The 56,081-nt window shown below is 42.3% G+C and overlaps 1 protein-coding gene and 1 pseudogene across 1 annotated transcript; one reads left to right on the top strand and one right to left on the bottom strand.

Annotated features, from left to right (window-relative positions):
* Positions 1 to 12,446: 12,446 nt before the first annotated feature.
* LOC123840838 (prohibitin-2-like) lies at positions 12,447 to 35,064 on the bottom strand (annotated as a pseudogene).
* On the top strand, positions 28,408 to 54,322 carry LOC123841770 (EZH inhibitory protein-like). The gene is made up of 4 exons (XM_064573580.1): positions 28,408 to 28,556; positions 34,512 to 34,605; positions 45,897 to 46,021; positions 49,974 to 54,322. Exon 4 carries the CDS (start codon positions 50,239 to 50,241, stop codon positions 52,516 to 52,518), a length of 2,280 nt encoding a protein of 759 aa, XP_064429650.1. The 5' UTR covers positions 28,408 to 28,556; positions 34,512 to 34,605; positions 45,897 to 46,021; positions 49,974 to 50,238; the 3' UTR covers positions 52,519 to 54,322.
* The last annotated feature ends 1,759 nt before the right edge of the window (positions 54,323 to 56,081 follow it).

Below are 56,081 nucleotides of genomic sequence, written 5' to 3' on the forward strand. Positions count from 1 at the left end.
GCCTATGTTCTCCTCTAGGATTTGGATGGATTCCTGTCTCACATTGAGGTCTTTCATCCATTTTGAGTTTATCTTTGTGTATGGTGTTAGAGAATGTTTGAGTTTCATTCTTCTGCATGTGGCTGTCCAGTTTTCCCAGCACCATTTATTGAAGAGACTGTCTTTTTTCCATTGCATGTTTTTTCCTGCTTTGTTGAGGAGTATTTGACCATAGAGTTGAGGGTCCATATCTGGGCTCTCTATTCTTTTCCATTGGTCTATATGTCTGTTTTTGGGCCAGTACCATGCTTTGTCTTGGTGATCACAGCTTTGTAATATAGCTTGAAATCGGGCAACGTGATGCCCCCAGCTTTGTTTTTCTTTTTCAACATTTCCTTGGTGATTCGGGGTCTTTTCTGACTCCATACAAATTTTAGGATTGTTCCAGCACTCTGAAAAATGTCACTGGAGTTTTGATCAGGATGGCATTGAAGGTATAGATTGCCCCAGGTTGCATAGACATTTTAACAATGTTTATTCTTCCGATCCATGAGCATGGAATGTTTTTCCATCTTTTTGTGTTTTCTTCAATTTCTTTCATGAGTGTTCTGTAGTTCCTAGAGTATAGATCCTTTACCACTTTGGTTAGGTTTATTCTGAGGTATCTTATGGTTTTTGGTGCTATTGTAAATGGATTCGTTTCTCTAATTTCTCTTTCTACAGTTGCACTGTTAGTGTATAAGAAAGCAACTGATTTCTGTGCGTTGATTGTGTATCCTGCCCCATTACTGAATTGCTATATGGGTTCTAGCAATTTTGGGGTGGAGCCTTTTAGATTTTCCACATAAAGTATCATGTCATCTGCGAAGAGAGAGTGTTTGACTTCTTCTCGGCCAATTTGCATACCTCTTATTTCTTTTTGTGGTCTGATTGTTGTTGCTAGGACTTCTAGTACCATGTTGAACAACAGTAGCAAGAGAACAGTAGATCAGAGCAACGAAACTAGAAGCTGGTTCTTTGAAAGAATTAATAAGATCGATAAACCACTGGCCAGACTTGACCAAAAGAAAAGAGAAAGGACCCAAATTAATAAAATTATGAATGAAAGGGGAGAGATCATGAGTAACACCAAGGAAATAGAGTCAATTATTAGAAACTATTATCAACAACTATATGCCAATAAACTGAGCAACCTGGATGAAATGGATGCCTTCCTGGAAACTATAAACTGCCAAGACTGAAATAGGAAGAAATTGACAGCCTGACTAGGCCAATAATCAGTAACGCGAGTGAAGCAGTGATCAAAAACCTCCCCAAAAACAAGAGTCCAGGGCCTGATGGATTCCCTGGGGAATTCTACCAAACATTCAAAGAAGAAATAATACCTATTCTCCTGAAGCTGTTTCAGAAACTAGAAACAGAAGGGAAGCTTCCAGACTCATTCTATGAGGCCAGCATTACCTTAATCCCCAAACCAGGCAAGGACCCCATCAAAAAGGGGAATTTCAGACCGATATCCCTGATGAATATGGATTCCCCAAAATCCTCAACAAAATCCTAGCTAATAAGATCCGACAATACATTAAAAGGATCATCCACCATGACCAAGTGGGATTTATCCCTGGGATGCAAGGGTGGTTCAACATTTGCAAATCTATCAGCGTGATAGAACACATTAATAAGAGGAGAGAGAAGAGCCATATGATCCTCTCAATTGATGCAGAAAAAGCATCTGACAAAATACAGCATCCTTTCCTGATTAAAACTCTTCAGAGTATAGGGATAGAGGGAACATTCCTCAAGTTCATAAAATCCATCTGTGAAAAACCCACAGCGAATATCGTCCTCAATGGGGAAAAGCTGAGAGCCTTTCCCTTAAGATCAGGGACACATCAAGGATGCCCACTCTCGCATAAGTATTGTTCGACAGTTATTTGACTTTAAATGGGTGGGTCTGTTCCTAGGCTCTCTTCTGTTCCATTGATCTGTTTGTCTCTTCTTTTGCTAAAACCAGTCTTGATTAGTGTGGCTTCATAGGGAATCCTGAAGTCATATGGTATCAGTCCTCGACTTTGTTCTTTTTGACTATTATGTTGCTTATTCTGGATCTTTTGCCTTTCCTTACAAAGTTTAGTTTTTTAAAAGATTTATTTATTTATTTGAGAGAGAGAGAGCGAGCGCGAGCGAGTTGGGGGAGGAGTAGAAGGAGGGGGAGGGAGAGAATCTCAAGCCGACTCCCCACTGAGCGTGGAGTCCAATGTGGGGCTCACTCTCATGACCCTGAGATCATGACCTGAGCTGAAATCTGGAGTCGGACGCCTAACTGACTGAGCCACCCAGGTGCCTCTCCCTATAAACTTTAGAATCAGATTTTCAATATCCATAAAATAATTTGCTACAATTTTGATTGGGGTTGCATTAAATCTATAGATCAAGTTGGGAAGAAATGATATCTTAACCATGTTGAGTCTTCCAATCCATGAACACGGAAGATCCCTCAATAAAGATTTATTTAGATATTTATTTTTCTTTGTCAGACCTTTGTACTTTTCCCTATATATCCTGTACATATTTTATTAGATAAGTATTTCTTTGGGGGGTGGACTGCTAATGTAAATGGCATTGTGTTTTTAATTCCAATTCCAATTGTTAATTGCTGGTTTATAAGGAAAAAAAATGGACTTTTGTGTATTATTACCCTTATATTCTACAACCTTGCTGTAGTTGCTGATCAGTTCCAGGAGTTTATTTATTTTTTTGTCCATTCTTTGGAATTTTCCTTCTTTATTGAAGAAGGGTCAACACACAGTGTTGCATTAGATTCAGGTGTACAACATAGTGATCTGACAACTCTATATGTTATTCTATGCTTACCACAAGTGATAACACTATTACAATACCGGTGACTATATTCCCTATGCTGTACCTTTCATCCCTGTGACTTATTCATTCCATAGCTGGATGCCTGTACCTTCCACTCCCCTGTACCCGTTTGGTGCATCCTCCCCATCTCACCACACAGCAACCATCAGTTTTTTTCTCTGTATTTATGGGTATGTTTCTGCTTTTTTGTTTCTTTGCTCATCTGTTTTGTTTTTTAGATTCCACATGTAAGTGAAATAATATCATATTTGTCTTTCTCTGTCTGACTTATTTCACTTAGCATAATACCCTCTAGGTTCATCCATGTGGTCACAAATGGCAAGATCTGATCCTTTTTATGGCTGAATAACATTCCATCCTGTATGTATTTACATCTATCTACCTATCTACAGCACATCTTCTTTATCCATTTATCAATCTGTGGACACTTAGGTTGCTTCCATAACTTAGCTATGATAAATAACGCTGAACTATATATAGGGGTGCTTATATCTTTTCAATTCAGTATTTTCGTTTTTGTTGGATAAATAGTAGCAGAATTATTGGATCATATGGCCTCCCTCCCTCCCTTCCCCATTCCCTCCCTCCCTCCCTCCCTCCCTTCCTCCTTCCCTCCCTTCCTCCCTTCCTCCTTTCCTTCTTTCCTTCCTTCCTTCTGGTATAGTTGACATACGATGTTGTATTAGTTTCAGGTGTACAAGATAGTGATTCAACAAGTTTATGCATTATGCTGTGCTCACAACAAGCATACCTATCATCTGTTACCATACAAGGGTATTACAATATCATTGACTACATTCCTTATGCTGTGCCTCTTATTCCCATGACTTACTCATTCCATAACTGGAAGTCTGTGTCTGCCATACCCCTTTACAAAATTTTGCCCATTTCCACACCCGCCCTCCCCTCTGGCTCTATTTTTAAGTTTTTGTGGAACCTTCATACTGTTTTTCACAGTGGCTGCACCAGTTTGCATTCCCACCAGCAGTGCATGGGGGTTCCTTTTTCTCCACATCCTCGCCAGCACTTGTTAGCTCTTGTCTTTTGGTTCTAGCCATTCTGACAGGTTTAAGGTGATATCTCATTGTGGTTTTGATTTGCGTTTTCCTGGTGATTAGTGATATTGAGCATCTTTTCATGTGTCTGTTGGCCATCTGTATGTCTTCTTTGGAAAAATGTTTACTCAGGTCCTCTACCCATTTTTAAAATGGATTATTTGGGGTTTTTTGGTGTTGAGTTGTAGAAATCCTTTATATATTTGGATTTGGATATTAACCCGTTATCGCATATACCCTTTGCAAATATCTTCTCCCATTCGGTAGGTTGCCTTTTCCTTTTATCGATGGTTTTCTTTGTTGTGCAAAAGCTCTTAATTTTGATAGAATGCCAATAGTTTATTTTTGCTTTTGTTTCCCCTGCCTGAGGGGACATATTTAGAAAAATGTTAGTAAGGCTGATGTCAAAGAGATTACTGCCTATGTTTTCTTCTAGGAGTTTCATGGTTTCAGGTCTCACATTTAGGTCTTTAATCCATTCTGACTTTATCTTTGTGGACAGTGTAAGAAAGTGGTCCAGTTTCATTCTTCTGCAAGTAGCTGTCTTGTTCTCCCAACACCATTTATTAAAGAAACTATCTTTTCCCCCATTGTATATCCTTGCCTCCTTTGTCAGAGATTAATGGACCATTTATAAATGTGGGTTTATTTCTGGGCTCTCTGTTCTGTTCTCTTGATCTGTGTGTCTCTTTTTGTGGCAGTACCATGCTGTTTTGATTACTACAGCTTTGTAGCATATCTTGCAATCTAGGGTTGTGATACCTCCAGCTTTGTTCTTCTTTTTCAAGATGGCCTTTGCTATTTGGGGTCCTTTGTGGTTCCATACAAGTCTTAGGATTATTTGTTGTCGTTCTGTGAAAAATGCTGTTGGTATTCTGATAGGCATTGCACTGAACCTCTAGATCGCCTGGGTAGTATGGGCATTTTAACAATATTAATTCTTCCAGTCCATAAGCATGGTATACATTTCCAATTGTTTGTGTTGTCTTCAATTTCTTTCATCAGTGTTTTTTAGTTTTCAGGCTACTGCTCTTTTACACCCTTGGTTGAGTTTATGCCTAGGTATTTTATTTTTTGGTTCAATTGTAAATGGGATTGTTTGCTTAATTTCTCTTCCTGCTACTTCATTATTGGTGTATAGAAATGCAACAGATTTCGGTATATGAATTTTGTATCCTGCGACTTTACTGAATTCATCTATTACTTCTAATAGTTTTTTGGTGACGTCTTTAGAGTTTGCTTAGCATCGTGTCATCTGCAAATAGTGTCAGTTTTCTTCTTCATTACCACTTTGGATGCCTTTTATTTCTTTTTGTTGTCTGATTGCTGTGGCCAGGACTTCCAGTATTATGTTGTGTAAAAGTGGTGAGAGTGGACATCCTTGTCTTGTTCCTGATCTTGGAGGAGAAGCTCTCAGTTTTTCACCATTGAGTATGACGTTAGCTGTGGGTTTGTCATATACAGCCTTTATCGTGGTGAGGTATGTTCCCTCTAAACCTGCTTTGTTGAGGGTTTTTATCAGAAACAGGTTTTGAATTTTGCCAAATGCTTTTTCTGCATCTGTTGAGATGATCGTATGATTTCTAGCCTTCATTTTGTTAATGTGGGTGTGTCATATTGATTGATTTGTGCATATTGAGCCCCCCTTGCATCCCTGGAATAAATCCCACTTGTTTATGGTGAATTATCCTTTTAATGTATTGTTGAGAGCAGTTTGTTAATATATGCTTGAGGAATTTGCATCTATGTTCTTCAAGGGTATTGGCCTGTAGTTTGTTTTTGTTTTCTTGTAGTGTCTTTGTCCAGTTTAGTATGAGGGTGGTATTGGCCTTATAGAATGTATTTGAAAGCTGTCCTTCCTCTTCTATTTTTTTGGAAGACTATGAGAAGAATAGGTATCAACTCTTCTTTATCTCTTTGGCAGAACTTACCTGTGAATCCATCTGGTCCTGGACTTCTGGTTGTTGAGAGGTTTTTATTTGTTTTTTGGGTTTTGTTTTTGAGAGTTTTTTTTTTTATTCTTATGTTAATCCCCATACATTACATCATTAGTTTTAGATAAAGTGTTCCATGATTCATTGTTTGTGCACAACACCCAGTGCTCCATGCAGAACGTGCCCTCCTCAATACCCACCACCAGGCTAACCCATCCTCCCACCCCCCTCCCCTCTAGAACCCCGTTTGTTTTTCAGAGTCCATCGTCTCTCATGGTTCGTCTACCCCTCCGATTTCCCCCGCTTGTTTTTGAGAGTTTTTTGATTACCAATTCAATTTCTCTACTAGTAATTAATCTGTACAGATTTTCTATTTCTTCTTCATTCAGTTTTGGAAGATGATATGTTTCTAGGAATTTATCCATTTGTTTTAAGCTGTCCAATTTGTTGGCATGTAAATTTTCATAGTAGTCTGTTAAAATCCCTTCTTTTCCACGCTACATCCGTTGTTACTTCTCCTCTTTCATTTTTTAAAAATTTTATTTAAATTCGAGTTAGTTAACATATAGTGTAGTATTGGTTTCCGGAGTAGAATTAAGTGACTCATCACTTACATATACACCCAGTGCTCATTCCAGCAAGTGCCCTCCTTAATACCCATCACCCATTTAGCCCATCCCCCCACCTACCTCCCCTCCCGCAACCCTTACTTTGTTCTCTTAACTATAGAGTGTCTTATGATTTGCCTCCATCTCTGCTTTTATCTCTTTTTACTTTGCCTTCCCTTTGCATGTGTTCATCTGTTTTGTTTCTTAAATTCCACATGAGTCAAATCATATGATATTTGTCTTTCTCTGACAGACTTATTTTGCTTAGCGTACTACCTTGTAATTCCATCCATGACATTGCAAATGGCAAGATTTCATTCCTTTTGATGTCTGAGTAATATTCGATTTTGTGTGTGTGTGTGTGTGTATACATATCTATATTATATATATGTATATATATGTATATATATGTGTGTGTGTATATATATATATATATATATATACATATACATATATATATCTTCTTTATCCATTCATCCATGAACATTTGGGCTTTTTCCATAATTTGGCTATTGTTGATAGTGCTGCTATAAACATTGGGGTGCACAGGCCCCTTCAAATCAGCACTTTTGTATCCCTTGGATAAATATCTTGTAGTGCAATTGCTGGGTTATAGGGTAGTTCTATTTTTAACTTTTTGAGGAAACTCCATACTGTTTTCCAGAGTGGTTGTACCGGTTTGCATTCCCACCAACAGTGCAAGAGGGTTCCCCTTTCTCCACATCCTCACCAACATCTGTCGTTTCCTGAGTTGTTTATTTTAGCCATTCTGACAGGTGTGAGGTGGTATCTCCTTGTGCTTTTGAGTTGTATTTTCCTGATGATGAGTGACGTTCAGTACTTTTTCACGTGTCTGTTAGCCATTTGTACGTGTTCTTTGGAGAAATGTCTGTTCATGTCTTCTGCCCATTTCTTAAGCGGATTATTTGTTTTTTGGGTGTTGATCTTTACAGATTCTGGATACTAGCCCTTTATCTGATATGTCATTTGAAAATATCTTCTCCCATTCCGCCAGTTGCCTTTTGGTTTTGTTGATTATTTCCTTTGCTGTGCAGAAGCTTTTTGTCCTGAAGAGGTCCCAATAGTTCATTTTTGCTTTTGTTTCCCTTGCCTCCAGAGACGTGTCTAGTAGGAAGTTACTGCAGCTGAGGTCGAGGAGGTTGCTTCCTGTGTTCTCCTCTAGGATTTTGATGGTTTCCTGTCTTACATTTAGGTCTGTCATCCATTTTGAATTTATTTTTGTGTATGGTGTAAGAAAGTGATCCAGTTTCTTTCTCCAGCATGTCGCTGTCCAGGTTTCCCAACACCATTTGTTGAAGAGACTGTATTCTATTGGATATTCTTTCCTGCTTTGTGGCAGATTAGTTGACCATAGAGTTGTGGGTCCATTTCTGGGTCTCTCTATTCTGTTCCATTGATCTATGTGTCTGTTTACTTACTTGGGCGTTCTCTTTTTTTCTTGATGAGATTGGTAAAGGCTTATCAGTTTTGGTTATCTCTTCAAAGAACCAGCTCTTGGTTTCTTTGATCTTTTTATTGCTTTTGTTTGTTTGTTTGTTTGTTTTTAGTCTCGATTTCTCCTCTGATCTTATTATTTCCTTCCTTCTCTTCACTTTGGGTGTGTGTGTTCTTCTTTTTCTAGTTCCTTTAGGTGTAAAGTTTGATTGTTTATTTGAGACTTTTCTTGTTTCTTGAGGCTGGCCTGTATCACTCTAAATTTCCCTCTTGGAAATGCGGTCGCCGTGACCCAGTGATTGTGTTTTCATTTTCATTTGTACCCGTGTATTTCTTTTATTTCCTCTTTGATTTCTTTGTTGACCCATTGGTTGTTTAGTAACATGTTGTTTAGCCTCCACATGTTTGTGTTTTTCCCAATATTTTCTTAAAATTGATCTCTAGTTTCATACTGTTGTGGTTGGAAAAGATGCGTGATAGAATTTCAATCTTCTTAGATTTAGTTGAGACATATTTTGTGGCCTAACGTGTGACCTGTTCTGGAAAATGATGCATGGGCTCTTGAATGTGTTTTCTGTTGTTTGTGGATGGAGTGTTCTGTAGATATCTTTTGAGTCCACATGGTCTGTTGGGTCGTTCAAAGACACTGTTTCCTTATGGATTTTATGCCTGGTTGATCTATCCATTGATGTAAGTAGGGTGTTAAAATCCCCTATTATTGTTGAATTCCTGCCAATTTCTCCCTTCATATCTGTTAATGTTTTTATATCTGTTAATGCTTGGTATGCTCTTTATGTATTTAGGTGCTCCAGTGTTGGGAGCGTAGACACTTAGAATTGTTATATCGTCTTGTTGGGTTGTTCCCTTTATCATTATGTAAAGCCCTACTTTGTGTCTTGTTAAAGTCGTTGTGGTATAGTCTGCTTTGTCTGATGCAAGTATTGCTACCTTGGCTTTTTTTTTTTTTTCACTTCCATTTTTCACTTCCATTGTTCCATAGAATATCTTTTCTTTCCCTTCACTTTCAGTCTGTATGTGTCTTTAGGTCTGAAGTGAGTCTCTTGTAGGCAGCATATAGCGGGTCTTGCTTTTTTTTATCCATTCCTCCATCCTGTGTCTTTTGATTGGAGCAATTAGACCATTTGTATTTAAAGTAATTCTTGATAGGTATGTATTTACTGCTGTTTTATTAATTGTTTTCTGCTTTTCATAGCTCTTCTCTGTTCCTTTCTTTTTCTCTTGCTCACTTGCATTTGATTGATGACTTTTTTCAGTGTTCTGCTTGGCTTTCTTTCTCTTTATATTTAGTGTACCTATTATAGGTTTCTGGTGTTTGGTTATCATGAGGTTCATATAGAACATCCTAAGTATATAGCAGTCTATATTACATTGATGGTCACATGAGTTTGGACACTGCCTTTTTTATTTTTGTAAAGATTTTATTTATTTATTTGACAGAGAGAGAGAGAACACAAGTAGGCAGAACAGGAGGGAGAGGGAGAAGCAGGTTCCTCGCTGAGCAGAGAGCCCAACACGGGGCTCGATCCCGGGACCCTGGGATCATGACCCGAGCCCAAGGCAGACGCTTAATCGACTGAGCCACCCAGGTGCCCTATAAGTAACTTTCTAAGTGAGTGCTCTAGTACCTTTGCTGTACGTTTACTTTTACTCATGTAATTTATTCATTTCATAATTTTCTTACTTCTAATTATGGCCCTTTCTTTTCCACTTAAAGACCTCCCTTCCATATTTCTTCTAAGGCCAATTTAGTGGTGATGAACTCCTTTAACTTTTAATTGCCTAGGAGACTGTATAGTTCCTTGATTTCTAAATGATAACCTTGCCGGCTAGAGTACTGTGGGTTGTAAGCTTTTTGTTTCAGCACTTTGAATATATTATGCCACTTTTCTTTGGCCTGCAAAATTTCTGCTGAAAAATCAGCTGGGAGCCTTATGCAGTTTCCCTTCTCCATTACTAGTTTTTTCTCTCTTGCTGTTTTTGGTTTTTGGTTTGGATGTTTTTTGTTTGTTTGGTTTTGGTTTTGTTTTAGAGAAGGGGCGGGGAGGAGAAGGAGGAGAGGGAGAGAGAGAATCTTAAGCAGGCTCCATGCCCAGCACGGAGCCCAACACGGGGCTCCGTCTCACAACCCTGAGATCATGACCTGAGCTGAAGTCAGGAGTTGGATACTTAACTGACTGAGCCACCCAGGCACCCCTCTCTTGCTGTTTTGAAAATTGTCTCTTCATCTTTAGTCCTTGGCATTTTAATTATTATGTTTTGTGGTGTGGACCTCCTTGGGTTCATCCTGTTTGGAACTCTCTGTGCTTCCTGAAGCTGGATGTCTGTTTCCTTCCCCAGGGTAGGGAATTTTCCACCTGTTCTTTCTTCAGATTGGTTTTTTATCCCTTTCTATCTCTCTTCTCCTTCTGGGATTCCTAAAATGCAAATATTTGTTCATTTGATGTTGTCTGAAAGATCCCTTACCTATTCTCATTTTTTTAAGCTCTTTTTTTTCCTTTGCTGTTCAGCTTGGGTGCTTTCCATTCCGCTTCCAGATTGCTGATCTGTTCTTCTGCATCCTCTAATCTCCTGTTGATTCTGTCTAGTGCATTTTTCATTTTGGTTATTGTATTTTTCAACCCTGATTGGTTCTTTTTAAAATTTTCTATCTCTCTTTTTTTTTAAAGATTTTATTTATTTATTTGACAGAGAGAGAGAGTGAGAGAGCACAAGCAGGGGAAGCAGCAGCAGGAGGGGGAGAGCAAGAAGCAGTCTCCCCGCTGAGCAGGGAGCCTGATTCGGGGGCCCAGCCCAGGACGCTGTGATCATGACCTGAGCTGAAGGTAGACACTTAACCGAGTGAGCCACCCAGGCACCCCGATATATTTTCTGTCTCTTTGTTGAAGGTCTCACTAAGTTCCTCCACTCTCCTCTGCAGCCTGGTGAACATCTTTATGGCCATGACTTTGAACTCGTTACCAGGTAGATTGGTTATCTCTGTTTCATTTAGTTCTTTTTCTGAGGTTTTGTTTTGTTCTTTCTTTTGGATCCTATTCCTTTGTCTCCTCATTTGGCTTGACTTTCTGTGTTTGTTTCTATGAATTAGGTAGAACAGCTACTTCTCCTAACCTTGCAAGAATGGCCTTGTGTACAGTCATCCCCTGTGTAGACTGTGTGTACCTGGTGACTTTGGCTGGATAGCTGGAGCTGTGGCTGGTGTGGACTGGGATCCTGGGGCAGTCTGTGCTGGGGCTGTCCTGGTGGGATCGCTCGAGCTGAAATGGGCATGGGCTAGGTGGCTCTGGGGCAGGACAGTTGAAGCTGAAGTGGGAGCAGGTGGTGGTCTGCCGGTGCTCAGCACAGGGGATGCCCTCACTGCATGGCGGGAACTGAGGTGGGGCATGAGCTGGTGTGTCCTGGTGGTGTCACTAGAGCCAAAGCAGACATGAGCCAGGAGGTCCCAGAGTGCTCTGTGCCAGGAGTGCCCTAGCAAGTCATCTGGGGCTAAAGTGGTGTGGGCCTGGAGAGTTCTGGGTTGCTGTGCCCCTATGTCAGCCAGAGTTGTAGTGAGTGTTGACCAGGGGTGTCCCACTGTGCAGTGCACTGGGGCTGCCTTGATGGGACTTCTTGGGCTGGTGTGGGCTTGGGTTAGGGCCTGGGGCTCACTGAGGTGGTAGGCCAGCTATGGTGCCTGGCCCCTGCTCCCATCCAGGCTATCAAGGTGGTGGGGCAATGTAAACCATGGCACTTGCCAGGCCCTGCGACCCAGAGAGGGCTCTAGTAGCTCCCCTGCCATTTGGTGGAGTTCTGAGGCAGGATCCTTTATATTCTAGTTGTTCTTTTAAGCCACAGCTTTTTTCCTGTGCCCCAGGGCAGATGAATCTGCTCATGGTCCCTCGGTACTGTCTCTCCCCACTGCAGTTTGCAGCATCGGGGGTGGGATTCCCTTACTGTGTCTCCAACTCAATGTTCTCTATGTGGTCTCTCTATCTTTTGTTGTGCAGAAGCTGTTCAGTCAGCTCTCTGTTCTTCTTCAGGAGGAATTGCTGTATAAATAGGTATAGATTTGCTATGTCCATGCAGGAGGTAAGTTCAGGCTCTTCCTACATGCCATCTTGGGGCAGAACCCTTTGGAATTTTCTACATAGAGAATCATGTCATCTGCAAACAATGAGTTTTATTTCTTCCTTCCCAATCTGCGTACCTTTTATTATTTCTTTTTATTGAGAATTCCTGGGATGGTGGTTATCACCCCCCAACCTGGAAGGAGGAAACAATACTATACAAAATCACTCAGAAATCATACTGTCCCAACACCCCTGGCCAACACCGAGAAGAGGAAAGTCATTCCCTTGAAAATTGGCCAGTCTGTGTTCATCCAGGAAGGGCTGGGAGAACAGACACAGAAGGGACTATGACATGATACCAGGGGCAGGATGGGGGTCGGTTGGGCCCCACACTGGCTCCTCAAAAGCCAGGGGAGAAGCAGATTCACTTTTTCTCTGGGGGAGGGGAGTTCTTCATCACTAAGCTCATTTCTTACCCTTGATAAGGCTGTCAGTTTTCAAAGTGAAAATTTCATCCTGTACATTGAGCACAAGGTTTTCAGCAGTGAGACAGATACAATTCTGTGATGTGGCAGTCGTCTTGGAGATGTTCCGGGTTGCCTGGATCTTGCCCAGTTTGATGTAGCCAGGGTTCTTGCTCAGGGCTTCTCCAAGCCTCCTGGTGGCCTCGGCCTCACCTTCAGCCTACACAGTCTTCTGCTGCTGTTCCTGCTTTGCTTTTTCCACCTGAAACTGGGCTCCCTGGGCCTCCTGCTGAGCTACTTGTTTGGCTTCCACAGCAGCTGTATACTCGCTCGGCTAAAGCTCAGCCCTGTGATGACTACATCATCCAGGATAAGGCTGAATTCCTCGGTCCTCACTGTCAGCTCCCATGAAATCAACAAGGATATCTGGGCCCGCTGGGTAATCAGCTGCAAGGTGTTGAACTTGGCCACACCTCCCTTGAGTACCTCCTTGACAGTTGATGGCAGTCCTCACTCCTCCTAGTCTAGCCCTGGGCACTGGTACATGCTGGGAAGCTCCATGACAATGGGTTGAGACAGCACTCACAGATGCTTACCATCTGCAGGTCTTTGGTGCCTGTGGGAGAGGAAATTTTTTAGGGTCTGGCCTGAATGTCCTAGATGATGGGGTACTGGAATCAGGGGATCCTAAAGTGAAGGCCCTCATCCGATTAGAGAAATTGGCTCTGTGCCCACCTTCTATGGTGAAACAGACTCATGGATGCCGTAGGCCATGGCGCCGGCCCCCAGCAGCAACTTTAGCACCTTGCCCGTGTCCCTCTATGTCTTTCAAGCTCTGGGCCATGTCTGATCCTGAGGCCAGTGACCCCAAAGGCGAGAATGGGGTGCCGGCCTGCCTCTACCCCACTCCAGTTTAGAGATTGTACCCTTTACATGTGCAGTCCGGGGCCCAAGGTCCTCATAGGAGAAAGGACACCAGAAGTGCCCCAATCTGTATGCCTTGTCTTGTCTTGTGTTGTCTTCTTACATTAGCTAGGACGTTGCTGTTGAGGAGGATTGGTGAGAAGGGACATCCTGTCCTTGTTCCTGATGTTAGTAGAAAAGCATCTAGTTAATCACTAGGAAGTGTGATGTTATATGTACATTTTTTAAAAACATTTTATTTATTTTTATTTGACAGGGGTAGAGAGAGCACAAGCAGGGGGAGTGGCAGGCAGAGGGAGAGGGAGAAGCAGGCTCCCTGCTCAGGAAGGAGCCCGACGTGGGGCTCGATCCCAGGACCCTGGGATCATGACCTGAGCCGTAGGCAGATGCTTAAGGACTGAGCCACCCAGGTGCCCCCCACTTTTTTTTTTTTTAAAGATCTTATTTATTTTTCCTTGACAGAGAAAGAGAGAGGGAGAGCACAAGCAGGTGGAGCGGCAGGCAGAGGGAGAGGGAGAAGCAGGCTCCCTGCTCAGGAAGGAGCCCGACGTGGGGCTCGATCCCAGGACCCTGGGACCATGACCTGAGCCGAAGGCAGCCGCTTAACCGACTGAGCCACCCAGGCGCCCCTATATGTACATTTTTATAGATGCTCTTTATTAAGCTGAGGAATTTCCCCAATATTCCTACTTTGCTGAGAGCTTTTATCTTGAATGCCTTTTGCACTTTTGTCAAATGTTTTTTATGCATTGAACGATATGACCGTATGATCATATGCTGATGGGACGGATTACCTTAACTGATTTTTGCATGTTGAACCAGATTTATATACCTGGAATAAATCCCACTTGGCTGTGGTTTGTAATTCTTTTCATACATCATTGAATTTGATTTGGTAAAAATCTGTTGAATATTTTTGCATCTATGTCACGAGATATATCAGTCTGCAATTTTCCATTCTTGTAGAGTCTTTATCTAATTTGATATTAGGGTAGTGCTGGCCTCATAGAATGAGTTAGGAAGTGTTCCCTCTGTTCCGTCTATTGAGTTTTTTAAATTAAGATTTATTTATTTGAGAGAGAGAGCGTGTGTGCATGCGAGAGCCGGGGGTGGGGGTGGGAAGGGGCAGAGGGAGAAGGAGAGAGAGAATTTCAAGCCGACTCCTCACTGAGCACAGTGCCCGATGTGGGGCTCGGTGTCAGGACCCATGAAATCATGAACCTGAGCCGGAACCGAGAGTCGGATGCTTAACCCACTGAGCCACCTATAGGCACCCCATCTATTGAGTTTTTAATGTGCAGAATCATTCCTTTCATTTTTCAAGATTGCTGAATATTTTATTTTGAAATCATGCTGTCATATTTCTGATTTTTTAAAATTTGATTTTATGATGTTAATCACCATGCATTACATCATTAGTTTTTGATGTAGGGTTCCATAATTCATTGTTTGCATATAACACCCAGTGCTCCATTCAGTACGTGCCCTCTTTAATACCCATCATCAGGCTAACCCAACCCCCCACCCCCCTCCCCTCTAGAACCCTCGGTTTGTTTCTCAGAGTCCATAGTCTCTCATGGTTCGTCTCCCCTTCCGATTTCCTCCCCTTCATTTTTCCCTTCCTGCTATTTTTTTAATATATAATGTATTATTTGTTTCAGAGGTACAGGTCTGTGATTCAACAGTCTCACACTATTCACAGTGCTCACCACAGCACGTACCCTCCCCAGTGTCTATCACCCAGCCACCCCATCCCTCCCACCCCCCACCACTCCAGCAACCCTCAGTTTGTTTCCTGAGGTTAAGAATTCCTCATATCAGTGAGATCATATGACACATATCTTTCTCTGATTGACTTATTTCGCTCAGCATAATACCCTCCAGTTCCATCCACGTTGTTGCAAATGGCAAGAGTTCATTCCTTTTGATGGCTGCATAATATTCCATTGTGTGTGTGTGTGTGTGTGTGTGTGTGTATATACACCACATCTTCTTTATCCATTCATCTGTCGATGGCCATCTTGGCTCTTTCCATAGTTTGGCTATTGTGGACATTGCTGCTCTAAACATCGGGGTGCACATACCCCTTCAGATCCCTACATTGGTATCTTTGGGGTAAATACCCAGTAGTGCAATTGCTGGATCATATGGTAGCTCTATTTTCAACTTTTTGAGGAACCTCCATACTGTTTTCCAGAGTGGCTGCACCATGTCATAGTTCTGCTTTAATTTTTTTTTATTATTTGTAATATATCCACATATCCACACAGGACGACATAAATGTGGTTATATATACATGCCCCCCCCCCCTTTTTAGTGCAGTCTACTCTTTTCCTTACTTTGGGCTTGAATTTCCACCTCATTCCTTTCTCAAAAGAAGCCCCTCATTAACCCATTTTAACCATCTAATGTGTATCCTTCTGTATTTTTCTGCACTCTTATCATCCATTACAGTAGAAATACACATGCATGCATGTGTAAACAAATACACAGTTTTTTTGTTGTTGCTACCAAAATAGTATCATATTAATCATACTTTTCTGTATCTTGTATGTTATATGTAATGATAACCTTGTGTAAATGTCTCCAAGTCAACTTGTGTTGTTCTAATTCATTGTTTTAAATGGTTGTATAATATTTGTGGTGTAGGTATATTATAGTTTATTTACCCTTCTTGTTTTGATGAGCCTTTCATTTTGTTTCCAGTATTACTATAAACATCCTCAGACATATGACGTTATATACTTGTGCTTATATTTCTATGGAATAGATATCCGGGAGTTGGGTTACTGAGTACAAGATGTGTGTGTGTGTGTGTGCGTGTGTGTGTGTGTGTGTGTGTGTGGTTTTAATACATGGTTTTACGAGTTTGGGCTCTTAAGTTCCAAAAGTCTTAAGACTTGAGATTTTTTCCCCCAATGTATACGAATAACCTTTTCCCTGCATCCTTACCAATAATTAGAATTATAACGCTTAATGTTTAACAATCTCATGTATGCAAACTAAAAATCTCACTATTTCTCTAATTTGCATTTATCTCACTATCATAGAATTTTAGCTCCCTCTGCCCATATTTATTAATTTATTGGCAATTTAGATTGGCTACTCTGGGAATTCTTGATTCTTATCCTTTTCCCATTTTCTTTAAAAAAAATTTTTTTTTAAAGATTTTATTTATTTATTTGAGAGAGAGAATGAGATAGAGAGCATGAGAGGGCGGAGGGTCAGAGAGAGAAGCAGACTCCCTGCTGATCAGGGAGCCCGACGTGGGACTCGATCCCGGGACTCCAGGATCATGACCTGAGCCGAAGGCAGTCGCTTAACCAACTGAGCCACCCAGGCGCCCCCCCATTTTCTTTAAGTTAGGTTGTCTTTCTTCTAGTCAGTTTGTCAGACTACTTTCTATATAGTTTGGATATTAAAGCCTTGTCACCTTTATTAAAATATATTTCCTGATTTGTTGTTTGTTTGTGTATCGATGATATGTTTTGTCATTCAAAAAATTTTAATTTGTATATAGTCAAATGTCAGTCTTTAATTTTTTTGAACCTTCAGAGTTTCCAGTGGAGGTGATTTCTCTGACTCCTATATCGTGCATCTAGCTTCCTAGCTTTTCTTGCAACGTTCATATTGTTTTTCCTATATTTAACTCTAATTCATCTGGATTCTGTGATGTACTGTAGTGTACGTGCTATAAGATAGCAGTTCAATGTTATTAACAGTCAATTATATGTAAATTTAATTACCACCTTCCTTTTAAATTAAATTATATATACACATATGTAATTATATTGGCATTATAGCATATTGGTATCCACTAAGGCAGGACCCCTCACTATTCCTTTTCATAGTAACCTTTGCCTACTCTTGGTCATTTATTTTTCCAAATAAACTTTAGATTATTTTATACAATTCCAAAATAAGAAATCCTGTGCATTCTAGTTAATATTGAATTAATTATATTCTAGTTTTATGATATTAATGAAATCTTCTCATCCAAGAACATAGTTTGTCTCTCTAATTGCTCAGATTTTGTTTTCTGTCTTTCCAAGAGATTTTATGGTTTTCTTCATATAATTCTGCTTTTCTTGTCAAATTTATTTCTAAATATTTTGTATTGTTTCACCATAATAAATGGAATGTTTTCCCAGTTCCTGCTTCCTTCCTCCTTAACTTCCGGTATTTAAGCTCTACTCTGAGAATCTTGTTTTAAATATTGTCAAAGGTTCACAGAAGTGGGTTGATTTCGGAGATGGTGAAAAAGGTTAAATCACTCGATTATATGGTCCAGTTCTTACCTGGAGGAAACTAGGTAAATTTATCCAACTATCTAAACATCCTCTGCTGTATGTCTTTCATTTGTGTCTCCAGTTCCATTTCGTAGTCTTCTGCACCCTGCTGTTTGCCCCAGGAGTTGACTTTGCCCTCTGGCTTCTGAATGAGCCTGTCCAGTGGGAAGCCCTGTCAGGTCAAAGGGTAGGGGAGTGATGTTGTGACATTTATGCCACTGAGCTCCCTCTCTGTAGGCTCATCATTGGCTGGCTACATCCCTCAAATGAAGGTGTCAGCTTCTGGGTAGTGTCCCTCTATACTTAGGTCTCTTGAGCTTGGGATATATGTTAAAGTTCTTTCCCCTCACTCCTTCGGGCCTGGAGTTGCAAAATCACCCTGCAGTTACTAGCCTGGGGAGGCTGATTATCCTTTTTGTTTTCCTTATACCCCTGCCCACACCTCATTAGTTCCTTTATTAAATTCTCCTGAAGTTACCCAGTTTGAGTGTTATCTGTTTCCTGCTGTGACCCTGACTGATACATACTTGTAACTCCATGTATTAGTTCCTCCTTCCTCCTAGTGCAGTCTAACTCAGAGTAACTTAGATGCACTAGATGGATAAAAGCTTTGGGGTTAACTTCAACACATAGTTTGAGATGTCTAAGAGGAAACATACTATGCATGATCTGAGATGTTGTCTAAATCTTCTTTCTAAACCAAGACTGTAAGGCTGTAAGCTTACCCAGGAAAATTCTATTGTCTAGACTGTACAGGACACTCTGCCCAGGCTCCATCATTTCCTTCACCTACAGTATTAACTCCCTTCTCTCTAGCAGACTGGAATGCACTCTCAAGGCTGAGTAAGATTCAGTTTTGCCTCTTTATTCTTGCTGCACTGCAGAAACACAAATACTCTTGCTTTATTGTCTTCTCTCTCTTTTCAAAATTCTCGCAGGTTTCAAATCTTTTACATAGTTTTCCAAGTATTATAGCTATAGTAGGAAATTCTATACAAATTCAAATACAAATTGGTGTGCGTGTTGTGCAAAAAAGTAACAGTTCTCAAAATATGATATCTATTCCAAGATTTATTACTAGCCATGTGAGTGTGACATTCTGTTTTTAGTCTCTGATTCCTGATTTATGAAACGGAATCATTCTTCTTGGCTCACTGTGAAATATATGATAGTATATGGGGAATTTTAAAACGGCATATCTAGGGGCACCTGGGTGGCTCAGTCGTTAAACGACTGCCTTCGGCTCGGGTCATGATCTCAGGGTCCTGGGATCGAGCCCCGCATTAGGCTCCCTCCTCGGTGGTGAGTCTGCTTCTCCCTCTTCCTCTGTGATCTCTCTAGCCATCACTCCCTCTCAAATAAATAAATAAAAGTCGTAAAAGAAAAATAACCAAAAAGTACCTGAAGAGGCTAAACCCAAGTGGATTTTGTTGGCCAGAATTCCATGGGCCCTTCTTCAGGACCCTGCCTTTGAAGAAGTGAGTCACTTCAGAGATATCCCAGGGAAACTCAGCGTGGGAAGGACTGGCACCCATGCCTTCCAGAGATTACAGTTTCAGAATAATGGCCGATGGGCTAAGCCCCACAATGAGATGAACTATGAATTGTTTGAATGTGACAGGAGCTCTGATGTGAGGGCAAACTCTGTGTCATCAGAGGAAAATCCTTATTTGTGATAAAGCCCCATTTTATGATTCATACGATCCTAGTTTTGAGCCCAATGCAGAGCGTATAAGACACATGAAAGGTCTGCATAGAGAGAAACCTTCTGAATGCAATGAATGTGATAAACTTTCAGCAGTAGTTCCCATCTTATTAGACGTCAGAGCTCTCATACGGGGAAAAACCTTATAGTGTAATGAATATGAGAAAGCCTTCAGTCAGAGGTCATCTCTTAATAGGAAATTCATAGTGAGGAAAGCCTTATAAGTGTAATGTATGTGGAATAGCATTTATTTGGAGCTCACATCTTATTCAGCATCAGGAAAGTCATAGTAGAGAAATACCATCTGAGCGTAATGAATATGGAAAAGCTTTTGGCCAGAGTTCATACCTTATGGAACAAAACCGAGTTTATAGTGGTGAAAAACCCTATTTGTGTAGCCCAAGTGGAAAAAGAAAATTAAGGTGGAGATCTTCTCTTAATGACCATTAGAATATCCATAATGGGGAAAAGTCCTATGAGCGCAACCACACGTGATGAAGCCTTTGTGCGGATATCTCACCTTATTCACCATCATCGAAGTCACAGTGAAGAGAACTCCTATGAATGCAGTGAGTGTGAAAAGGCCTTCAGTTGGAAATCTCATCTTGTCTGACATCAGAAAACCCACGATGGAAAAAAATTCTGTGACTGGGACATGGAATAGGTTCCAATCAGAACCCAGGTTTTGTGGGTTAAGCAATTTTTGGTCTCTAGAAACATGTTGGTGTGGGTGGAATTAGAAAAATACAGCACTTAACTAACACCGATCATAAAGAAGACAAGACTGTAAGAGTAATCATTACTTAGTGTTCAAGTGTAGACAAATGGAGATAAAACCTAAGTCTGATTTACAGGTTTATTAGGTTTCAGATAACCCGAAGCTGAGCCAGGCCCATAATAGACTGTAAAATTCTAATATGCTGATTTATAGATTTGTTAACAATTCCAATGCCATCCTGATTGTCCCTTAATTGGAGGCAGCATGGCCTCCATCACATATCTTTCACTTACCACCACTGAAACCATGGATATATCTGCTGACTCTCTCAGCGTCAGTTTCCTTATCTGTCCAACAGGAGTAAGAACACCTATCAACCTTGGGAAGGTTAGCGAAGATTCTGTGTATGAAAAATTTCTGGTATAGAGTGTGGCACATACTACAGGTGCCATAAATTATTACTAATTATCTAGCTTCTCTGATTTGTGCTTGCCATTCCATTCCAGTTCCATTAGAACCAGCACAGCCTGTTTTCTTTATCTTTATGGTGGGAGTGCTTACTTTATAGACCTCTTTGTACAGTTGAAAGAGCCTGGGCTTATGCAGTCAGACATCCCTGCTGCTTTCTGGCTCTGTGACCTTGGCAAGATACTTAATCTCTCCGAACTTTACAGTTCTTAACTGTAAAAATGGTGATGGTAATGACTGCCTTGCAGAATCGGAGGGATGATTAGAATTACTACTTAGGGAGTACTTGGCACACAGTAGGCATGTAATAAATCATACCCATCATCATTCTCTACTACAGGTCTCTCTCCTTTACAGTAACTTCTTTATAGCTGTGAAACTGATTCTAGCTCTCACTTAAACTAGTGACTTTCTTATATCTCATTCTCACTCAAGAAAAGAGAACGTATCCTACAAGTAGGCTTTATAGCAGCTTGTGAAAAGACTGGGATTCAGGGCTCTGCAATCTGGATTCAACCTTCCTGTACAGAGTATCTCCTATGTGCCAGGCCATTTGACATAGATTATCTGCAGCTCTCGCAACTCTGCCTCTTGGGCAACTTGAGGAATATTATCTCCATTTGACCAATAAGAATACTGAGGCTCCGAGAGGTTAAATAACTTTCTCAAGTGCTTGAAGCCAGCGTTTGAATACAATTTTGACTGTCACCAAGGGCTATGGTAATTATACCATACTACACTGGTAGCCATTTATTTTATTGAATGCCTACTGTGTTCCCAGCACTGTGCCAATAAGACACACATGAATCGTATTGGATTTTTAGAAAATGAGATAATCGAGGCTCACAGAGGGCTATTTCCCCATCGTTACACAGTGGGTATTGTAATAATAAGTGCCATCATTTATTGAGGGCTTACTGCATGCCAGGCACTGTAGTAGATTCTTTACGTAAATTATTGTATTTGCTTCCCAGAAGTAAGTTTGTGTAAATTTGTTTGCACTTTAAAAAGGGGACAACTGAGGTTCAGAGAGGGTGAAGTAACTGCCCTAAGATGACACAGTGACTAAGCAACAGAACTGGGATTTGGGGCCACTATTTTCTTTATTTTTTTCTTTCAAGATTTTATTTATAGTCAAGTTAGTTAACACAGAGTGTGGTATTACTTTCGGGGGTAGAATTTAGTGATTCGTCACCTGCATATAACACCCAGTGCTCATTGCAACAAGTGCCCATCACCCATTTATTCCATCCCCCCACCCACCTCCCTTCCAGCAACCCTCAGTTTGTTCCCTATAGTTGAGTCTCTTATGGTTTGCCTCCCTCTCTGTTTTTATCTTATTTTCCCTTCCCTTCCCCTGTGTTCATCTGTTTTGTTTCTTAAATTCCACATATGAGTCAAATCATGTGGTATTTTTCTTTCTCTGACTGACGTATTTTGCTTAGCATAGTACCCTCTAGTTCCATCCACGTTGTTGCAAATGGCAAGATTTCATCCTTTCTGATGGCTGAATAATATTCCAGTGTGTGTGTGTGTGTGTGTGTGTGTGTGAGAGAGAGAGAGTGTGTGTGTGTGTGTGTGTGTGTGTGTGAGAGAGAGAGAGAGAGAGAGTGTGTGTGTGTATCACATCTTCTTCATCCATTCTTCAGTTGATGGACATCTCTGGGCTCGTTCCATATTTTGGCTATTGTTTATAGCAGCACTATCCACATTGGGGTGCATGTGCCCCTACGAATCACTATTTTTGTACCTTTGGATAAATACCTAGTAGTGAAATTCCTGGGTTATAGGGTAGTTCTATTTTTATCTTTTTGAGGAACCTCCATACTGTTTTCCAGAGTGACTGAACCAGTTTGCATTCCCACCAACAGTACAAGAGGGTTTCCCTTTCTCCACATCCTCGCCGACATCTGTCGTTTCCTGAGTTGTTACTTTTAGACATTCTGACAGGTGTGAGGTGGTATCTTATTGAGGTTTCGACTTGTATGATGAGTGATATTGAGCATTTTTCATGTGTCTGTTAGCCTTTTTTTTTTTTTTTTGTCTTCTTTGGAGAAATGTCTGTTCATATCTTCTGCCCATTTCTTAAATGGATTTTTTTTTCCTTTTGTGTATTGAGTTTGGTAAGTTCTTTATAGATCTTGGATACCAGCCCTTTATCCAGTATGTCATTGGCTAATATCTTCTCCCATTCAGGAGGTCACCTTTTAGTTTTGTTGATTGTTTTCTTCACTGTGCAGAAGCTTTTTATCCTGATGAAACCCCAAGAGTTCATTTTTGCTTTTGTTTCCCCTGCCTCCAGAGACATGTCTAGCAAGAAGTTACTGTGGCCAAGGTCAAAGAAGTTGCTGCCTGTGTTCTCCTCAAGGGTTTTGATGGCTTCCTGTCTCACATTGAGGTCTTTCATCCATTTTGAGTTTATCTTTGTGTATGGTGTAAGAAAGTGGTCCAGTTTCTTTCTTCAGCATGTCGCTGTCCAGTTTTCCCAACACCATTTGTTGAAGAGACTGTCTTATTTTTCCATTGGATATTCCTTCCCGCTTTGTGGCAGATTAGTTGACCATAGAGTTGAGGGTCTATTTCTGGGTTCTCTGTGCTGTTCCATTGATCTATGTGTCTGTTTCCTTGCCAGTACCATACTGTCTTGATGATTACAGCTTTGTAATAGAGCTTGAAATCTGGAATTGTGATGCCTTCAGCTTTGGCTTTCTTTTTCAACATTCCTTTGGCTATTCGGGGTCTTTTCTGGCTCCATACAATTTTTAGAATTGATTGTTCTGGCTCTGAAAACTGCTGGTGTTATTCTATTAGGGATCGCATTGAATGTGTGGATTGCTTTGGGTAGTACAGACTTTTACTTTTTAACAATATCTGTTCTTACCATCCATGAGCATGGAATGTTTTTCCATTTCTTTGTGTCTTTTTCAATTTCTTCCTTAAGTGTTCTATAGTTCTCAGAGTACAGATTTTTTACCTCGTCGGTTAGTTTTATCCCTATGTATCTTATGGTTTTTGGTGCAATTGTAAAGGGGATCGATTCCTTGATTTCTCTTTCTGGTGCTTCATTGTTGGTGTATAGAAATACAACTGACTTCTGTGTATTGATTTTATATCCTGTGACTTTGCTGAATTCCTGTATCAGTTCTAGCATGTGTTGGTGGAGGCTTTTTTCTTTCTTCTTCTTCTTCTTCTTTTTTTTTTTTTTTTTTGAGGAGACTCTTAATTTAAAATCAATTAGCCAACACATAGTACATCATTAGTTTCGGATGTAGTGTTCAATAATTCATCAGTTGCATATGACACCCAGTGCTCATCACATCACGTGCCTACATTAGAGTTTCATGTGGTCCGTGAAGACTTACAGTTTGACTTCTTCCTTGCCAATTTGGATGCTTTTCATTTCTTTTTGTTGTCTGATTGCTGAGGCTAGGACTTTCAGTACTGTGTTGAACAGCAGTGGTGAGAGGTGACATCCCTGTCGTGTTCCTGACCTTAGGGGAAATGCTCTCAGTTTGTCCCCATTGAGGATGGTATTAGCTGTGGATCTTTTTGTATATGGTCTTTACAATATTGAGGTATGTTCTTTTTTCTTTCTTCCTTTCTTTTTTAAATTTTATTTGTCAGAGAGAGAGAGCCAGCACAAGCAGGGAAAGCGGCAGGCAGAGGGAGAAACCTGCTCTCTGCTGAGGAGGGAGCCCAATGTGGGACTCGATCCCAGGACCCTGGGATCATGACCCGAGCCGAAGGCAGACGCTTAACAGACTGAGCCACCCAGGTGTCCCGAGGTATGTTCTTTCTATCCGTACTTTGTTGAGGGTTTTTATCAAGAAATGATGCTATACTTTGTCAAATGCTTTTCCTGCATCTGTCATGTGGTTCTTATCCTTTCTTTTATTAATGTGGGGTATCGTGTTGATTGAATTGCAGATATTGAAACCACCCCTGCAGCCCAGGATTTGTAGCCACTATTTTCTTTCTTTTTTTTTTAAATTATATTATGTTATGTTAGTCACCATACAATACATCATTGGTTTTTGATGTGGTGATCCACGATCCATTGCTTTCGTATAACAACCAGGGCTCCATGCAGTACGTGCCCTCCTTAATACCCATCACCGGGCTAACCAATCCCCCTTACCCCCCCCCAAAAAAAACCCTGTTTGTTTCTCAGAGTCCATAGTCTCTCATGGTTTCGTCTCTCCCACCGATTTCCACCCCCTTCATTTTTCCCTTCCTTCTCCTAATGTCCTCCATGCTACTCCTTATGTTCCACAAGAAGTGAAACCGTATGATAATTGACTTTCTCTGCTTGACTTACTTCACTTAGCATAATCTCCTCCAGTCCCGTCCATGTTGATGCAAATGGTGGGTATTCATCCTTTCTGATGGCTGAGTAATATTCCATCGTATATATGGACCACATCTTCTTTATCCATTCGTCTGTTGAAGGGCATCTCGGCTCTTTCCACAGTTCGGCTATTGCGGACATTGCTGCTATGAACATTGGGGTGCAGATGGCCCTTCTTTTCACTACATCTGTGTCTTTGGGGTAAATAACCAGGAGTGCAATTGCTGGGTCATAGGGTAGCTCTATTTTTAAGTTTTTGAGGCACCTCCACACTGTTTTCCAAAGTGGCCGTACCAACTTGCATTCCCACCAAAGTGTAATAGGGCTCCCCTTTCTCCACAGCCTCTCCAACATTTGTTGTTTCTTGCCCTGTCCAGTTTTGCCATTCTAACTGGTGTAAGGTGGTATCTCAATGTGGTTTTGATTTGCATTTCCCTGATGGCTAATGATGATGAACATTTTTTCATGTGTCTGTTAGCCATTTGTATGTCTTCTTCAGAGAAGTGTCTTTTCATATCTTCTCGCCATTTTTTGACTTGATTATTTGTTTTTTGGGTGTTGAGTTTGAGAAGTTCTTTATAGATCTTGGATACAAGCCCTTTATCTGTAGTGTCATTTGCAAATATCTTCTCCCATTCTGTGGGTTGCCTCTTTGTTTTGTTGACTGTTTCCTTTGCTGTGCAGAAGCTTTTTATCTTGATGAAGTCCCAGAAATTCATTTTTGCTTTTGTTTCACTAGCTTTTGGAGATGTATCTTGTATCTTGATGTATCTTGATGTATCTTGTATCAAGATGTATCTTGAAAGAAGTTGCTGTGGCTGATACTGCCTATGTTCTCCTCTAGGATTTGGATGGATTCCTGTCTCACATTGAGGTCTTTCATCCATTTTGAGTTTATTTTTGTGTATGGTGTTAGGGAATGGTCGAGTTTCATTCTTCTGCATGTGGCTGCCCAGTTTTCCCAGCACCATTTATTGAAGAGACTATCTTTTTTTCCATTGCATCTTTTTTCCTGCTTTGTCGAAGATTATTTGACCATAGAGTTGAGGGTCCATATCTGGGTTCTCTATTCTGTTCCATTGGTCTATATGTCTGTTTTTGTGCCAGTACCCTGCTGTCTTGGTGATCACAGCTTTGTAATACAGCTTGAAATCGGGCAACGTGATGCCCCCAACTTTGTTTTTCTTTTTCAGTATTTCCCTGGCGATTCGGGGTCTTTTCTGACTCCATACAAATTTCAGGATTGTTTGTTCCAGCACTTTGAAAAATGTCATTGGAATTTTGAGCGGGATGGCGTTGAAGGTATAGATTGCTCTGGGTAGCATAGACATTTTAACAATGTTCATTCTTCCGATCCATGAGCATGGAATGTTTTTCCATCTTTTTGTGTCTTCTTCCATTTCTTTCATGAGTGTTCTGTAGTTCCTAGAGAATAGATCCTTTACGTCTTTGGTTAGGTTTATTCCAAGGTATCTTATGGTTTTTGGTGCTATTGTAAATGGAATCGTTTCTCTAATTTCTCTTTCTACAGTTGCGTTGTAAGTGTATAAGAAAGCAACTGATTTCTGTGCATTGATTTTGTATCCTGCCACATTACTGAATTGCTGTTTGAGTTCTAGTAATTCGGGGGTAGAGTCTTTTGGGTTTCCACATAAAGTATCTATCATGTCATCTGCGAAAAGAGAGTGTTTGACTTCTTCTTTGCCAATTTGAATACCTTTTATTTCTTTGTAGCCACTATTTTCTGAATTGGTGTCAGTGCTATTATCTTATACCAAAGTATCCCTCAACCTTATTTCCTATGGCTTCCCACCAGATTGCCCCTCTTGTGAATACAAGAGTTGTGGCGAACTAGAAGATAGCAGAGGCAAAGGTTGAAGGAAAGACTGAGCACATCACCTGGAATGATGGCCTCCATCACGTACCTTTCACTTTCCACCTCTAAAACTGTGGATACATCTGCTGACCCCTCTGAACATCAGTTTCCTGATCTGTCAAACAGGAATAACAACACCTTGTCAACATCGGGAAGATTAGATAAGGTCCTGTACATGAAAAATTTCTTATATAATGCATGGCAACATAGCAGATGTTCAAGTAGAACAAAGTATGATATCCCAAATTCTCTCATTCCACAACCTCAAAATTCACATTATGGGAACTTCTAAAAATGGAAGAAAATAATATTAAATCATTTTTTATCATCACAGAACTGGACAAAAGCACTCCTTTGCTCCATAATAGTCCATGACTCCCCTTGCTGTCAGGATGGCCCAGACTTCTTAGCATGAATATAAAGTCCTCTAGGATATACTCCCTTCCTACGATTTCAGCCTTATCTGTCTTCAACCCCTACCCTTCCCAATCTTTGCGCCCTATGATCCATGAATCCTACGGAATATCCCAGTTGTCTGAAAGCATCATACTTTCTCTCATTTCTGGGCACTTTAAAAAATGTTCTTCCCTATACTTGAAATGATTTTCACTGTACTAGTTTCTGTTTATCTTTCCATACAGTTCAGAAGCCATCTGCTCAAGAAGACTTCTGTAAGCCTCCTGATGAGCTGGCTGGGTTAAATGCTCCATCTCTGTGCTTTCCTAGTACTCAAAGTGTTGTATTGCCATCCTAATGCTCTCAGTGTTCTCTTGGAATAATCTGTTTACTCAACTATCTCTTCCATCTCTCTGAGCTCCTTGAGGGGACCAGATTTTGAAATCCACAGTGCCTGGAACACAGTAGTGCTGAATAAATGCTTATTCAGCATTTATTGCCAATGCAAGTAAGACTGTTTAATGAAGTGCAAGTTTTACACAAAAGCTTTAATTGTCATAAGGACACTTAACATGAGATCTAGCCTCTTAACAAATTTTAACTGTACGTTATTGGTGACTTTAGGTGCAATGTTGTGTGGAAGATCTCTACAGTTTATTCATTTTACTTAACTGAAACTTTATGCCTGTGGATTAATAACTGCCCAGTAATTAATAACTGCCTATTTTCCCCTCCCCCTGAGTCCCTCCTGTTAATTACCATTCCAATTTGATTTTATGAATTTAACTATCTTAGATACCTCTCAGAAGTGGAATCATGTAGTGCTTGTCTTTTTTTCCTCTGGCTTATTTCACTTAGCATACTATCCTCAGGGTTCATGCATATTGTCACATATTGCAGAAGTTCCTTCATTTTTAAGGCTGAAGAGTGTCCCACTGTACGTATATACCACATGGCCTACCTTCATTCTTTTGCATGTGGACTTCCAGGTTTTCCAACACCATTTGTTGAGGAGACTGTCCTTTTCCCATTGAATGGCCTTGGCACCCTTGCTCAAAATCAACTGACCCCACGCACAAAGGTTTATTTCTGACTATTCTATTCCATTGGTCTGTGTGTCTGTCTTTATGCCAGAGCCACACTGTTTTGATTACTGTACCTTTGCAGTAAGTTTTTTTTTTTTTAATTTTTTTTAAAGAGTTTTTATTTATTTATTTTGACAGAGAGACATCGAGAGAGGGAACACAAGCAGGGGGAGTGGGAGAGGGAGAAGCAGGCTTCCCGCAGAGCAGGGAGCCCGATGTGGGGCTCGATCCCAGGACCCTGGGATCATGACCTGAGCCGAAGGCAGACGCTTAACGACTGAGCCACCCAGGCGCTCCCTGCAGTAAGTTTTGAAATTAGGAAGTGTGAATCCTCCACCTTTGTTCATTCTTTTCCAAACTGTTTGGGGTCCCTTGAGAGTCCATATGAATTGTAAGATGGATTTTTCTATATCTGCAAAAAATGTCATTGGTGTTCTGACAGGTACTGCATTAAATCTATAGGACACTTTGGGTACTATTGCCGTCTTAACAGTATCAAGTCTTCCCATAAATGAACATTGAATGTCTTTCCATTAATTGATGTCCTTTTAAAATTTCCTTCAGCATTTTCTTGTAGTTTTCCTTTTTTTAAGATTTTTATTTATTTGAGAGAGGGTGAGCGAGCGAGCGAGAGAGAGCACGGGCTGGTTGGGGGGGTGGGTGGCGGGGAGAGAGGCAGAGGGAGAAGCAAACTGCCCACTGAGTAGGGAGCCAGACGGGTGGCTCGACACCAGGACCCCAGGACCCCGGGTCCACGACCTGAGCCGAAGGCAGATGCTTATCCGACTGAGCCACCCAGGCGCCCCCCAGTTTTTTGTAGTTTTCAGTGTATAAAACTTTCACCTCGTTGGTTAAGTTTATTTGTAAGTATTTTATTCTTTCGATGCTGTTGTTGTTGTCAAGTTTAGAGCTTTTGTAAATTCCAGTACTAATCCTTTTTAAGATGCGTGGTTTGAAAATATTTTCTCCAAGGATGTAGGTTGTCATTTCATCTTTTAACATGTTCTTTCATTTCCAAAGTTGCTTAGGTTAATACTGTTTCCCTCACAACCTTCAGTGAGGTTTTTTTTTTTTTTCTTCCATGCATTTGAAATACGGTCAGAAGTTTTTGTCACATTCTGCATTCCGTTCTGATATTCCTGAATTCTTTAATGATGTTCTAAAATTTTGGATACATTAAGTTTCATCCTGGGTGCTCCAAGTCTCTATGGATTGTGACAACTGCATAGTGTCATGTAAACGCCAATCAAACATCACACAGTCTTAGTGTGCTCAGGTTACTATAACAAAATACCATACACTCGGTGGCTCAAACAACAGATATTTATTTCTCACAGTTCTGGGGGCTTAGAAGGCAAAGATCAGGATACCAGAACACCAGAGTGTTCTGCATGAGTACACTCTTTCTGGCTTGAAGATGGCCTCCTTCTAGTTGTGTCCTCACTTGACAGAGTGAGAGAGAGCTTTGGGCATTTCCTTTTCTTACAAAGACAGTACTACTCTCATCATCATGGCCATCCTCGCATCCAAACCTAGTCAATGGCCACGTCCAAATACCATCACACTGGCGGTTAGAATTCACATATGACTTCTGAAGGCTGGGGTCACACAGGTTCAGTCCATAACACACCTCTATAGTAGTTTCAAAGCTCCTTTACCTATTCAAGTACCCCTCCCGCAACTCTTGCCAAGCACTGACCACTTCACTATCTCTAGTTTTGCCTGTTCCACAATTCCTTGTAATTGGATCACACAGACAATACACACACACACACACACACACGTAGCCACTTGAGACTGGCTTCTTTCAGTTATCAATAGGAATTTAGGATTCATCCATATCTGTCAGTGCCTTGAAAGATCATTCGTTTCTTTTGCCAAATAGTATTCCTTCGTGTGGATGCACCAAGATCATATTTTTTTGATGTAGTGTTCAATGATTCATTATTTGTGTATAACACCCAGTGCTCATTACAACACGTACCCTCATTAATACCCTTCACCGGCCTACCGCGGCACCAAGATCATTTATTCATTCATCTGTTGATGCACATCTTGGTTGCTCCCTGTTTTGCAATCATGAATAAAGGTGCTATAGACATTGGTGTGTAGGATTGTGGGCAGACTGACGATGTTGGGCTTTGCTGCCGCCCTGTGATCCTGGAAAACAGTGAAGGTTAAGAGATCTCCCCAGTCTGTGTTCTAGGAAAGTGCTTACTGCAAGGAGGCTTCCTTCGCCATATGACTCAGGTGAGATTGACAGGTGCCCCCTTGTTTGCTGTGACAAAACCAGTCACGGTCCCTCCAAACTCCCATTCCTCAGCTCATAAATGATCAGCTGAACTCCTTGTGTTTACTGAACACCTGGAGCAAAATACTTGTGAATCAGGCTCTGCTTAAGGTTCTGTCCTTTCCCTGGGTTTCTGAACTTTGACCCCCCGGCAGTCGGAGCCAGGGCACAGCCCTTCTGAGAGTAGGCTGGCTTCAGGGTGAAGCATTCCTTCATTCGCTGCCTGTTCACACCACCCTTTCGTTCCATCTCTCCACCCTGGGTTCTCTGTGTCCTCTCTAGAAAGGAAAGAGCCTTTTGGCCTAACTCCTGGGACGCTTGCTGATCTTATGGTCAGAGTGTTCTCTCTGTTATAAGAGTGCCTCTCCCCACCCCTTTTCCTTACCACGATCCCTTGAAGAGTGTTCTTACTAATTCTGGATTAGTTCTGGAAGCTGATTTTTATTTGACAGGAGATAAGTTTTTAAGTCAGTTGGGCAAATACTTAATAGTATGATTATTGGCTCCTATTACTGTAAGACTCTGTTTGACTTTGGTAAGAACCTATCAAACTGTCTTCTTAAGTTGCTGTGCGATTTAGAGCTCCAACCGTAAATGAACGAATGCTCCTCTTGTTCTGCATGCTCACCAGCAGTTGGTTTTGTCAGTTTTCCGGGTATTAGCCATCTGAGTAATGTGTAGTGTTACCTCATTATTACTTTAATTTGCATTTCCCGTGTCCCAAATGATCTTGATCATCTTTTCATATGCTCACTTGCCATTTGGATATTTTAATTGGTGAGGTGTCTGTTCAGATCTTTTGCCCATTTGTAATTGAGTTATTTGTTTATTAGTTGAGTTGTATCAGTTCTTTTTTTAAATATTTTATTTTATCTTATTCGGTTATGTTAGTCACCATACAATCCATCATTAGTTTTTGATGTAGTGATCCACGACTCATTGTTTGCGTATAACACCCAGTGCTCCATGCTGTACGTGCCCTCCTTAATACCCATCACCGGGCTAACCCACCCCCCAACCCCCTCCCCTCTAGAACCCTCAGTTTGTTTCTCAGAGTCCATAGTCCGTCATGGTTCGTCTCCCCCTCCGAATTCCCCCCCCTTCGTTTTCCCCTTCCTTCTCCTAATGTCCTCCATGCTATTCCTTATGTTCCCCAAATAAGTGAAACCATATGATAATCGCCTTTCTCTGCTTGACTTACTTCACTTAGCATAATCTCCTCCAGTCCCATCCATGTTGATGTAAAAGTTGGGTATTCATCCTTTCTGATGGCTGAGTAATATTCCATCGTATATATGGACCACATCTTCTTTATCCATTCGTCTGTTGAAGGGCATCTCGGCTCTTTCCACAGTTCGGCTATTGCGGACATTGCTGCTATGAACATTGGGGTGCAGATGGCCCTTCTTTTCATTACATCTGTGTCTTTGGGGTAAATACCCAGGAGTGCAATTGCTGGGTCATAGGGTAGCTCTATTTTTAAGTTTTTGAGGCACCTCCACACTGTTTTCCAAAGTGGCCGTACCAACTTGCATTCCCACCAACAGTGTAATAGGGCTCCCCTTTCTCCACAGCCTCTCCAACATTTGTTGTTTCTTGCCTTGTCCATTTTTGCCATTCTAACTTGTGGAAGGTGGAATCTCAGTGTGGTTTCGATTTGAATTTTCCTGATGGCTAATGGTGATGAACACTTTTTCATGTGTCTGATAGCCATTTGTATGTCTTCTTTGGAGAAGTGTCTGTTCATGTCTTCTCCCCATTTTTTGCTTGATTATTTGTCTTTTGGGTGTTGAGTTTGAGAAGTTCTTTATAGATCTTGGATACCAGCCCTTTATCTGTAGTGTCATTTGCAAATATCCTCTCCCATTCTGTGGGTTGCCTCTTTGTTTTGTTGACTGTTTCCTTTGCTGTGCCGAAGCTTTTTGCCTTGATGAAGTCCCAAGAGTTCATTTTTTGCTTTTGTTTCGCTAGCCTTTGGAGATGTTGGATACAATTCCCTTTATCAGACATGAGTTTTAGTAAATATTTTTCTTCCAGTCTCTGGTTTGCCTTTCATTTCTTAACAGCCTCTCTTGCAGAGTGCAAGTTTTTTATTTTTAATAAAGTCCAACTCAGCTTTCTTTTTTTTTCTTTTTCATGGATGCTACTTCCGGTGTTCTGTTTAAAAGCTCAGCAGCAAACACAAAGTCATGTTGATTTTCTCCTACGTTTCCTCCCAGATGCTTTATATTTTGAATTTTAAATATAGACCCTTGTTCCATTTTGAGTTAATTTGTGCAGAAGTGTCAGGTCTGCGGCTCGGTTACACTTTTTTTGTCCTTGGATTCCAATTTTTTCCAGCACCATTTATTGAAAAGGCTATTCTTTCTCCATCAAATTGTGCTTGTATCTTTGTCCCGTTCAACTGAGTCATATTTGTGCAGGTCTGTTACAGGTTTGCTGTTCTGTGCACTGAACTCTGTGTCTGTTCTTTGCCAGTACCACACTGTCTTAATTACTACAGCTTTATAATAAGTCTTGAAATCAGATAATATGAGCCCTGGACCTTTGTTCTTCTTTTTCAGAATTGTGAATTCTTCTTTTTCAGAGTTTTTCAGAATTATCTATTCTAGAGCCTTTGGTGTTCAATATAAGTTTCAGATCAATATGTCGGTATCGTCACAGAGCTTGCTGCAATTTTGATGGGTATTCTGTTGTTTCTATAGATAAGTCTGGGAAGAATTGAAATTTTTACAAGTGCGAGTTTTCCAGTCCATGTATATGAAATATCTCTCTTTTTAGCTAGATTTTCTTTGATTTCTACATCATTGTTTGTGGTTTTCCACAAACAGATCCTGTATATATTTGTTGTATTTATACCTAAGTACTTCATATATAGGGTTGCTATTGTAAAAGGTGGTTTGGGGGTGGGGGATGTTAGTTGGACACTAACCCTTTATCCAATTAAAAACTGTGCAGTAGACATGAACACACATCTCTTCAAAGAAGACATACAGATGACCAACTGACACATGAAAAGATGCACAACATCACTCATCATCAGGGAAGTGCAAATCAAAACCAAAATGAGCTATCACCTCATACCTGTCAGAATGGCTAAAGCCCAAAACATAAACAACAATTGTCGGCGAGGACTTTGAGGAAGAGGAACCCTCGTGCACTGTTGGTGGGAATGCAAACTGGTGCAGCCACTGTGGAAGGACAGTATGGAGGGTCCTCAAAAAATTAAAAATAGAACTGTCATATGATCCAGTAATAGCACTACTGATATTTACCCAAAGAATACAAAAACACTAGGTCGAAGGGATATATGTACCCCTATGTTTATTGCAGCACTGTTTACCATAGCCAAATTATGGAAGCAGCCCAAATGTTCACCGATAGATGAATGGATAAAGATGTGTGTGTGTGTGTGTGTGTGTCTGTGTGTTTTATACAGAACAGCAGAAGTAGAATCCCTGTATACACACACACACACACACACACACAAATATGCATACACACACAATGCAATATTATTCAGCCCAAATGTTCTTCAGTAGATGAATGGATAAAGATGTGGTACACGCACACACACACACACAGACACACACACACAGGAATATTATTCAGCCATATAAAAGCATGAAGTCTTGCCATTTGCAACGACATGGATGGATCTAGAGAGTATAAGGCTAAGCAAAATAAGACAGTCAGAGAGAGACAAGCACCATGTGATTTCACTCATATGTGGCATCTAAGAAACAAAAGTGAGCGGAAAACAAAAGAGACAAACCAAGAAACAGACTCTTAACTATAGAGAATAAGCAGATGGTTACCAGAAGAAGGGAGGTCAGGTGAAATAGGTGAAGGGGATTAAGAGTACACTTATTTTGATGAGCACTGAGTAATATATGGAATTGTTGAATCACTATCTTGTACACCTGAAACTAATATAAAACTGTTTTTTTAACTACACTGGAACTAGAAACAAACAAACAAACAAACAGTAACTGTGAGAGAAGACTCAGAAATGGACGTGGTTGAAGACCTGAAGAGAGTTAATCACTTTTTTTAAAAAGGTAATTTAAAAAAAATGTATCAAATTCTGATTGTTCAGTATTCATGTATAGATAGGTAAGCAATTGCCATGTGTGTATTGTACCTTCTATTGTGGGGGCCGTACTAAACTCCCTTATTAATGCAGCAGTGTTTTGTAGATTCTTTGGTGTTCTCTACATAAAAAATCGTGTCCTCTGCAAATAAAAATCGTTGTATTTCAACATTTCCAATCTGCACACCTTTTAATTCCTCTTTCCTTTCTTACGTAACAAGCTGGGATTCCATTACATGTTGAATAGGAGTGATGACAGCAGACATGTCTGGGGGGTGGGGAGCGTCTGACTGTCTTCCTTCAGCATGACGTTACCTGTAGGTTTTTCATAGATCTTTTTCATCAGGTTGGGAATGTTCCCCTCTATTCCTGGTTTGCTGAGAGTTTTAAACATGAAGCCTGTTGAATTATCAAGTGCTGTCTGCATCGCTAGATATGACCATATGATTTTTGTTCTTTAGCCTGTTGATGAGGTGAAGTATATCCGTTGATTTTCAAATGTTGAACTGGTCTTGTGTGCCTGAAAGATATCCCGTTTGGTCGTGGTATACAGTTCTTTCTATGCATGGTTGGATTCAATTTGCTGATATGTTGTTGAGGAATTTTATGACAGTGTTCATGAGAGATCATGGTGTGTGGTTTTCCTTTCTTGCAATGTCTTTGTCTGTCTTGCTATTAGGGGAAATGCAGACCTCAGAGAATGAGTTAAGAAGTGTTGCCCTGCTTCTATTTTCTGGAAGAGATGGTGGCAAGTGGGAATCATTTTTTTTTTTTCTTTAAATATTTGTTTGGAATTCACCAAGGAAAGAGTCTGGGCCTAGGGCATAAGTATATAACTGTTCAGGTTATCTATTTTTCTGCATGAGATTTGGTGGTTAACGTCTTTCAAGGAATCTGGCCATTTCCTCTAATGGATCAAATTTGCAGGCATAGGATTGCCGATGGCATTACTGTATTATCCTTTTAGTGCCCACGAGATCAGTAGTGATGTCCCATTCTTTCCACTCAGATATTGGTAAGTTGTGTCTTCTCTTTTTTTTCTTGGCCAGAAAGAGGTTTGCCTCTTTTATTGGCCTTTGCAAAGAACCAGCTTTTAGTGTCATTGATCTTTGCTACATTTTTCCTGCTTTCGATTTCATTGTATTCTGCTCTGATTTTTATGATGGATTTCCTTCTGTTTACTTTAGGCTTAAATAGGTCTCTTTTCCTACTTTCTTAAGGTTATTGATTTTAGATTGTTCTTCTCCAGTATGTGAATGTATGCTCTAAATTTCATCTCCCTCTGAAGTATTGCTGTTTCACAATAATTTTAATAAGTTTTATTTTCATTTTAATTTAGTTCAAAATGTCTTTAAGTGTTTCTGGAGCCTCCTTCTTTCGTCCATGTGTCGATTAGACATGTTTTCTTCCATTTCCAAACATAGGCAGCTTATCCATCTACTTTTTTTTTTTTTGAAGATTTTATTTGTTTATCTGACTGAGAGCTAGAGAGAGAGCACAAGTAGGCAGAGCAGCAGGCAGAGGGAGAGGGAGAAGCAGGCTCCCCGCTGAGCAGGGAGCCTGACGCAGGGCTGGATCCAGGACCCCGGGATCATGACCTGAGCCGAAGGCAGATGCTTAACTAACTGAGCCACCCAGGCGCCCCTCCATCTACTTTTCTGTTGTTGATTTCTAGCTTGATTCCACTGTGGTGTGAGAACCTACTTTGTGTGAGTTGGTGTGAGAACCTACTTTGTGTGAGTCCTATTCCTTTATATTTGTAGGGGTGTGTTTTCTGTCCCCACATATTGTCTATCTTTGTCAGTGTTCCCCGTGAGCTTGAGGGGCTATGGATTCCGCTGTTGTTGAGTGGTGGAGTGTTCTATACAGGTCAAGGAGATTGAGTTGATGGATAATGCTGTTCAGGTTATCTGTATCTTTTCAGTATCTGCTTGTCCGCCTGCTTGATTTACCAATTAGTGACAGAAGGTGTTGAAATCTCTCACTACCATCAGGGATGTATGTATTTCTCCTTGACCTTTTATCAGGTTTTGCCTCATGTATTTTGACACCGTTTAACATTGTTATTAGGGGCTTACACAGTTAGGATTGTTATGTCCTCTTGGAGAATTGACTCCTTAATCATTATGTGATGCCCCTCTTTATACTTGGCAATTTTCCTTGTTCCGAAGTCTGCTTTATCTGAAATTAATGGAGCTCCTGCACCTTGCTTTGGCTTGGTGTTAGCATGGTAAACCTTTTCCTGTCCCTTTACTTTTAAGCTATCTGCACCTTTGTGTTGAGCGTGAGGTTCCTGTAGGCAACTTATACTTGGTATACTTGGATCTTTCTTGTGTCCGCTCAGAAAAATCTCTCTTTAGCGGGTGTACTTAGGCCATTCTCATTTAAAGTGATTATTGATACAATTGGATCGATATTTGCACCTGTTTTCCCCTCTTTTAGCTTATTGCTTATACTGCTTCTCAAACTGTTTCCAGTGGTTGCCCTAGAGTTTACAATATACACTTTTACTAAGCCAAGTCCACCTTCCAGTAACACTATACGGCTTCACGTGTAGTGCTGCAGGTGCCTTATCACAGAGTATTCCTAATTCCTCCCTCCCATTGCTTGGGATACTTCTGTCTTCCCTTTCATCTATCTGTGTGCTATGATGACGCAGTACATTGTGCTATCCTGTTTTAGAGAAGAGTCATCTTTCAGATGACACAAGAATAAGAAACATAAAAGACGTTATTTTACCTCCATTTTACTTCACGAGTCTCTTCCTTTCGTTAGGTAGACCCACGTTTCCGACCCATATTATTTTCCTTCTGCCTGAAGGACGTCTCTTAACATTTCTTGCGAGGCAGATTTCCTGGAGATGAATTTGCTCAACTTTTCTTTGAGAAAATCTTTACTTTTTGTTCATATTTTACTGGAAATAGATTTCTAGGTAGATGGTTTTCCTTTTCAAACAACACCTTAAATATTTCATTTCACTCTACTCCTTCTTTGCATGGGTCGTGATGAGAAGTCAGCTGTAATTCTTATTCACATTCCTCGATAGGTAAGATGATTTTCTCTTTGTTTTTAATTTTATACAGTTTGAATATAACAAGTCCAGGGGTTTGTGTGTGTGTGTGTGTGTGTGTGTGTGTGTGTGTGTACTTAGTGTATATGCTGCTTGGTATTCACTGAGATTCCTGAATCTATGGTTCGGTGTCTGTCACTTATTTTGGCAGTTCTTGGCCCTTATGGCTTCCAGTTTTCCTTCTTCTCTGTTATCTCTACTTCTTTCCTTTTTTGGAGTTTGGATTAATATGTGAAACGTTTTCCAATTTCACATGACAGGATGTTCAGTTATGGGTTTTTTTTTTTTTCTTTTTCTGTTATTATTTCCTAGCATTTCTGTTTGGAAAGTTTTATTGACCTATGACTTATCTTCAAGCTCACCAATTCTTTCCTCCATTGTGCTGAGTCTATTGACAAACCCTCCTTTCTGTTACTGTGTTTTAATTTTCTAGTATTTCCTTTTAATTCTCACTCAGAATTTCCATCTCTCTGCTTACATTACCCGTCAGCTTTTGCATGTTGCCTATTTTTCCATTAGAGCCCTTAACAAATTAATCATAGTTCTTTTAAATCCCCTATTTGACAATTCCAAAATGCGTGTCATATCAGAGGCTGGCTCTGATGCTTGCTTTGTCTCTTCATTCTCTTAATTTTCGTCCTGCTTTGTAATTTTTTTGTTGAAAGCCAGACATGTTTGTCTGGGTAATAGGACCTGAGGTAACTAGGCATTTAGTGTGAATATTTATATTAATCTGGCTTGTTATGTTTGCTGTAGCTGTAAGTGCCAGAAGCTTCCAGTTCTTCGAGTGTCCTTATTTTGGTGCCCTCTCTTGAATTTGAGCTTCCCAAATCACTCCTGTTCACAGGGAATCTGCGGTTTTGCAGTGCTTTCAGCTATAATCCACAGTTATTTCTCTGGAGCCCCATTGATGTGGTAAGGTGTGGGGAGAGGGAGGTAATTCTGTAGCTTCATGGTTAAATCTCTTGTCTTTTAGTGGGGGCCGTGTCTCTGGGCTGCAGCCTTCACAGGTGTATCTCCAGTGGCGTTGCCTTCTCCCATGCCCTCTATCTTTCCCTGGCTGCAGTATTCTCAAATTAGTTCCTGGAAGGCTTGATCCCTATTGCCTACCCCGTTTCCCTCAGGTGGGACAGGAAGTCTAGAGGGGGCCTGTGTGGGAGGAATACCCTTCCTCCACCTAGGGTAAAGCTCTAGCCAATTGTTTTCCCTGGAGAGTAGCCCTCTGTCATGGGGAAGGCTCTAGGGGTTATTTTGACAATGATTACTCTTCCTCTCTCCCAGCCACAAGAACTAAGGCACCTTTCTCAGAACTTCACCATGAAAATCCATTTCCTGGAGTGAAAGACCATGAACATGTGGCTGCCCCCTAAGACTTCAGGGGATGGAAGGGGGGGCAGGGTGGAGATGTGGTAGGGGAAGCAGATTCTCACTCTCCTGTTAGTCCAGACTCAGCTTCAAGCAATTCAACTTATTTACCATTTGAGTGCTCTTACCAGTTTATGACTACAGAGGATTCTGACCCAGGAAAGCAGATCTCAGTTTCGACGGTTTGAATTCAACACTCTCTCGAGATTTTATGTGGTGGTTTGCCCTGCCACCTCAGTACTCTGATGAGTCAAAAAAAAAAAAATAGGTTGCTTCAGCTTTTGCAGTGTTTTCTTGTTTTAAGGAGGGATTGCTGATTTCTACCCTGTTTTATATGTTGGAGCTGAAACCAGAAGTCTCATTTGTGCCCAATTTTGAAACCCAGCATAGTCATTATAAACCTATGATTTGCAAATATCATGGTTAAGTACCAAGAGAAGCAGATGCAAGTTGAAAGTATTTGTCTGAGCGAGCCAGTAGGAAGAGTGTGGTGTTTGTGGTGGGAAGAGTGATGGGGCATAGTGTGTGTGTGGGGGGGGGGTGTGTGGAGGGGTTGGATTTAGAATCAAGTGATTCCTACTTTCATTCAATGCTAGTATTATTTAACCTTTAAAATCTCTCCCCCCACGCACACACACACGTGTGTGTGTGTGTGTGTGTGTTTTGAGAAAATTAAGAAATAGGTGATGCATTTTATGTAGAAATAGTCTGCAGAGATCTTACGTAGAAGAATACAAAGCAATTGTAAGCATGATTTCAAGGAGCTTGAATAAACACCCCCAAATACATACAACTCCTGAAACAGTCTCTCTCGGTTGTGGATGTCAGCCGTCACCGTTCGTTAGCTATTTGTTTGTGGATGTCAGCTGTCACTAATATGGATGTACTACTTATGATCGTGGCAGGTTTGCACCCTACTTGGCTAGGGTAATAATGTGAAAATTGCCCTGTCCTAAGTCTTGGGGAAGCAATGAAAGAGAGGGGACTAGAATCCCATTTCACGAGTGAAGAAACTAAGGCTAAAAGAGATGAAGTAACTTGCTGAAAAGTCATGCACAAGTAAGGTCTTGGACAGTGTCCCAAGTCTATCTGATATCAGCACCGATGTCCTGTCTGGAATACTTCTCTGCCTATCCTGGAATGTACATTTTTGAAGAGTCGCAGCTTTATCAGAAAATGGTGTTATTTTTTTTCAACTGGGTTTGGGAACCAAACTTACTGAGACAAGTACAAGGAGAGATGAATACCATCATCCAGTTCTTTTCAGAAATCACAAATTCCTAAGCCTTATTAAATTGATTTAGAAGCTAGAAACCAAGATGGAAATCTTCCAAGTTTATTTAATAAAGATAGCCTAAACCCTGATTCCCAGACCCGGAAAAGACGGTACGTGGACACAAGCCCACAGGTCCACATGCACGCACAATGCAGAAGCCCATGTGCACACTCCCACATGTGCCCTCACACACAGAAATATGGATCTATCCCACTTAGGAGCATAGGTTTAATGTTTTATCCATCAATTTGGAGTCTGTAGTGTTTAACGATATATAGAAAATCTACCACATCCTGGTAGTTTTTCATGTTAGGAGAGGATATTGTAATACTGAGAAATATTTTAGTATTTTAATAATCCATTTTATCAATAGGGCCAAGGAGGAGAAAACATATCATTTGAAATGCTGGGGAAGAAATTCAAGAAATTCAGTCCATGTCTGACAAACAGTCTGTGGTCCTTCTTAGTTCTTGCCTTCAGCTGAAAAAATTGCATTAAAACCCTTTACTACTACCCATCCACAATCCCTTATCTGAAACCCTTGGGACCAGATGTTGCAGAATTCATATACCATACTTTCCATAAGAGCCATAAGCATGGTCTGGAATAGCACTGCTGAATCTAATAGAACAACATTTCCACAGAGAAACACAAATATTCATGCTGAGAAGGATAAATAAAGACTAAAAACAGCCTCCTGTCAGTTCGGGTCATGTTTTACGTGCATATGAGACAGGAAAAATAACGCTGGTTTTCATAGCCTTTGAGATTTCAGACTTACAGTAAGGGATTTTGATTCTGAAGTGTGTTTCTGTCAGTTCTTTTTGCATTCTTTAAAAAAAGGATTTTATTTATTTACTTGCCAGAGAGAGAGAAGGAACACAAGCAGGGGGAGTGGGAGAGGGAGAAGCAGGCTCCCCATGGAGCAGGGAGCCCGATGTGGGACTGGATCCCAGGACCCTGGGATCATGACCTGAGCCCAAGGCAGACAGACGCTTAACCGACTGAGCCACCCGGGCGCCCAGATACTTTGCATTTTTTTTTTAAAAGATTTTATTTATTTATTTGACACACAGAGAGAGAGAGAGACACAGCGAGAGAGGGAACACAAGCAGGGGGAGTGGGAGAGGGAGAAGCAGGCTTCCCGCTGAGCAGGGAGCCCGACGCGGGGCTCAATCCCAGGACCCCGGGATCATGACCTGAGCCAAAGGCAGACGCTTAACGACTGAGCCACCCAGGCACCCCACTTTGCATTTTATATGTGTTTTTCCCCGCTATTTTTGGTAGATTTCCTTTTTATTGAAGTATAACATACAAAGAGGAGAGAACACCAGTCATAAATGACAGCAATTTGATGACATTTCACAAAGTGAACACATGCGTGTAACCACCACCGAGATCAAGATATACGACATTACTGGTGCCCCAGAAGCCTAAACTGTGTCCTTCTCTAATGATTACACCTGACAGTTAACCACTCTTCTGACCTATGTCACCCTAAGGGTTTTTGGGGCTGTTTTTAAACTCTCTACAAATAGAATTATCAGTCATGCGCCTTTTTATGCCTGCTGCCTTTTGCTCAATGTTCTGATATTGAGACCTGCCCATGTTGTTGCACGCAGGGGTATTTGCCTGTTTCATGTCTGTATGGTATTCTCTACTATGAGTATACCACACTGTATTCACTCAGCTGTTGATAGATGTTCGGATTGTTTCCAGTTCCTGACTATCATCGATAATGATGCCGTGAACGTTTTTATTCATGTGTTTTGGAGAACATGTTTGCACTTCTGTTTGATTATATACATGGATTGTGTGGTAGCCAGAATTCCATGATGATGCCCAGTGACCCTTGTCTTTGCACAATCTCCTCCCATTGGGTGTGGATGGACCCTGTGGACATGATGAGATAGCACTCCCATGATGATGTGAAATTATATAGCAAAAAGGATTTTGCAGATGTAATTAAGGCCACAGAGCAGTTGACCTTAAGCTAGGGAGATTGTTCGGGGTGGGCCAGACCTAATCAGGGGAACACTTGCAAGGGCCTAGGCCCCCTTCCGAAAGAGAGATTTGAGGCACGAGAGAGCGTGTTCAGGGGGCCACATGGTGAGGAACTGAAGGCAGCCTCTAGGAGAGGAGTGCTGTCCCTGGCTGACAGCCAGTGAGAGAAAGGGGCCTCAGTCCTCCAGCAGCCTGGAACTGAATTCGGCCAACAACATGGATGTGTTTGGAAGGGACTCTTCCCGAAAGCCTCCAGAAAGGGGCACAGCAAGTCCACTGCCCTCTCACCCTGTGAGATCCGGAGCAGGGAAGCCAGTCACACTGGGCACAGACTTCTGACCTGCACAACTGTGAGCTAATAAATGGGGATTGTTTTAGGCTGTCAGGAGCGTGGTCATTTATTCCACACCAATAGGAAGCTAATACAGATTTTGGTACCTGAATGTGGGGTGCCGCCACTGCAAACAGCTAAAGATGTAGGCCTGGCTTTGGCACTGGGTAGTGGGCGAGGGCTGGAGGAAATTTGAGGTGCACGCTAGAGAAAGCCTAAGTGGCCTTAGGAAAAGCCCTGATTGCCTCGGGCAGACTGTTAGTAGAAATCTGAACTTTAAGGACATCGCTGGTGAGGGCTCAGAAGGAAGCAAGGGACACGTTATGGAAACTGGAAGAAGGGGGATGCCTGCTACGTAGTGGCAGAAAGTTTAACAAGATTGTTGCCTGCGGTTATGTGGAAAGAAGAAAATATAAATGACAAACTTGGCTATATGGCTAAGGGAGAGGTTGGAGGTAGCGGAATTTGGATAGCATAATAGAAAAACCTAGATTGCCTTGAGCAGAGTGTTAGTGCCGATCTGGAATTTAAAAACCAAGGATTATTCTAGGCTTTGAAACTTTATCAAAGAATTCTGGCTGTTGTTCTCCCAGCTGGATTTCCAAACTGCTTTGGGACTCTAACTCCTTTCTGCCTTCCTGTCCCCGCCCCTCTTTTCAAACCGGAGTGTTCTAGCTGTTATCTCATGCCCATTGTGTGTTGTGTGTTGGGGAAGATAGCTTGTCTGTCACTTTAGTGTCACCAGTCCTCAGCTGGAGAGGGATTGTGCCCCAGGAGTTGTACTGCATGGATTATACCCAGGAAACCTCACCCATGCCTGATTTGGATGACTAGGATGATGAGATTCTGGACTTTGAGCTGTGCAGTTTTGATGAGCTCTTGGACTTGAGCTGTTGCCATAATACCATGAGAAATTTGGGAGACTGTGGGATGGAGTGAATGAACTTTGTATGTGGGACAGACTGGATCGCTGGATCACTGGGGGCCAGAGGGCATACTGCGGTAGGCAAAACTCTAGGAGGACTCCAAGTGACCCTCAACCTTGTACGGTCCCCTCCGGTTCAGTGTAAGAGGAGCCCATGAATATGGTCAGATATCACTCCTGTGATGATTATGTTACATTACGTGGGAAAAGAGATTTTGCAGCTGTATTAAGGTCCCAAGTTAGTAGACCTTCAAATAAGGAGGTCATCCTGGGTGGGCCAGCCTTAATCAGGTGAGCCCTTAAAAGGGGGGGCCCCTCCTGAGAGACTCAAGCATGAGAGGGTGTCTGGAGGGGTCCATGTGGCAGGGAACTGCGGGCAGCCTGTAGGAGCTGAGAGTAGGACTGAATTCTGCCAATAACCCAAATGAGCTTGGCAGTGGACTTCTCCTCAGAGCCTCCACAAAGAAACACAGTCTGCCCAACACTTGATTTCACCCTGTGATACACTGAGCAGAGAACAAAGGCATGTCACACATGGACTTCTGACCTACAGAACTGTGAGCTAATAAACAGACATTGTTTTTAAGTAGTTGAATTTATGGTACTTTGTTATGCAGGAATAGATCATTAACACAGATGGCATTCCTGGGTTATAGAGGATGTACATGTTCAGCTTTGATAGATAGTGCCAGTTTTCCAAAGAGGTGGTACCAACTTACACTTGCACCAGCATTAGAGAGTTCCTCCATATCCTCACCTAATCTTGATATTGTTAGTTGTCTTGGCTATTCCGATAGATGTTTCGTCAGGGATTTTATTATTTTTTTTTAAGATTGTTCATCTATTTATTTATTATTTATTTACTTATTTAGAGAGCACGTGCGAAGAGGGGGGAGGGGCAGAGGGAGAGGGAGGGGAGAGAGAGAGAGTCTTAAGCAGACCCTGTGCTGAGCACGGAGCCCAGTGCTTGGGGCTCGATCTCACAACCCTGAGATCTCGACCTGAGCCAAAACCAAGAGTCCGAGGCTTAACAGACTGTGCCACCCAGGCGCCCCAGCTCACTGGGATTTTAATGTACATATCCCTGGTGACTGGGGTTGAGTAGCTTTTTGTTTGCTCATCGGTTAGTTAGTTGGATGTCCTGTTTTGTGAAGGTCCTGTTCAAATATTGTGCCAGTTTTTCATTGCATTGTCTTTTTTTTTCCTTCTTGATTTTAGGAGGTATTATATCCTGTACGTGAGATGTCCATGAAATATACATGTTGCAAAACCTTTCCCCCATTCCAAGGTTTATCTTTTCACTCTCTAAATGTGTCTTTTGATGAACGGGAGTCCTTATTTAGATGAAGTCCAAATTACCAATGTTGTTTCCCTTTCTCATTAGTGCTTTCTGTGCGCTGTTCCCACTCTCTTTGCCAATCCCAAGGTCATAAATATTTGTTCATAACGTTATTTTCAATAAGCTTTAACTTCTGGAATTAATTTTTGTGTACGGCATAAGTTAGGGGCCAAAGTTATTTTTTTCCCCAAGTGGATGGATATCCAGTTAGTCTAGCTTCACTTATTTAAAAGACCATCCTTTCCCCAGAGCACTCTAAGTGGCACAATTGTTGTAAATGTGGTGACTGTGCTTGTGCGAGTCTATTCGTGGACCCTTCTCTTTGTGTCTTTTGGCCGTTTGTCTTTTCTTGTGCTCATACCACACTATCTTAATTATGGCGTCAGAGCTGGTCTTGCTATCTGGCTGTGAAAGTCCTGAAAAGTCTTGGTTTTTGTTTTAGATGGCTTTGGCTGTTCTTGGATCTTTGTTACCCGTATATAATTTAGAAGCAGCTTGACAATTCCCGTTTTCAAAAGAAAAAAAAAAACAAACTGCTGGGAATTTGATTGGGAATGCATTGAATCCATAGATCAGTTTCACAAGAATTCTCTCTTCCATTCACTTTCATACTGTTGTCTTCCAATACATAAACATGACATATGTCTGATTTATGTAGGCTGTCTTTAATTTCTCTCGGAAGTGCTATCTGTGGGCAGAGGTCTTGGGACTCCTTTGTTAGATTTGTTCCTAGGTGTTTGTTCTCTTCTGATGCTGTAATAGATGGCATTTAAAATTTTTTTCTCCTTATAATTCTAATGCCAGTATATAGAAATCCAATTGTATTTTGTAAAATTGACCATGTATCCAGCAACCATGCTAAATCATTTATTAATTATAATATCAGATACATATACTTTTTGAGATTTTTAATGTAAACCATCTGTTGTGTCTCTTTTATTTCTTTAAGCGCTGAGAAAACTTATCCCAAAGACTCCAAGCAGACGTGCATCTCATTGATATGGGGGAGTATCGACGGGAGAATGCCCATTCCTAAACCAGTCACTGGAAGGGTAATGAGATTACTATGACCTGGTTAGTCAACCACACTGTCCGGTATAATCAGATACGTTGCATTGTGGGCCACGGTTTCTCTTTATTTTAACCAAACATGTAAATACTTGGAAATGAAACCTTTGATCAGAAAGGTAAAAATCAGGAGATTGATGATGATGGATTGATACTGGTGGAATGTTCCTCCCCATAAATGAGCTGAAATTACAGTTCTTAAGGTACATCATTTCTTAAGCAAAGATTAATATGGTTAATATTTGAAAACCGTTTTGTGTATTGTGAAGGAACAATTAAGATGAAGTAGTCTACTTCATACATACCCTTCTGGTGATTATAAAATACAAAGTTATCACAGAAAATTTAACACCTACACATACCAAACTTTGAACAATATTTACTGATCACTGACAGGATTGACTGTGATTTAAATTTTGTTTTAAACTTTTCCAAATTATCTAAATACCCCACCACAGGGTTTGTCAACCTGGACACTACTGACATTTGGACCAGATAATTGTTGTAAGAGGCTAGCTTGTGCATTCAGGGATTTTTTAAGCAGCATCCCTAGTTTTGATCCACTGGATGGCAGTAGCATCTCCCCTTTCCCCAAGTTGTCACAAACAAAAATGTCTCCCAACATTGTCAAGTGCCCCCTGGAGCAGGCACCATGCTGCTGGATGAGCACCATTACTCCATAATAAATGAGATTTTAATATACACCGAATTCTAGGTATATGTATAGATAGATAGATAGTAAATGAGATTTTAATATACATCGAATTCTAGGTATATGTATAGATAGATAGATAGATAGATAGATAGATAGATAGATAGATAGATAGATAGATAGATAGTAAATGAGATTTTAATATACACCGAATTCTAGGTATATGTATAGATAGATAGATAGGTAGATAGATTAGTAAATGAGATTTTAATGTACACCGAATTCTAGGTATATGTACAGATAGATAGTAAATGAGATTTTAATATATACATCGAATTCTAGGTATATGTATAGATAGTATACATATATTCAGTATATAATTTTTATTTGTGTAACATAGCCATTTTCCAATAGCATTAAAAGTTCTTCAGAAACATCCCATAAACTCTACATAAGTTTATTCTGTGGACCATCCAGTATCCTGCCAGAAATTTCAGTGGTTTCAATTTTTTTTTTTAAACAAATGACACCAAAATAATCACTTCCGATCAAATAACACTGTGGTTTAATATATGTATATTTCTGGGGCGCCTGGGTGGCTCAGATGGTTAAGCCTCTGCCTTTGGCTCAGGTCACGATCCCAGGGTCCTGGGATCGAGTCCCGCATTGAGCTCCCTGCTCTGTGGGGAGCCTGCTTCTCCCTCTGCCACTGCCTCTCTCTCTCTTTCTCTCTCTCTGACTCTCATGAATAAATAAAACATTAAAAAATATATATATATGTATATTTCTTCAGAATCAATGCCTAGAAGAGGAATTGTAACATCAAATAGATTTCATGTTTATATATGTCTTGTCAAATTTCCATCTGGCAGGGTGCTTTGAATGTAGAACCCCAACCCGGTAACATATGAGAGAGCCTGGTTTCTTACAACAGCTTAAATCATAATTAAACACGAAAAATTAGTTGCTTTCCATAATGCAAATATCTGTATTTTTCTGAATGCAAGAGTAATCTATGCTCGTTGAGAACATTTAGAATATAAAGTATGAGGCAAACAAAACTTACTCTCCCAGGGACGCCTGGGTGGCTCAGTCAGTTAAGCGTCTGCCTTCGGCTCAGGTCGTGATCCCCGGGTCCTGGGATTGAGTCTTGCATCAGGCTCCTTGCTCAGCAGGGAGTCTGCTTCTCCCTCTGTTGGCCACTCCCCCTGCTTGTGCTCTCTCTCCCTCTCTCTCTGACAAATAATAAACAAACAAAAAACCCTACTCTTGCAGATTTTTTTTTTTTTTCGGGAATTGAGAATCACTGGATTCCCACTGTGTCCCCAGTCTGTAAGTCTTCCCAATTCCAGGAAGTGGCACCACCATCCACCCAGATACTATGGCCAAAATCTAAGAGTCCTGATTGCCGTCCCTCACTCATGATCTCACAGACATTCACGTTTTCCCAGCTGAGGCCTCAGACGACATCGTAGAGCAGAGATGAGCCATCTGCCGTCTGCCCTGTCTGAATTCTAGCTCTACAGGATGCCTGAGCATGATCAAATGGTCATTGTTCCATGACACTAAGTTATGGAGCAGTAGATGAGAACACATTCTCTTCATTTAAGCACATCCTCTATTTCATCAGTATTTCACTTTCCATATTTCATTCCATTTTATTTATATTCATTGTCTATTCCACCCTTCATAACTTTGTATTCTGTATTTCATTCCAAGTTTCATTCCATTTGTTGCTATTCCATCCTGGTACTTTTAAATCTAAAGTGCAAATTTCATAGTCCATTGATTTCATGACCTTGCAAATTCTATTCCATCGGTTTCCTCCCATTTTCTTTAATATTTTACTTCACTGTATATTCCACTCCATTCTTCTTCTCATGTAACGTTACTTATATATTTTTTTTATTCCACACGCCATCAGATATTTATTTCCATCCTCCTTTCCATTCCATTTTCCCATTATATTCTATTCAATTTCCATCCTGTTCAATTTTCCATTCCATATCCTGTTTAAGTCTGTATTCCATCCCCCATTTCATTCCAATTCCCACTGCAGTTAGTCTCCACTTCATCCCATTCTGCATTCCATTTCAAATCCATTTTCCCTTCCATATTATTTAACACTCCAGATGCCATTCCATTCTACTCCGCGTTGTGTTTCGCTCCAGTTGCTCCTCCGGTCCAGTAAGCCTCCCATTCCATTCAGCTGAAATTGTCATAACGGTGACTTTCAGGAGAACATCTTGCTAATATTTTAATCAAAGAGTTACAAATGTGCATGGCCTGTGCCAAGAATTTCTTCATCTGGGAGTCTATCCATAGCAAGGACACAATTGAGGATATGAACGATTTTTAGTAAGAAGCATGTGCTTCGCAGTGATGTGTTATAGAGGGTGAAAAGTTGGTTGATATTGGAATGTTTGAAGATGTAAGCTTCTGGTATAAATGGAATATTTTGTACTTAAAAATGGCCTTGTGGAAATTTACTTCTTGACATGGAGAGAGAGTTTTCTGGACCCAAAAAAGCAGGTGACCAAACAATATCTATGGATAAGTGATCCCATTTCATAAAATAAACTATGTGTAACTTGCCTTACAGGTGTGTCAGAATTTAGGTGCTGGCTGTCTGTTTTGGGTACTGAAATGGCAGCCCTTCTGTAATAATGACTAAAAATCTGGTCTAAATATTAGACTTCAAGCCTGTGCATCACAGCATATTTGTATTAACAGAAACTAGAGAGTAGGTCACACAAATGAATGTACATTCATCAGTGGATTACTATGCAGCCCATACAAATGTTGATGCATATTTAAGGACAGTATCATCCTTAATCCCAGGCAACCCCACTCTGTGTTCAGGGGGCAAGGCAAGGAGAAGCATCCTACTGGAAAATTCTAAATCCGCCTCTGGGTGCGTGGCAGCAGTGCTGAACATCCCGAGCCCAGGCAGTGTGGGCCCCATCCCTTTTGTTGCCTTCACGCCGTTCTCCAACCCTACAGCCCACTAGAGGAGTTCTGGGACAGTCTCTTCTGGAGTCACACGTGGGCCCTGCGTCCTGACGGGATTCCAGGAGGGATGCCCAGCTCAGCGGTATCTCCTCTTGGTCAGTGTGGTATTTCTTTCAAGCCACTGCTTGAAAGTTTCACCAACAGAGTGGTGCTGACAAACTAAACTGATTTGGGGTGACTCAAACTGTTTATACAGACACCATCGCTGCCCACGCCCTCGAAACACACACACACACACACACACACACACACACACACTCTCTCTCTCTCTCTCTCTCTCTCTCTCTCTCTTAGGGGGTCCAAGTATGGATCGGAAATTCACATCGTGGCCCGGGCAGCAGCGGCCCCTAGAATGGCGAAGCACACGGTTTGGTTTGGCGCCAGACGGAGCCAGGTTGGCTCGCTCCCTTTAAGACGAGAGTCACGTGACAACCACCCGACCAATCAGAGGTGAAGATCCGACCAGGACACGCCCATTCTCCTCACTCCTTCTTCCTGAGCTCTACCCAGACGGCGTCTGTAGCCACGCTCTCGCGTCTCTGAGAGAGAATCTGGCGTTATGGACACTCCGTCGTCCGACCAGAAGGCGCAGAAGCAAGAGCAGGGTGAGGTGCCCGAAGGGCCGAAGAACGAGGTCGCCCCTGCCCCCGGCGACGCCCGTGGGGCCGGCAACCCCGATCCCAGTGCCGTGGTCCCCTCGGTCTCGAGCGGCCTTTCCCCATCGGGTGGTGGCGCCCCACAGAGCGGTACGGCAGGTTCCTCTGCTTCCGCCCTGGCTGCCGTCGGCGCCATTTCGGTCAATGGCGAGGGCCCGGAGCTGCCCTCCACGGGCTGTGTGCAGGAGAGGGAGCGTGCTGACCTCCAGGGCGGCCGCAGTCCCCACGCCAAGCTGAGATGTGTGGTGCCCGAGCTGAGATGTGTGGTGCCCGGGGCGGGGCTGGGTCTCCAGGCCTCACACGCGGGCGGCGTGGCCGCCATGGTGCAAGCCGTGAGGGGAGTTGGCCAGGCCAGCGGGCCTCCGACCCTGACCGCGAGCCCGGGGAGGGGCCGTGGGAGGAAGCAGCCCGGCCGCGAGGAGGCTGCCCAGGCTCAGAAGCCTCCAGAGCGGCGCTGTCTGTTTCCTGCGCTTCCTACAGCTCCGTGCCCCGTGCCCTTGCCGCCATCTTCTCCGGGCTCTCAGCCCAGCGGCCGCCGCCGTTCTCGGGCTTCTCCGTCGGGTCACGCATCCCAGCCAGGCCCTGCCCTCCGAAGTCAGGCCCGGGCACCAGGCCCAGCCCTCCGCAGTCAAGCGGCCAGGCCAGGCCCTGCCGTCCACGACCGCGCCACCCCGCCAGGCATTGATGATCTCAGCCGTGAATCTGAGCCAGGCTCTGCTTGCCGCCGCCGCCGCCATGCACCCGAGCCAGGCCCTGCTCGCCGCCGCCGCCGCCATGCACCTGAACGAGGCCCTGTTCGTCGCCGCCGCCGCCGTCGCCTCAGCTGCCGCGCGTCCCAGCCAGGCCCTGCCCTGCGAAGCTCCACCGCTCCGCCAGGCCCAGCCCCTTCTACCTACACCACCCCGCCACGCCCTCTCCGCAGGCAAGCAGCCGGGCCACGCCCGGCCCACGGAAGCTACACCGCTCCGCCGGGCCCTGCTCTCCGGAGCCCGGCGTCCGGGTCGGGCCCTGCTCTCCGGAGCCCGGCGTCCGGGTCGGGCCCTGCTCTCCGGAGCCCGGCGTCCGGGTCGGGCCCTGCTCTCCGGAGCCCGGCGTCCGGGTCGGGCCCTGCTCTCCGGAGCCCGGCGTCCGGGTCGGGCCCTGCTCTCCGGAGCCCGGCGTCCGGGTCGGGCCCTGCTCTCCGGAGCCCGGCGTCCGGGTCGGGCCCTGCTCTCCGGAGCCCGGCGTCCGGGTCGGGCCCTGCTCTCCGGAGCCCGGCGTCCCGGTCGGGCCCTGCTCTCCGGAGCCCGGCGTCCGGGTCGGGCCCTGCTCTCCGGAGCCCGGCGTCCGGGTCGGGCCCTGCTCTCCGGAGCCCGGCGTCCCGGTCGGGCCCTGCACTTCGCAGCCGTGCATCCGCACGAGGCCCTGCACGCCGCCGCAGCCGTCCTACCACCCCACCAGGTCCTGCTCTTCGTAACCGCACAACTAGGCCTGGCCGGGCCCTCCGCCGCCCCGCCGCGCCGCGCAGTCTTGCCTCCCACCCAGCTCCTGTTCGCTGCAACGGTGCATGCTGTCGAGGCCTTGTTCTCCACTACCGCGCTACTGGGCCAAACCTTGCCCTCCGCGCCTCCCCTCCAGGCCCTGCTCTCCGCAGCAGCCTCGCAGCCAGTCCAGGCCCTGTTCTCGGGAGCCACGCCTCCACGCTGGGCCCTGTCCTCCGGAGCCATGTTATCCAGCAAAGATCAGCAGTTCGCAGCCTCCCTCCTCCGCCAGGGCTGGCCGCCCAGAGCCCTTCTCCCCCTGGGTTCGCCTTAAGAAGGCTGGTCTCCCGGAGCGGCTCAAATTCACCTGATCCTGAGGTCCTGTGCTTTGCCTCCCAGCCTGGTCCTGCCATCCACGCGAGTTCCTCACCATCCTCTCTTGGCGCGTTCTATTCTCTCTTCCCTAGGCGATATAGTGAGGGCTTCTTCTCATCCCCTGGGTCTCCTGGCCTGAACCCCTGCCCCTCCTCTGCTGGGTGTTCTGTCCTTACCTCCTGTTCGTACTCCCGTGGGTTTTGTGGTCTGGGCTCCATCTCCACCCCTAGCCCTGATAGCATTAGGCGTGCCTTGCTGCCAGCACTTGATGCCCTGAGCCCTGTCTCTCCAGGAGAGCAGGCTGAAATAGGGAGCACACCGTCCCCACCTACACCTCCTATGCTGTGACCCTCCTCATAAGACCCAGTAAAGGAACCCGCATCCACCCACTGTCCTAAATGGGCTGCCTGCCCCGCAGTTACCTGTGAGGTTTCCAAGTTTTGTGAGCCAGCAACCAAGGTCCTGAGTTTTGAAACTTCCTCTCCCCAAGGCTCCACCACCCAACACTTAACCTGCTGTTGGCCCTTGATTCCAGGGCCCCTTCTCCCTCAAAAGGGCTGGCCTGCCTTTGCCCCTGAGTTGAGATTCCCCTTTTCCAGGGTTGCCACTTATACAATGAATTTTTGATGAATAAAATTAAAATGTTGACTTCATTGTGTTTTATTTTCTAATGTACTGTGGGTTTTGATCGAGGTACAAAGGTTTTTAATTTTGTGTTACAGTTGAAGAATTAGAAAAATGTAATCAGTATAGTAGCTTTTCTTTTGAATGATAAGTGGAGTAAAATATTCTGTGAGTCATTTTGCCAAACTCTGAAGTGGGGGTCTGTCCAAGACGTTTTCACTAGGTAATGTATATGCTTATAGCATAAGTATTAGTACTGGGGTAAGACTAGGGAGCACCTTGATGGGGATTAAGAAGTGTAGTTGTTGTGATGAACTGTGGGTGTTGTATGTAACTGTTGAATCACTAAATTGTCCACCTGAAACTAGTATTACACGGTATGTTAACTAACTGTAATTTGAATGAAAACTTAAAAAAAAAAAAAAAAGAATGGGCAATTTAACCCAAGTTGGCTAGAGAAATGGACAGGTGGTGGCGATATTCTGGGTCAGGAAAGAGGCAGTGCATGGTCAGGTATGTAGGAGGAGGATAGAAGGCACTGCTGAAATCAAGAGTCATGAACAGGAAGGGGGAGCAGTTCTTCCTTTCTAGAGGAAGAAATTCATTGTGTGTTGGGAACTGGGGCTCCTGAAGGTGGGTCGGGGAGGGGGTGGACTTAGTTGGTGATTTAATGTTAATGACTGATATGGGAATAGTAGAATGTTGGGTGAACATTGTGTTAATGATAATTCTATTATAAAAAATAATTGTTACCTAGTTTGTGAGCAGGTATTTGAACGTGTGTGTGTGTGTAGACATACTTGAAGAGAACTAGATGGACATACACCACACTATGAACTGGATGTATATCTGATTCTCTGAGTAACCGATGATGTGGTCTTCTATATTCTGTTTTCCACCTTGACCCTATGACTACTGTGATGGGACTCAACTGCTTTCAAAATGTTAAGTTTTGGAAGCATGGTAGGATATCACATTAAAATGAATGGAGTGTAAAATACATATAAACCAAAATAAAAGGAACCCTCTCTCCCTCCTTTCCCGTATTTCCCACAAGGTCTGTCCCAGAAGGTAAGTTTTGGTGTCATTTTTTTGTACACATTTGACTTTGTAGGGGATCCTATATAGTCTCATGTCTTTAAATATCACCTTAAGCTTGTGAATCCCAAATTTGTGTATCTGTTACCATCTTTGTATACCAGCCACATATATCCAACTGTCTGTTGACTTCACTTGAGGTGTCTTAACAGGCATCTCAAACTTCAGTCATGAGAGCTGTTCATTAGAAATACAATGCTAGTCACACATGTAATTTACAGTTTATTTAGAAAGTCATGGAAATAAGGCTAGTGTTAACACTTGACTCAAATGACAAAACTAAATTTAGTAATGAGTTTGATGTCCTTTATTCAAGGGAAAACAATCCATAGGTTGGGTGAGTACAGTACCTCACAAGCAATAGAACACTCATCCTGAGGGTTTTTGAGCTAAAGCAGGTTTTATAGTGTTAGAACAGGCAATATGAAAGCAGAGCATGATTGGCTAGGAGGTAAGGGATTTCCTCATAAGATTAGTAGGTCCAGGGCACCTGGGTGGCTTAGTCAGTTAAGCATCCGACTTTGTTTTAAATATTTGACAGAGATAGAGGGGGAGAGAGCGGGAATGGGAGGGGGAGAAGCAGGGTCCCTGCTGAGCAGGGAGCACCTTGCGGGACTCGATCCTAGGACCCTGGGATCATGACCTGAGCCGAAGGCAGACGTTTAACCAACTGAGCTACCCAGGTGCCCCAAGCATCTTGCTCTTGATCTCACCTTACTCAGGTCTATCTCAGGATCCTGAGTTCAAGCCCTGTGTTGGGCTTCATAGAGCCCACTTAAAAAAAAAAAAAAAAAGGAGCGGGTCCTATTGTCTAGGATAAGGTAAGCTAGCTAGAACTGAGTTGGAGGAGTTGTGATTCCTCGACAGGTGTTTCCCATAAGCGCAGGCTTAGGTTTAGATTTGTGATACCAGGCCACTGGGGTAGCCTCTATTTTGTGGGTCCCAGTATACAAATTAAATATCAACTGCAAGTTGCCTTTATGCATTACATGGCATGCAGATAGGATAACATGTAAAAATTATGCTTAGGTGTGCTAAGTACTGTTGTATGGTTTAGACCTACTCAGTCGGTAGAACATTAGTAAGCAGGTGTTCATTTTGTGCCCATTTTACAGGTGAGGAAATTGTGTAAAAGAACACATATAAAGGAAAAACAGAGTTGTAGACTGTCACAGCTCTTTGCTTATAAACTTTTGCAAGGTATAACTGATCTGCACCTGCAAAGAGTACTACTGTTCTCTTTGTCTTTGCCAAGTGTAAAGGTGTTGGTTTCAACACATTGATCTGCTGTTTGTTATGAGGAAAGTTTTTTTTGTATTGTGTAAAAATAGTCTAACCACTCAAACTTTGTATGGAAGGTGCAAAACTGGCTCAGCAAAATTAACTCGAAGGCACATGTGAAAATGATCATAGCAAGAGGTTATAATTTATTGTGCAGGGAAGGTTAATCCTCATGGAATCAAGAGCAGCGCATTCAGAAAACAGCAAAATTACAGGTCTCTTCTTGGGAATTTCTGTGCCTTCTGTAGTATCACGGAAAGATGTAGCTTCCCCTTGTGTCCCTGTGTCTAAGTGTTCCTCCCAGAAACTGAACTGGGAAGAAGTGAGACTCATCTCAGGGTCCTGCATTACTCACAGCTGGGCTGAGCTTTTCCCTCAGGTTTCCATTATAATGAGGAATCAGGAAATATCAGAAAGATCTTCTGGAGACTTTCCCTGGAAGTTGTCTGCAGATCAACTATGCTGTATAGGGCTGGCTTCATGGCATGTGACCAGTGCAGTTCCATAGGCCCCTGCTTGGTTTAATGATGCGCTGTTGCCATCTTGACATCCTTAATGATTTGTCAACAAGGGGTATCACATTTTCATTTTTCACTGGACCTCACAAAATATGTAGCTTACCCTTCTACTGTATTTAGGAGATTTAAAAAAAAAAATTCAGGAAGCAGAGCCCTGCAAACTGTAGCTGGTAACGGAATAAAAACATGACATTGTCCTAAGAATGAGCTCAAAGTACTGCAAACTACACTGGCACCAGGGCCAGATAAACCTGGGGTTGAAAACTGGCCCCATCCCTACCTTGCTAGGTGACCTTAAGCAAGTTACAGAATCTCTTCTCTGTAAATTAGAGATAATAGTATCTACTTCACAATCACTTCCTCTGAGAGGAGACTTTTCTAATCCTGCTA

Source organism: Mirounga angustirostris, unplaced genomic scaffold (assembly GCF_029215605.1).
Source record: "Mirounga angustirostris isolate CCGP_5_RB_7025 unplaced genomic scaffold, mMirAng1.0.hap1 SCAF_11, whole genome shotgun sequence".
Classification (NCBI taxonomy): domain Eukaryota; kingdom Metazoa; phylum Chordata; class Mammalia; order Carnivora; family Phocidae; genus Mirounga; species Mirounga angustirostris.

What these genes read in the sequence shown, in the direction of transcription:
- LOC123841770 (XM_064573580.1), top strand. Translation starts at nt 50,239, where the DNA reads ATGGACACTCCGTCGTCCGACCAGAAGGCGCAGAAGCAAGAGCAGGGT.